At 45.6% G+C, this 55716-nt stretch overlaps 2 protein-coding genes across 2 annotated transcripts; one reads left to right on the forward strand and one right to left on the reverse strand.

Annotated features, from left to right (window-relative positions):
• Nucleotides 1-276: 276 nt before the first annotated feature.
• Nucleotides 277-5663, forward strand: DLX6 (distal-less homeobox 6). The gene is made up of 3 exons (XM_059712384.1): nucleotides 277-1009; nucleotides 2252-2445; nucleotides 4372-5663. Exons 1-3 carry the CDS (start codon nucleotides 595-597, stop codon nucleotides 4621-4623), a joined length of 861 nt encoding a protein of 286 aa, XP_059568367.1. The 5' UTR covers nucleotides 277-594; the 3' UTR covers nucleotides 4624-5663.
• An 8987-nt stretch (nucleotides 5664-14650) lies between these two features.
• DLX5 (distal-less homeobox 5) lies at nucleotides 14651-19249 on the reverse strand. The gene is made up of 3 exons (XM_059712386.1): nucleotides 18683-19249; nucleotides 16612-16796; nucleotides 14651-15496 (listed from the first exon to the last, which is right to left on the reverse strand). Exons 1-3 carry the CDS (start codon nucleotides 19035-19037, stop codon nucleotides 15167-15169), a joined length of 870 nt encoding a protein of 289 aa, XP_059568369.1. The 5' UTR covers nucleotides 19038-19249; the 3' UTR covers nucleotides 14651-15166.
• Between the last annotated feature and the right edge of the window lie 36467 nt (nucleotides 19250-55716).

A 55716-nucleotide genomic window follows, 5' to 3' on the forward strand; every position in this document is an offset into this window, starting at 1 on the left:
TCCCTCCCCGGCTGCCCCGGGCGCGGAGCCGCGCGGCCGCCGCCGCTGCTCCGGCTGGGATTGGAGTTGCCGGAGGCAGGCGGAGAACTCTGCGAGCCGCGCAAACGCCAGTAGAAGCCGTGCGCCTGTGACGTCAGGGGGCGGCTGACCAATGGGGAGGCGCTGCCCTTTGGAGACAAACCATTCGACTCGTGGCGTCTGCATCAAGTCTGAAAGCAGACGCGCAACTTTCGCAGAATCCACCTTAAAATCTCTGCCTTAAACTGCACCAGCCCCCAAAAAAACCAAGGGGGGAAGCGAAGGGGGGGGAGAGCAGATTCCCCCCTCCCCCTCTCCTCTCCCATCCCTCCCCCTTCCTCCTCCCTTTGAGTTAACAAGGCCCCGCTCACTATATCTCTTTATATTAAAAATATATATATTAGAGAAGAGCGAGGGAGAGGGAGAACCACCTCCGCCCCCCCCCCTTTTTTAATTTTTTTTTTTTGCAAGGATCCCAAGAGCTAAGGTGGCTGCAGAGGGGAGAGCGGCGCGAGCCAAGTGGGGGGAGGGTGGAGGAAACCCGGGAGAAGGCTTTCTCCAGCCCCCAAAGTTTTGATGATGACCATGACTACGATGGCTGACGGCTTGGAAGGCCAGGACTCGTCCAAATCCGCCTTCATGGAGTTCGGGCAACAGCAGCAACAGCAGCAGCAGCAGCAACAGCAGCCGCCGCCGCCGCCGCCGCCGCCGCCGCAGCCGCACTCGCAGCAGAGCTCCCCGGCCATGGCAGGCGCGCACTACCCTCTGCACTGCCTGCACTCGGCGGCGGCGGCGGCGGCGGCGGCCGGCTCGCACCACCACCACCACCAGCACCACCACCACGGCTCGCCCTACGCGTCGGGCGGCGGCAACTCCTACAACCACCGCTCGCTCGCCGCCTACCCCTACATGAGCCACTCGCAGCACAGCCCTTACCTCCAGTCCTACCACAACAGCAGCGCGGCCGCCCAGACGCGAGGGGACGACACAGGTGAGAGGCCGCCGGGGCAGCTCGCTTCTCCCGCCTCCCGGCTGCCCCCCACCCCGCCCGCCCCGCTCACTTCCTCCAAGGCCCGGGCCTCCCCGGACCCCCTCCCCCAGGCGGCCCGGCGCGCCCCCAGTCGGGCCTCGTGCGCGCCCGCTCGCCTGGCGCCTGCCTGCCGGCCTCGCCCAGCCGGGCCCCTTCGCGCCGCCGCGGACCCTCGGCTTCCCCCGTGGCGCGGCCCGCCTGGCTCCCCGGTCTCCCGCGCCGCGGGGGCCGCGCCTTCTGCTCCGCGCAGGCTTCGCCCAGCCAGTTGGCCCTCACGGTGCACTCCAGCCCGCGGGTCTGGGCGCCCTTTGCCTCCCTCCGCTCCTCCGGGCTGTGCCCTGTGTTTGGCAGGACTGGCACACTTCTGCCCCGGAACTGGGGAGCGTGTTTTGCTCCCCAATCCGATCTGGGCAGCCAGTGGCCCCGTGCACTTGGGTGACCCGGAGGGAAGATGGCATGGCCTCTGGCTCTGGTTAAACTGGTGACAGTTCGGCTCTACCGGCGGGCTTTGAGGTGTCCCCCCACCCCCACTCCTGACCGGCCCCCTCCCTCTGGGTTTTGGATACATGGTTGGCGGCTCCTTTGTTCGTGGAGGCAAAACAGCGGGCCTCGGGCGGATGGTTCTCAGCACCCAAGGGCGATAAAGTTGCCGCGTGAGGCTCCGCTTGCTCCGGAGCTGGTCTGAGCGTCAGGTTGTTTTGTTTGGGGTTTTGGTTCTTTGCAGCAGAATCATTTCAAATACGCCAAGGGGTTTGGATGTGCGGGGCTTGGAAGTAGTGACAGCTAGTCAGCTGGCCGCGTAATCGTCAGGGTGGCTCCAGCACAGTGTGCGGCACTGTGAAGCCGGACCTGGGGCCTGGCTCTTCGGACAGAACGGCTGCCGCACGGCGCCGGGCGCCCGGAGAGCGGCCGGCGCCGCCTCTTCTGCGGCGGAGCGAGCCTGTTCGCCCGAGAGCTGCGGGAGCCCCTCAGTCCAGCCACGGGGTATTGTTAGCGCCAGAGTAGGGGCTGGGAAAGCTCTTACAGCCTCCGGGAGCACCTGAGCCCCGTGAACCCCGACAGAGCAGGGTGGCGGCGGCGTGGGGACGCTTTGAGGAAACCCTTCTTGGTCGTTGGGGAGAACCTGGTAAAGCCAGGCCATGTTCAGGGAGACTGCGGAAGTAGCCTCGCGCGTGACCGCTCCTCTGTATCCTTTGCTTGCAGATCAACAAAAAACCACAGTGATTGAAAACGGGGAAATCAGGTTCAATGGAAAAGGGAAAAAGATTCGGAAGCCTCGGACCATTTACTCCAGCCTGCAGCTCCAGGCTTTGAACCATCGCTTTCAGCAGACTCAGTACCTGGCCCTTCCCGAGAGAGCTGAACTGGCAGCTTCCTTAGGACTGACACAAACACAGGTAATTCCCGGGAAGCCCGAATATCCCCGAAATGCTGGCCCCGCTTGCAGATCGGGCAGGGAGCACATCAGGAAGAATTCTTGGCCTAGTCCACCAAGGATGGAAGATTAATGACCAATGCCTTTGCGCCGGGTACGAACTTTCCCTGGGACAGCACAGTGTGGAATAAATGAATACTGGATTGGATTTGCACATCTCCCCAACCCTCGGCGACCCCACCCCAGTCTAGTGTCCTTTGGTGACCAAGTTCATCCTTTATTCAAGTCCTATTTCAAAACAGAACAACATGAAAGAGAGAGAAAAAGATATTCAGGCCAGGAGGCAGAATAAAAAGATAGATAGATAGATAGATAGATAGATAGATGATAGATAGATAGATAGATAGATAGATAGATAGATAGATAGATATGTGATCCATTTGTGGGTCCTTGGACTTAAGAATTTCAGCTTGTTGACATAGAGTTATGAAGTGAAATCAAGAGGGGAGATAGTCATAGGCTCCAATAGGATTTTGTTGAGGGACCAAGGTGCCAGCTATTCGTCCTGGGATGGGTGAGGTGAGTTTTCCTGAAGATTGCCCTAAGCTCAATGGTTAAATCATCCTGGTGACTGGCTGGTGAGGCACCTCCATAGAGCACAGAACTTGGGAGCAATGGCAGAGGTGGAGATCAAAGAGAAGTGCTGCCCAAATTACAGCAGGTGAAGCCTCAGTTAAGTACAGTTGCTGAAGTTCTGCTGTCCTACTAATTTGAAAGACATATGGGCCCTTTCAGACTTCACAGGAAGGGGCTTAGGCAGGTATATTAAGACCCTGGCCATAAAGCCAGGCTGCAATCACCTGTGGTTTCTGTCCTTGTCCATCAACTTAGCGGCGTGGGGCGGTAGGCCTCATGTGAGGTGGGTGATCTTCGGCATGGGGACTCCAGGTTTGCTGAGACTCTTGCTGGGGAATGATTGCGTGGTGCCTTAGAACAGATGCTCCTAAGCTCTTCTGTTCAATTCAGCCTGCTTTCTTTTGCCATTTTGCCTCTGGAAATACGTGGGGCTTGCAACGAAGGGATTCCTGCTACTCAGTAACTTGTATTCCTCTTGGAAAAGCAGATGCCTATGGCTCAGGAATTTTGAAGGTAAAAGACGCAGCACCCTAGAATTTCCTTCTTCAAATAAAAGGAGACCTCGTACGTTAGCTTAGATATTCTCCCAACCCAGATTCCTGATTTCCATTTAATTTTCAGAGGCCCTTTGACTTTAAGTGGCTACGCTAACAATCATGTGATGATTGCTGACCACAGTTTGACTAAGCAACATACAAAGTAGGGATGAATGAGGGAGGTACAATCCCTAATCTCTGCAGGATTATGGGGATATATGTACGTAGGGAGAAAGATGCCCCATGCACAGTTTGTGGCATGTGCAGTATATGCATAGGGATATGTGAGTCATGTGGGTATAAATGTATAGGCTTTAATCTGTCCATAGTCATCTGCTCACTACATGCATAGAGATGCCAGGTTTGGGGATTGGTAAATATATTTTTAAGAAAGAGACTATCAGAAAAAGTGCATTCAGTTGGCTTTGATCCGAAAAGTTCTCTGTTTAAAAATCCCTCTTTCGACTTTGACCCCAGCTATCTCATGCGCCTTCATTTCTTATTTTATTCTTATTTATGCTGTTGTTTTATGCCTTAGATTTGCATCCAACTGAAGAGTTTAGGTATCCAGACGAGATACCTAGTAATGGGTGGGTAGGGTGGGGGGTGAAGAAAGAGGTGGAGCAAAGCGGGGACTGGAGGGCTTGGTGTTTGTGGGATTGTTTTATTATATTATTATTATTATTGTTGTTGTTAAATAATTGCTTCCAAAGCCTCAACGTGAGGCACCAGGGGATGTTTTCGAGCCTAACGATCGCCACTGCGTTTCATTCTAGGTGAAGATCTGGTTTCAGAACAAACGCTCTAAGTTTAAGAAACTGCTGAAGCAGGGCAGTAACCCGCACGAGAGCGACCCTCTCCCGGGCTCAGCAGCCCTGTCGCCGCGCTCACCGGCGCTGCCCCCGGTGTGGGACGTTTCGGCCTCGGCCAAGGGCGTCAGTATGCCCCCCAACAGCTACATGCCCGGCTATTCGCACTGGTACTCCTCACCACACCAGGACACGATGCAGAGACCGCAGATGATGTGAGTTGTCCGAGGGAAATGATACCCCTAGGGGGAAACGTCTGAACCAGGCAAGGAGGATCCGGGACCTGCTTGCAGCTGCCACACCGAGCCGAGCCCGTGGAGCAGGCTCAGGAGAACTCACGTCTGACCGGACCGTCTGCGCACTCGCGTGCTCTCCCGCTCCCTCCGTCTCTGTTTCTCTCTCACACGCCTCCCTTTCTTTTCCTCCCTCCTCCCTTCTTTCCTTCCTTCCCACCTTTCTTTTCCTTTCTTCCTTTTCTTTCCTCGTCTCGTCTGCCTTTTCCCTGGAGCAGCCTCAGTAATTGATCTTGCATCTTAGGGACAGAGGGAGGGAGGGAGAGAGAGAGGGAGAGGCTGGTTACTATGCCAGCGCTCCTGAACCCCCTCACTGTCACTGTAAGTATATTTTCCCTTACCCCTTGGGATCCAGGCCCTGAGCCTCTTCTTCTCTTTGGGAGTATCTATCAAAACAACTTTTTTTACATACATCCCCCCCCCCTCCCACCACCACCACCAGAAGAATCTGCGCAAACATGGCAGCGTTTTCACTTGTTTAATGAACTTAAGGCGTTACATGATGAAACAGAAGCATTTCAGACTCCTACGTTTTTATTTACCAATCCCAGACTGACAAAAATAAATGAATAAATAATAAGAAGAAAAATAAAAGAAAAGCCCTCACATAACAGCCATTCTCTAAAGGAAAAGGAAAAATCAGCTGAGATTAGAACATTGCCACAAAGGGAGCGCTGCATGTTTTATCAAAATGCAATGAACAAGAATGATGATTTCTAAACAAAACAAAACCACTCTTTTCCCCACCCCCAAACCCTGAACTGGAATCAGGAAAGACAGAGGAAACAACCAAAATCATGGTTCTATTGCTTTGATACTTTTACTAGGTGAATTGATGGCATTCACTAAGCTAATAGGGACGTTTATATCAAGAAACATTTCTGTATATATTGTTGAATTTTAGTTGTACATATACTTTGTATGTTTTTGTCTTCTTTCATATATGGAGTAAAAGCCACAAAACGCTGGGAGTGTCCTGTATATTTCTCCCTATGTGTCTGTATCTCATCACCTCTCCCTCCTCCCCTCTCATATATTTTCTATCATTCTTAAAAGAATTCCCATTTCCTAATATGGGAAGCCCCATATATACATCAAGTGCTTGCAAAAGGTGTCAGTTTGAAGCACTAGCCTTTGTCTTAAGTACTTTACCATTAACCATGGGTGTTTTCCCAGCTTCCTTTCTATATTAAATTTTATTGTAATTTCTTCAATTTAAAAAAAAATCAGAATGATCTATCCCCTGACAACCTCTCGTGCTGAAACTGAGTGTTCTCCTCTCCCTTTTCTCAGCTAAAGAAATACAGCTGTATTTGTCTTTCTTTGCAAGCACTTTTTAACCAAAAAAAAGGAAACAATATGAGAAAAGAATAGAAAACAAATGCACAATTATGACTATTTAACGTTAAACCTTTGCAAGCTAGCTAGGTAGGAAAAGCACGCTCCTGGATGCAATACATCCTCCGATCTTGTGGAAAGCTTAGAAATAATGGAAATGAAAAGTCCTTTCGTCATACAAGCAGGAAGCCCCATACTGCGAGAATTAATGGCTACAGACCTGGGCATCCTTCAAATTATGAACCTTGAAACCACTGAGCCATTTATCAGAAGTCAATAGAGACACTCAGAGTGCTCCCTATAATGACAGCGACATACAGCCGTGCAAAAGGACAGTCACTATAATTAGACACAAAGCAAAGACGACTTACCAATATACCCGTGCCTTTTTTTGTTGAGCAACTTCCACGCTCAGTCAGTCTTCAGAATGGTTTAAAACCGATCAGTCTTGTCATTTTCTAGCATTCGCATTGTTACATTAGGAAAAATGTTTTCTTTTCTTTTTTCTCCCTTCCTACTGTGAAACTTTGGGTTCGTAGCTCCCCAGGATCAATTCTGAACAAAGCCTCCAGCTGCAGTGCCATCCAATTTGAAGCAGACATTGGGGACAATTTAAGGTTTTTATCCACAAGAAGGTTTTTTTCCATTCTCTTAAATGCAGCCATAATTAGAGTAATTTTTCATGTAGCCCGCTGATTACAGCGTTTTTACCGTCAAAGATAATTACCTGTAATTTTCTTCCACTTTTAATACTAAAAAGCCATCTTTATTTAGATTCAGGAACAGGAAAGGCGAAACAAAAGAGGGAAATTATTCTGTTATTCATACACAGATTGCAGAGACGTAGGACCTAAAATTGAAAATTAACCAAAATTATAATGCTGAAAAGAATAGAAGAGGCTGCAGAAGTACAGCTGGTAGTGGGGCTTTGCTGAATTATTCAAATTACGTTAGAGAGAAAGCTACCATACATCGAAACCAACACTAATTTTTCTTAAAAAAAAAAAATCCACCAGACACAGGCCAAACCACTGGTAAGTGCATGAAATTCTGAACCCCAGAAAATGCATTTTAACACATTGGAGGTGTTGTCATGATGGGCTTGTATCAATCTATCTCTTAATGTGAGTTTAATTAAATTCTGCCAGAACTCTCCTTGGAAACTGGGCTTCCTGGGCTCCCTGAACCTCAAGGGTTAATATTTTCGCACTTTAGGTTGTATTGACCCTGTAAACTGGCTGCTGAGAGAGGGGTTGGTAGGAGGGGCGTGGGCAAAAGGCATCACCCAGTCGCGGTGCCTACGACGCCTCCCCACGTTCGCACTTCCCCGGAGTTCTAGAGCCTCGATCTGACCATATTTCCCATTTAAAAAAAGAAAGAAAGAGAACAATAGCTGCGGGCGGTGAGGGTGAAGGGGGAAATTTCTTCCCGGCGCCAATAAGCATCTCATTATCTTTTGACACAATTTAGTCCAAAGGTTCCCGCCGCCGGCGGAGAAAGGCCTTTCTGCACTAGGGTGAGGGAGCCAAACATTGCTCAGGCTCCTGCCCTGAACACCTCTAGCGGCGTCCAGCGTGTACGGCGTCAGGAAACAGCGTCATCTATAGATAGAACAGCAAGGAGTCTTCCTCGCCCCTTCCTGAATCAGGCTGGATTCTGTGCTCCACATCTCGGCTCTGCCTCTCAGCCAATCATGCTCCTCTAACCCCAAGGTCGCAGCTTTCGGCCCCGCAGGCAGTAGCTCTAGGAGAGGCATCCCACCCCTTCCCCACCCTGCCCCCACCCCCCGCTTGAGGCAAAGGCCCTGCAAAGGAGCCCTGAAGGGTTTCAGAGGCCAGTTACTCCTGAAACTTTCTCCCAAAGTGGAGAATGTGTAAGGGGCTATACAGTCTGGAGATAAGACTCCACCTGCCGTTGCAAATGTCCGCATACCTGTGATAGGAAAGGAGCACTCTCCCAAGCTCCATTTGCTCTCCCCATGCCCCCAAACTTGAAACCATCGCCACGTATAAAGACCTCAATGGGTTCGCCTAGGACTAGCTTTGAGTAACAATTTGCAAAGAGATTTTAGCTTGGAATCTCCAGCGCTCTCCCTCCACACCTCACAGAAACCTAGTCCTTTCCACAGGCTCCAGTCACAAGTTGCACCAAATACATCAACAGCACAGAAAGCAAAAAGAGACAAAGCCAGTTCTTAAGGATCCCATCCTCACCTGAATCTTTTACTTACCAGAATGACAACCCCTTTACTGTTAACAGGGGGGATAAAAGATCAGAATTGCAAAATCTGTAAAGCAAAGTTGCAGTCTATAATGAATTACAACAGCAACACATATACCTTGGAAAGTGTGAGAAGATAAGTATGAACTGTGCCTTGAAGTATGAAAGAAATAAAAACTTACCCCCAGTGAATATCTCTTAAGCAATGATCAGGTCTAGAAATCTATACTGAACAGAAGCAGAGAGGAATATTTTTCTGAGTCTCAGGGCAGAAGCTCTTTCTCTATATTCTTGGTTGAGTGAGCACATCCAGGTGTGAAATTGTTTGCACACCCCAGCACCTCTTATATTGCCAGCAAAATTAGCTGTTATTACTGTCACTGTTTAGTGATGGTTAGCGTGATACAAAAAAAAAAAAAACTGCTGTAATCAAGACCTGGCGCATCTTTGCAAATTACAGATAATTGTAAACGTCCAGATTATGATAATAGCATCCTAATCCAGCCTGCAATATAATTATTACAGAGTGTTACATCTGAAACTGTCCAGTAGGGCTAATTCAGCCATTATTTAGACCCTATTTTTGCACTGCAAATGGGTTGCTGAGTTGAAAATGTACGATTGTAATTTCACAGGGCACTCAATGAGTAATGGTATAGGAAGAGGAAAATACAAAAGTGAAATGTGAACAGTAGCGATCAAATCAAACCCTGAAGGACAAAAGACTGTTTGATTCATATGGAAAAAGAAGAGTGGGAATTAAGAAAATAGCAAATCAGTGGTCTGAAGCACTACGTGTCCAAATCTTCAATACGTGTGGGGCTGATGTGTTTGCAAGGGCTGCTGCATCTGCTGTTGCCTGGAGTCTGAAATAATTTTTTTCTTTTTTCTTTCCTTTTTAAAAAAAACCTTGTCTTTCCCCAGGCTCTCTAAAGCATTTCCTTGGATAAAAGTGCCCCTCCCCCAAGCAAAGAACACTTGTCAGTTTCACCATTGTTTCCACCAGGGTGGACTCAGAGTGCCTGCCACTTGTTTATGAACATTTTCTTAAATGAATTTGCAGCCTCTTGTTATTAGCACAAAATGCCCTGGGTGCATGTAAGTGTTCCTGAGCTTCATCTCCATTCTCTTTCACAGGGAACAAGTCGCTGAGTGTCCTACAGGATATTAGCAGAAAATATATTCATTGCTGCTAATTCAATAAAGCCGGGCTGGGAAGCTGTCTCTACTCTGCTTGGCTGGCTACTGGCTTTAATCCTATGATTAACTTTTATTAATTAGACACCCCCCCCACACACACACACAGAACCCAGTTCTAGCTGCTTGTTTTGCAGCAAGCCATTAATGTGCTTCTTTCTGGATTCCAGAAACTCCAGTGTTTTGGGGGAAAGGACTATCCTTGCCCCCAGATAGGGTTGTAAAACTCCAAGGTGAGTCTCCTTACAAAATGGAAGAACCAAAGAGAAAGGGAGTTGGAGAGTAGAGCAAGAGGGTCTGGAGAGAGGCTGGGGTGCTGTGCTGGTCCCGGAGTGAAAGTGAACTCCAGGTTCCAGCTGTTGCCTCCAGGAGGATGAACCCTGCTCTGGCTGAGACTTCTGGAGTCTAGTTCTGGTTCCAAGTGGGGACATCTGGGTTAGGGTTACCTAAAGCCCAGATATCCCCAGGAGCTCAGTTTTCCCACCAGGAGCACAGAGAATTTCCTGAGCATCTTTTCCATCCTCTAGGACATGGTGGTGATGATTCTTCCTCCTCCCATCACCTCACAGACCTGGGTACTGCCTCGCCAGGGCCATCCCGCAGGGTGGCAAGCCGGCTTCCTAGCTCCTGTGAATTTAAGGGCAATAATGAAATGTCCCCTGTGTAGTGACCCCTGTTCATAGATGAAAGTAGAGTCCATGTCCTGCCTCTTCTCCCGCCTCCCTTCTTCCACCTTGCAAACGGCAAGGGGCAGGAGTAGTCTTTGGATGACAGTAAGCTTCCATGGGCAGATTTCTGCCTTCTCGCCTTTGCACGGGGGAAAAAAATGCTTTAAAATAAATCATAGTTTTGTGAACTGCTTACTGCTCGTCACCCCCACTGGCTTAAAAAAAATACACTAAACTGTGTATAGCGGGGATTTGACAGAGAATCATTACTGAACTTGGAGTGCGTGTGTGTGTGTGTGTGTGTGTGTGTGTGTGTGTGTAGAATGATGTTATGAGCCATTTTTTCCTTCCTGTGGCGAAAGGTCGTAATGTGTGGTATTTCACGGTTTTATATAAATCTTGGTTTAGGATGTGGAACAGACTCAATAATACATGCGCTTTTGGCAAAGAGACTCCTACGGATCCCCATAAATCAGAAGTCATACGAAGTCCCAGCGAACAAAAGAGCAGAAACATTTAATTGCTGCAAAACAGGACCCCCGTCCCCTTTAGAGGGAGATTCATGTAAATTCCCTCGGTTCCTATCTTCACGGCTAGAGCTCGACCTATAAAACAGGTTATTACATTACAGCCGGCAACCCTGAGTGCTCGGAAGGGAAGGCTCCCCGCCCCCACCCCAGCCCCTCCAGGGCCACGGGGAACCTAAAGCTAGTCAGATGCGAAAGAAAGGCGGCTGGGGCTGGGGAGGGGGCTGTGCGGGGCTGCGTAGGAAAACATTTAGCCAATCCCATAGGTGCTACCGCTACCTGGGCCGTTTTGGAGGCCCAGAGTTCGCTGCGCCTGTGAAGAAACCTAGTGCAGCCTGCAAAGACCGCCGGCAACCTGGGAACCCGAGCGGAGGGCGGGAGCCAGCCGCAGCGCCCCCTCCCCAAGCCCCGGGAGGCGGGAGCCTCCACCCAGCGCGGTGGGAGGGGGCGCTTCAGGGTGGAGGAGAGGGGTGACCGCAGGCGGAGCCGCCGGCGTGGCGCGCTTCCCAGAGGTGCGGAGGGCGTCTGCCCTCAGGGCGTGCCTCCCGGGAGGGCTGGGGAGTTCGGGGTTGGCGAGATCCCAGCGGCCAGTGGGAGGTGCGCGATCCAAAGGGTTGCGGGATGGGGCCGGGAGGGTGGTGTGGTTGGGTAGCCCTAAAAGTCCCACTCCTAGAATAAAAGGAGGCGCTGGGGCGGGGGGACGGGGGGCGGGGGGGAGGCAGGGGGCAGCGTTCCAGGAGGCATTCCTGGCGCGTCGGGCTGGGGAGCTCAGGAAACTCGGTGGTGTCAAGGCCGCAGTGAGCTGTAGGGCGCGCCGGGAGGAGGCGAGCGCGGCCTGCCCTTGGCGCGCTGTGGGCGACTCCCAGGACGGCGCGGCCCCGACGCCGCGAGCCGTGGGGCGTCCGGTGGGATCAAAGGAGCCAGAGGAGGCCAGCCGGCGCGTCTGGGATTGTGGGCTAAGGGGCGGGAGAGAGGAGATTGGTATAGGCGGGGAGATCCTGGCCTGGCCGGTGCCACCGGGAGAGGGTGTATGTGTGCGTGGGTGTGCGGGTCAGCACGCCCCTGGTGGAGGTCGAGCCCTGGGTGGGTCCGAGGGTGGCTGGAAAGGCTCCCGGGTGGGTGACCCAAAGCGAGGGAGAGCTAGCGAGTGAGATCAAGGGCATCGAGGTCTGCGGGTTCCTCTGTGTGTGTCTCAGGCCCTGTGGCTCAGGACTGGAGCCGCCTGGCACCCACAGGAATGCGGCTTCTCTCGGCTGCCCAGGCCGCCCCCTGTTCCACAAGGAGGTGGCCGCCAGGAAAAAGAGGGGGGGGGCAAAAATCTGCTTAGCCCAACACGGGCCTCAAACAAAGGCTAATTTATCTGATCTTTTATAGCAGGGCCAGCAGATTCGGGGCCTCGTGGGCTTTGGAGGGGATCTGAAGATGGGGGTTTGGGAGTGTGAGGGTGTGTGAAGAGGCTCACGGAAAAGAACATGAACTCTTGGAGTGGGCCTGGCATCTTGGGAGCACTGGACTGAGAGCCGGGCTCGTGGGGACGCGACGGGAAGAGGCAGGCAGAGGTCCAGGAAAGTGGGGTCTGCCGATCAAGGAATCTGGGTGGAGCGGTATACGTTTACATTAGATATAGGAATAAACAATGGGGAGAAAGAGGGCGAGGGAGAGGAACATCACACAGATATTTTTAGACTTTGCAGAGGATCTGTTATTTTTACATCCTTGGGCGCAGGGCTGCAGGGAGTTAAATCCCCCTGGGAGAATCCCCATGGTGCCAGGGAAAACCCGCTGCAGACTGGTTTGGCAGAATATTTTTGTCCACGGCTCCCAGACCCAGTTAAAAAAAAAAAAACCGCGCGAGAGAAGAGGCCATTGCGAGTGGAAGGAGTGAGGTTAGCACAAGGGAAGGAATCCTGAAACCAAGTCTGCGCGTGGCGTCCTGCCTGGCCGCCTCGCAAGGCTTTGGTGTCTGTAACAACAAGCAGAGTCAAGGCTGGGCGTGGGAGGGGGGTCGTTAAAGAACTGCCCTCTCTCTTCCTGGGAAAAGTCCAAACTCGCCGTTCCCTCAGCTTGACCGTGCGGGGTGATAGCGAAGGGGGATCCTCTTTCCAAAGCCAGGAATGGAGGTGGGGAGAGGACCAGGCGGCTGAGAAGTCATCTACCCTCTCTGTGTGCAGAAAGGGAGAGGGCATGTTCCAAGCACATTCTGCCGCTCTCAGGCAGCCGGAGAGTAGGACGTGTTTGAGATGGACAGTGCGTGCGCCCCTTCCACGTTCCCAAACGCGCACCCCGAGGCCCCGCGCAGGGGAACGCGGACGCTGGCTCCCAGCCGGATTCCCTAGATAGAAAACTCTGGCTTTGGGTGTCATGGAAACTCCTACAATCCTTACAAGCAAAGAAAGAAAGGCAGGAAATAGATGCTTTCGCTTCTTCCCTTCATCCTATTCTCTGCCAGCTCAGAACACAAGGTGGGGTTTCAAATGGCTTCACCCCACAGCGCGTCGCCACCCAAACCTTGTAAGAAAGGAGCGCTGGAGGGGAATGACGAGTGGGAGAGACGCAGCGTCCCCAGCTCTGGCTGCAGTCGGCCAGCTGACCCGGACCAGGCAAGGTGTTGCCTAAAGACCCGTCAAAATCCTGAGTCCCCCTAAGGCCCAAGCCGGTCCAAACTGGCAGGCTGGAAAGGAAAGAAGAAAAATAAAGGAATCCTGGAGAGAGGGAAACTAGGAAAGGAGAGGGAGAGAAAAGGAAAGGAGAGCGAGAACACAGGTAAATTCCCTCCGGGGCACACAGCGTGCCTTTTCAGGTCTCTCCTCCTAACCCTGGAAGAACCTTCTTAGAAATCCTCAGATGACAGGATGTAATTTTTATGTTCTAATCTCCAACCCCCCTTTCCCCCCACGCCTTTAAGAAAACTCTCTTGTCACATTTATTGCTGCGGACTTCCTAGTTGTAAAGTATATCTCCTGCGTCTTGTAATTTCCAATATACAATTGCCCTTGGTATCCCAAGCAGACAGAGGCAGGTGAACCAAATGACAGTCAGAAAGAGCCTGCAATCCAGGCCGGGAGCACAGCTGCAGGCCGGGCTGTAGCTCTGGCCACACTGTTGATGTCTATATGCAGGGGCTGGGGAGAAGGACCGACACAGGCCGAGGTTGCAGCAAGTCTTTCCTCTCCGCCCCAGAGAAGCCTTCACAAAGGAGAAATCCCTGCAAACAGACTCAATTTCCCATCGTTTGGAACCTGCTTTGCCACTGTTTTATGTAAAAGCAAAGCAGAAGGAACTCCTTCCTGAAAAGAGCCAGAGAGTGGTAAAGCAGGGGAAGAAAAGATTTATATTTAGAGTATTATCTCACACGAAATGAAAGCCACACAGGGCCACAGTGCTTGCACTCCTTTCCCCCATCCCACAATTCCCTCTCTGGGCAGAAGAATAATGCCCCCCCACGCCTGCTTGGCCTGCTGATTCAGGCCCATCATTGTTTTCAAATCCTGTGATCCTTCCCTCTCTCTGAAAGAGCTCAGATAAATTTATAAGCATACACCAAGGAGTCCAAAGCACTACTATTTGCCTTGCTACAAACATTTCAGATTTTAAAAAAATGTAATAAGAGGGGAAATTCCCCCCTCCCCCGTTTTTCATTTTCTCATCTCTGGAAGCTCCCTTTGAAAGGAGTGTAATTTGTCTAATTGCTCTACCAATACACAGAGGCTGATGGGGAGGGCAGCTCTCCACCATAATTGCTCTGAGCTTAGAACTCAGAGTGGTTACTGAGGGATTTCTGCTCCTTTCTTACTTATACTCAGGGTAGGAGGGCCCTATTTAGATTCCAGCATTACTTTCTACCTGAAACAATTTGGGGTTAAACTTAAAATTATCTAAACTCTTTTTTTTGTGGTTAGGCCAAAAACAAAAACCAAAACCACCCCAAACACCTAAATATATATTATACAGCAGTGCTCTAAGCAGGCCACATATACATATAGATCAAGTAACATTGAACATATAACACGTAAAATTCTGCATCTATGCAGCTCCCAATTTCTATTTTCCTTTTTGGATCTCTGCAGACCTTCTCTGTCTTTAATTGCCTGCATAAAACGTGGCTAGCCCATTACAAGGGGGGGGGGGGGTGCAAATAAGTATTTTTTTAAGAAACATTTTGCTTTCATGATCGAAATAATTTTATTTATCCAGAATATACAGTTTAACTCCTCTATCTACACTTATTTACATGGTTAAAACAACATTGAAAAAAGTCTTTTGAAAAGTTGAGGTCATAGATTTCAAGGCACCATTGATAGTGTCCACAGTTGCGCAAAAAAGTGTCTGTAAAAAAAGGAGGGGGTCAGGGTCCTTTGAAATGCAATAACTTACATGCAAAAAAAAGCTTTACACATGAATCTTTTTTTTTGTTTGTTTCCGGTTTCCAAACTTCCCCATATGAATTCCTTTCTTTATGATTTTCTAAAACAGCAAAACACAGTAGTCCCCAAAAAGACGGCGAGAGAAAGCGGCTGGTCTAATAGAGTGTCCCGGAGGCCAGCGCCAGCGGGTGCTGTAAGGAGCCAGGCGGCGGCAGGTGGGAATTGATCGAGCTGGCGGCGCTCGGGTACCAGGAAGCCGAGTTCTCCAGGTAGCTGGACGCGGGGGACTGGTTGGAGGTCGGAGGGTGGGCATGAGGGTGGTGGCTGAGCGAGCGCGACGAGCCCTGAGGCTCCCACACCGCCGGAGATTGCGGCGAGTTACACGCCATGGGGTCGCTAGAGCTGGGGCTGTGCTCCGGGGGCATCTCCCCGTTTTTCATGATCTTCTTGATCTTGGATCTTTTGTTCTGAAACCAGATTTTCACCTGGGTGGGGGAACAAAGGCACAGGTTACCGCAACACTCCGAGGCATCTTCGGCCCCCCGCGGCTCCGCCCTGGCGTCTCCGGGCGGCTCTGGGCCTACTGTCCGGGGACCGGGCCCCGAGGCGCAGCCTGAATCTCCGGCCCCAGAGGGCGCCCCGGCGGGATCCGCGCGCCGGAGCCGCCGCGAGGGCACGACCCCGAGGCTGTTGTCTTTTGTTTGGCTTGGAGGCGAGGGCCGGGGCCGGGGGCGGGGAGGTGGGGGTTGGGGGGCGAGGCGAGTGTCCGAAGCCACGTGCGCGCACCTGCAGGCCCACGCGGCGCGCACGGAACGCGGCGCCGCCAGCGTCTGCAAAACCGTGGCCGAGCCCAGCACGCAAGGGCGGTGCAGCCGACTACGGGAGCGCGAGTTCATGCAGGTAGAGCACGGATCCCCCAGGTCCCCGCGCCGCTCCCTTCACCCCCTCCTCGCTCCGGGAAAGGTCAGAATCCGCCGCAGCCCCGGGCGGTGACTTAAACATTCTTTCTTCTTCTCTGGGGGCTGGAGTGGGAGTGAAGGGAACAGGACCCTCCGGGGAAGATTTCCCCATCCAACAGCGCCCCGCTGCTCCCCCCACTCTACCCCCTTCCCCCGCCCCGTGACCCTCAGGCTGCGGCGGCCCAACGCTCCGCAGCAGCGGGGAGTGACCCTCCCCCCGGCTCTCCCGGCCCGCGGCGCCGTCCTCCCCCTTCCCTGGGCCCGAGACCACCGCGAGGCCGGGCCGACGGGCCCTGCTGGCCCGAGAGGCTGCGCTGTACAGGACACTAGACAATTTCTCCAGCTGCGAGGGCGCCCTAGAAGTAACCCTCCCCTGTGTCCCATCTTAGCAAGTGGCCCCTCGCCCCCGGAGGCCCGAAGCGGGGACACCTCGGGGTGAACGCCGTCTCCACCCCGTCCCCACCGTCGCAGGGCGGCGACACCGGGTCTGCCTCCTGGAGGGAAGGGCGCAGGGTGTTTGTCCGAGTCGCCCGCAGGCGCTCCCCGATCGGCTCCAGCCCGCGGGGACAGAAGCGCAGGGCCCGGCCAGGCACGCAGCCAAGGCGGGGCCCTGGCCTGGCCTGGCCGCGGCCGGAATTTACCTGTGTTTGCGTCAGTCCCAGCGAGGCAGCCAGCTCGGCGCGTTCGGGCAGGGCGAGGTACTGAGTCTTCTGAAACCTTCTCTGTAACGCAGCCAGCTGAAAGCTGGAATAAATAGTCCTGGGTTTACGAACTTTCTTTGGTTTGCCATTCACCATCCTCACCTCGGGCTCGGCCACTTCTTTCTCTAAATAAGCAAAACAGAACCGGTTAGAGCTTGTCCGCAGACAATGGCGCTTTGCAGAACCCTCAACTGCAGTCCTGGGGTTTCTTCCCAGGCAGGCTTCCCTCGGGTTCCCCATCCTACCCACCACCTTGGCTTCGCAAGACCCGGAGGCACGTGCCCCTCCCCCAAAGGTGGGAAAGGCCAGGTGGTCGGTCTCCGAAGAATTCCCTACGCGGTTCACGCAGCTTCTCCAGGGCTTGTGGAAAGCGCGTTGGACAGCGCGGTTCCCTCCTCGGCGCCCTGCACCTCGCCCTGTAGCTGCACCCGGACTTGTTTTTACGCCCACCCTGCGTTTGTGCTCACGTGCGTTTCTGGGGTGACCATGGCCACCCCCTCCCTGTCAGCGTCCGTCCGGGAGCCCACGGAGGCCGGACCCAAGGGCTGGGAAGATGCTAACCGAGGTCTCCAAAGTTCAAAGTCCCACAAGCAAACTATGCTCCTTCCATTCAGTAGCGAGCGGTCGGGGCAGCGGCAGACAGAGGGCCGATTATGCAGCCCCCATAATCTCCCTGCCGATCTGGGAGGGCGCAGATGTGTCTGGTTTCTTTTACAAATAGACTTTAATAAGTTCTTGGCCAAAAGAAAAAAAAATCTTTCACTTATGCAGGAAAGGCAGAGACACTGAAAAAGGGATGAAGACATTCTCCCTCCCTGGGCTGTCTTTTTTTAGTTTAACAAGAGTCACGTTGAAAAGAAATCGGTGGTGCGGTGTTTTCGTAAAAAGGGGGCAGCAGGTCAGGACGAATTTCTAAAAATCCTGAGTATGGGGGGGCGGGGGGCGGGGGGGGGAGAGAGACTTTCTGAACGCATGCTTTACAAGGTGCCCCGGAGCCACAAGTCCCCTTTCCCACCTTATCAAAAGTGCCCATCTCTGGAAGGGGCAGAAAGCCTCTCCGTGTGTGTGTGTGTGTGTGTGTGTGTGTGTGTGTGTGTGTGTGGCGAGCTCCTGGGGGAGGAAGGGTGGAGGATGAGGGCTGTGGTCTGGATTCTGCCAGAGCAGGGGATGCTAATATTAGCAGGATTATTAATGTGCTGGTGGGAAGAGATCAAACCTGACCAGCAAAACCTCTCCAAGGAGACCTCATGCCTCTCTCCTACCGCCCAAGCTCACTAAACCTCTTAAACTCTCCACCTAAGTTTCAAGGCAGCTGAAAAAAGGAGGAGGCGGGGAGGAAGAAGACAAATTTTAGGCACCCATGGAGGAAAAAAAAAAGTGCTCCAATAACGTGACCCCTCAGCAACCCTCCTCCATCTTTATATGGCTTTTTGTATTTTTGGCGTTGCCTTGGATAAACTGCAAGGCTCTCCCCCTCCCCCATCCCCCTTCTCAGGCAGCCGACAGCTCCCAGGCCCCCACACCACCCCACCCCACCCGGGGTGCTCCGGGCTCCAGCGCGACCCTGGCTTGTGGCTGCTTTCAGACTAATCCTGCTGGAGCCTCGGAGGCAGCCTTCCACTCCCACTGGCACCCACCGAGCACGCTTACCCCAAATCCCAACAACTAACCTCCCCTTTATTACGCAAACGCCACTAGGGCTGCTAGATTCTTCTCTCCACCCCTACTCCCTTCCCAGCCTAGCCGACTACCTGACCGGGCAAGCTGGGGACCCAGCCACAGAGCCCCCCACCCCCATCCCCACCCCCGCCCCAAGGTGCTGGAGGGGAGAGACCCCGGTCAGAACCCCCGCAAGCTTCTCCTACTAAGAACCCCTAAAGTGCTGGCCTGGGAACCCCCTCCCTCTGCCCCATGCGCCCCCACTGCAGTGGACGGCGGCGCCCCCATCGCCCACCCCACTTGGCCCCTCGGGAACCCTGGCTGCCCATGGATCTGGCCCCCGCACTCGTACCTGGCTGGCTGGCCGCGCTGGGGACGCGGTTGTAGGCGCCGCCGTACTGGTGGTAGGGGCTGGTGTAGCCGTAGTCGGCGTAAGCTTTGGCGGGGTAGCTGCCGGCAGAGCCGTTCACGCCGGGGTACTGGTACTGGTAGGGGTTGAGCGCTTTGCCGTAGGAAGCCGAGGTAGGAGAGCAGTAGCCGTGCGGGGCTGCCCCCGCGGGGCTGTAGTAGTCGGAATCGGTGGCCGACGACTCGGGCAAAGTTGGCGATTCCTGAGACGGATGGTGCATGGCTGCGGACGTCTGGAACGGAGCTTGGAAGTCGCCGGATCGGATGCTGGGTACCCTTCTGTCAAACACTCCTGTCATCGCTCCCCGGCGACGGCTGTCCTGGCTGCTGTGGCGGCGGCGGCTGCCCGAGGTGGCTGTGGAGCTGCTCTGGTCTAAGCAGACATGGCTGTGGGAGCGAGGGAGGAGGAGGAAGAGGAGGAGGAGGAGAGAAGGAGGAGGAGGCGGCGGCGGCGAGGAGGAGGCTGGGAGTCGTGGAGGCTCTGTCTCCGGCAGGCTGACTGCTGACTGAGGCGCAGCACAGCCTTGGTTAAATCCTTAATTGCACGCTTACGCACAGCGGGGTGGATCGGGTTCCATTGGCCAGGGCCTCGGGAGCAGCAGCAACACCCCAACTCGTCCAACTAGTTTTAACACAACAAAGCATTGCTTAAAAAAAGAGAGAAAAAAATGTAGGGATGAGGGAAGTGTGTGTGTGTGTGTGTGTGTGTGTGTGTGTGTGTGTGTGTATACGTGTTGTTCCTAGTTGGGGAACGAGGGGGGTCTCAGTTACTCTGTTTTCAGTGAATTCCAAAGAAAACGCAGAAGCCCAAATGCCAGCTTTGTAATGTCTGCAGACAATGTGTTCCAATCAGCAGCACATGTTCCAAAGTGCACATGTTTTGGGGATGAGGTCGGCCTCGGTCTTTCTTTGCTCCCTATCTCTCCACCCCATTGGGCTTCACCGGAGGGTGGTGTGGAGTTGAACCGTGTAATTGCAGTGGGGAATCGGGATGTGGGGTGATGGTGAAAAGGAACTGAGATCACCTTTTATTGGGGTGCTGGGAGTCAAGTTGTATCTTACCCGTGTGGAAAAATTGCAGTTTGGGGGAAAAGACAAATTTTCAACAAGCACTTCCTTTGCGTGAGATAAATATTTCTCAGAAAAAGGGTGGATAAGGATGCTCATGAGTGCACACTGCTCATTCGGCGGTTCATGGCAGTTTCTGCAACCCCAAATCCCTACTGTGAGTTTAAAATGTTACTGTCTTAAGCACAGGTAACTTAATGACACCCACATTGCTGGTCCCAAAGAAGAGCCAGCAGCCCCACATTTTGTTCAACATTCTCGTCCATTCGGCTGCCATTGAAAGAGAGGGTCTGTAACTCCTGCTAAATGGGAACCTCAAGAAGATTGAGAAGTAGAAAATAAAAGCCCGTTTGGGAGGTTGGGTGAAGCCCTCCACTTTTCCCCTCCCAGCTTCATGGACATGGCACCATTCCCAGGCCCAGGTCCCTGTGCCTTCCAGGCTCCCCTTCCCTGCCTTGAAGACACCTTAGCTCATATGCGAAGGGACAGAAGGCGCAGGAACCCACCACTGGGTGTTCGTGGTCCAAAGAGTTTGCTTTCCATGACATGTCACTCTTGCTCTAGAGATAAACCAGCTGGGGGTGTAATACTTTAATCTAAGTCAACCTACCGCTCCCCATTTTCCTGCCCTTAAAGTAGGCAACTCCAGGAACTGGATCTTGATTTGGGCCTTTTCAGCAGCTTCCTCCAGAGTGTCTGAGACTAGGAACCCCTGCAAGGAGGGTCTGGTTTCTCATCATTCCCTCCACTCCAACCGAAAGAGGAGTCTACATTAGTTGTGTCTAGTGCTAGGTTAGCCTTGCTTTCTGTGGAGCTATCCAGCCCAAAACAAGCCGGCAGGGAGAGCTGGGGGTTTGGAACTCTTGGCAGGGTGCCAGACTCGCTCCAGAACACCAAACCAGAGCAGCCACTCGAGCATCAGCCCCCTACCTCCACCGCCTGGGAGCCCTAGAACCACAGCTGTTGTCGCCTTGCCTTTAGGGGCAACAAGAGCTGGGGTGCGCTCAGGGCCAGAGAGGGGTGTGTCACAGGGTCCCTCAGCGCCCTCCCCCACCCGGCCCGATTCTCCTCCTGGAGGTCTGTGCCGCCCTGGACTTGCTTGAGACTGACGCCCAGAAAACAGAGCCTGGGCTGCGGGCCCATCCTGACCCCGCGGTGTGGATGTTGACACTGCTGCTCACGCTCTACATTTAGAGCTACGGGGCATCAGGAGGCACTGACGACCAGGTCGGGCTTGAAATCCTGGCCTCTGCTGGGGGGGGGGGGGGGAGTTCTAGGTGCCAATCGAGCCACCTTAATTTAAGCACATCCTGCTGTTTCATTACAAGAATCGCTTCCCCAAGGCAATGCCTGGGAGGGTCCAAGTCGCCTCCAGGCAAAGGCCAGTGGAGCGGGGAGCCGGGTGGCCTTCCACCTGTGCTTTCACCCCCGGAATCTTTTATTTCTTGCAGGTTTAAAAGTTACGACGTGAAGGGAAAGAAGGCAACACGGTTATGCTAACGAGGGTGTTGCGGGCAACGTGTTTAGACCTTGCTGAGAAGGCAGATTCCAAACAGGGTGGGATGGGAAGTTGCAGACTTCGGGCAAAATGGAGAAGCTTGGGGTCTGGTGAAGAACACAACCTTACAGTGTCCAGTTAGTCTGATTCTGCTGTCACTTTCCCCTCCACCCAAACAAAGATATTCTCTCTCCCATTTTGCACAAGACAAAAAGGAGGGGGGCGGAAGGAAAGGACTTAGCTTCTTTGCTCCAGTTCCTAAAGTGTTGGCCCTCAAGAGCAAAGGCCGCTGCCGCCGGGTGAAACTTGCAAATCTGGGTGCGTCTCTGAAGGTCTTTCTCCACTTTGTTCAGCTTCCCTACCAAGTCCACCCCACTTCCCCCACCATTGCCTGGAAGGAGAGCGCTAAGTTCAAAGGAGCTGGAGCCTGATCACAACACAGTCCCACTTCGTGTCACATTGCAGTCCCTGTGGCTCTCCCCACGCCGCGCCCGGGCCTGGCTGCGCTGCGGACCCACGCTCTGGGCGCACGCGCGCTGGGTGTCCCTGCTCTCAGGTTCTGTGGGTGATGCTGGTGGTACGGTGGGTGTTTCTGACACCAAGGTCTGGACCTTTGTCTTAAGGCCAGTGGGCCGGACGCTGCTGCCTCTTTCAAACCCCATCGAAGGGCCCAGCCTTGGAGAAATGGCCCCGCAGCATCAAACTTCTCCAGAAGTGCGCTCCCCACTGCGACACGTAGGAAGAACGTGAGTAATGTCATCTCCCAGAAGCCGAAATTTGCAAGGGGCGGGGGTGGGGGGTGTGGTGGGGATGGTGGAGAAACGGACCCTAAAAAAAGTGCAAGTCTTTACCACGAGCGCCACCCAGTGTCCGCGCGGAACAGCGCACAAATAAATGGCAACCGTTTTCCAAGAATCGGAATCGCTGGCTGGAGGTGGCCGGCTGGTCCTCTGGGTTTGACCCCACCGCTGCGTGGTTTCCCGTACCCCCAGGCGATTTTCTTCCTTTCGTTTACTCCTTACGTATTTATATGCTCCCTTCCTCCGCCCACGAGATCACCCTTTTTTTTAGGTCTCAGCAGAAATCTGGCGATTTGGGGTGGTAACTCGCTCTGTTCAATCTCTTGTGGTGACTGGAGACAGTCCAGGCTGACTGACCCTTGTTTCCTAGCGAGTTTTGAGGAAGCTGACCCTCCTATAGGAAGACGAGATGCTGGAGAGGTTGCGGGGTGAGCCGCTGCTCGTCTAAATTGGAAAGGTAGTGCCCCCTGACTTTGCAGGGAGAGTACCTCGGGAAGTGGTGAGGGGAGACACTTTTAATAACTGCATTCACTCAGCTTTCTCCCTCTGGCCCAATCTGGAAACCTATGTATTCACAGGTGTGCCAAAAGTAGGACTTCTTTTCCTTTGGGCTTGAGGCTCAGACAAATCAGTGCACCTGAAGGTATTTAATTTATGAACTTAAGATCTTTTTTTGGTATGGAAACTACTGTTTTGTTTATGTAAAACACTGTGCACATCAATTCTATGCACATAAGTCAGGCAGATAAAGGACCCCTGAACATGATACTAGTATTATTTACATATGCAAAGTTGATATAAATCATGTTATTTTATTTTAGAGAGGGAGGGGGGAAGAGAAACACCGACCCATTCTTGCCCTAACAGGGAAGAGGGGTGTGTGTGTGGGGGGGGGGGGGGCATGGAACCAGGAACCTAGGTATGTATGTGCCCCTATGGGAATGAACCTTCGACCTCCCAGTGTAAGGGAGGACGCGCCAACCAACTGAGCCCTGTCAGGCCATGCCAGCCAGGCTTGGCTTTAGAATTTTTATCAGTGGACTACCTTCCTTTCAAAAGGTCTGTCCCTGGGCTGAGGGTTACTTTACCTTTGATTTGCTGTGTTTTATCCTTTTCTTTTCTTTATCCAGCGGGGGAATGCTCGCAGGGCAGTTCACTGTTGTTCTGTCCTTATTGATGACAGTCCATCTAAGAGCACGTTTCACCCCAGATCTCAAATACAAACAAAGCTGGTTTCATCAGACATTTGTGGCTATAGACCAGAGTAGTCATTTTATTTACAATGGAGCTTCATTTCTCTTTGAGCTAAGACCATTTAATAACTTAAGGTAACAGCCCTGAAATATTCAATTTGATGTTTGTCCAGAAGAGGCACATTTTTATGAATTGGGGTGAGATGGAAAGATAGGAGTGATGACTACAAAAAGAGGTGAAGGTTTTCAAAAGGATTACACGTTGTTGGTCGTTGGTTTGGGCAGCTCAGCTGAATAGCCTTTGTGTCTTCCTATCTTCCAACGGAGAGCAAGAGGCACCGTCTTGGAGCTGACATTCAGAGGTGATTCATCTTCTGAGTTAGGAAAACTCTTTAATTCTCCACCTAGTTTAAAGTTCTTCCCATGCACTTGAGGCTGAACTAACTTAGGCCCAAGCCAAACGCTTTGGCGCCTATGGAAATTGACAAGGAGCTCACCCAGGGAGGGAGGCAAGGGAAAGGATAAGCACAAAGAAAGATTCATTCCATGCTGAAATTAATGACAGTACCCCCCTTGCCCTCAAGAAAAATGTGTTTGGAATTAAAGATCTTCTCCAATACAATAATCTCAAAAGATTCACTAGCAGGCAATTATATAAATATTCTGAATAAAATTAAAAATCCCCAAAAGGGGAAACTATTTTCCACTTAATTCCAACCTAATAGGATTTTTCAGTTTATTTCCAAATGATAGAGTAGATCATAGACTTCTGCACATTTCGTTTTCATAATTAAGACATTAAAATGTGTTTATTCAGTTAGCAAACATAACTGGCTAGGAAAAAGCCTGAAGCATCCACTCAAATCTATTCTCTATGAGGCGAATTTAGTGTACCACAGCTGAAAACACTTCAAGTTCATCTAAGTAGGAAGTACATGGGATTATATTATTATATGTCTTTGCAAACAGAAATTGAGGCATATTCTTCATCCTAAACTCAGACTTCATCCTCTTGAAAGGAAGGGTTGGCTGTGATACTATTTACAAAACCTTTATTCTTCTTAAAGATATAAAAATATTTCAATTAAAAAAATATCCCTTGTGGAGTTAAAAGAAGAGTAATCGGCAGACAGGAATTCAGAGCAATGATCTTACTCTGGCCAGGAAGTAGCAAGAGCAAAGCTTAACTCATCTTTAATAGCAACCTAATTACAAGATCAATTTAGAATTTTAAAGTTCATTGATCCTAAGCCACTGTATTTCTATGATCCGACAACACTGTATGCAAAGAAGTAAAAAAAAAAACCAACACAAACCCACTTCTAAAGTCAAATCCATTCAGATTATTCAAACACTGTGAGCTCGGTGAAACTTGGCCCACAAGATATATACACACAGGCAGTTAGTCTAATTTTATAGACACCTTTGCACTCTGCCTTAATTACATCATTTTAACAGGTTAAAACAAACAGCAAGAAAATATAAAACCTTTTCTACAGCTGTGTTTACTACCTTATACCTTTTATAGAGAAACAGATTCTTAAACAAGCAACCAGCCTGAGATAAGAGGTTTCCCTGCTGTGTTCCACAGCACAATCAGTCAAAGGCTCAGTGCCCACCTGGACTTGCACCCTCTGTGCTCCTGCAGAAGGAAATTAAGGCAACAGAAAGGAGAAGTCAATAGCTTTGCAAGTGAAGTGTAGCTGACAAGGCAATGGAGTCGCTTTTAAAATCATGGGCTGAAAATATTCATTATCCTCCTTGCACCCAGGATCTTCGTAGCAGTCAACTTATATAGCCCATGGGCAGTTACTGCAAATATTGCTTTTGCAACATGAAGTCTTCAGTTTCACTTCACTGGCTCAACATAGCAGGTTCTTGGATGGTGCATTTAGCGAAGTATTATAAACATATACATTCATATAATTTATTGCTGCATCCTGGTTTACCATTTTGGGTATTGACTGCTTGTCTCCTGTGGTTTGAATGCATTTTTGCACTTTTACTCCCAACTGGTGTATGCATTTTGATTGGTTACTTAGGAAATCAAGAAACACTGGTTGATGCTGCAACTTTTTCAACAGACCTCACTTTGCAGGCAGCATACTACATGTCTACCTCCACTATTGTTAATCTAAAATGGGGTTTGGAGGTGTGGGTGTGGATGAAATGGTGATGGGGATCAAAAGGCACAAAGTTCTAGTTGGGAAAAAAAGTCATGGGGATGTAATGTATAACATGGTGACTATAGTTAATAATACTGTATTGCATATTTGAAAGTTGCCAAGAGAGTAGATCTTAAAAGTTCTCTTCACAAGACAAAAAAAATTGTAACTACAGGTGGTGATGGATGTTAACTAGACTTGTGAGCGATCATTGCACACTATATACAAATATCAAATCATTATGTTGTACATCTGAAACTAATATAATGCTACATATCAATTATACCTTAATAGAAAAAATAAAATAGTGTTTAGGGTTATCTGGAATTTGTCTTACATGTTTCAGGAATCCTTGGCACTATAGAGGGAAAAGATACTTTCTTTTATGAAACTCTGGACTTCAGCTAGCCACAGAATATATATGGACATTGCATTAAATCCTCTCAAAGGAAAAAAAAGCATAAGTGGAAACAACAAACTAAGTAAATAACAGATAGAGGTTAGAATAGCTGTATTCATACATGGAAAAAATCAGAATGTACTATGGATGCAGTATTCTTTCCCTACACTTCTCCATTGCCTCCTTTGTTTATTTGAGTCTCGCTGCGTCAGGGGTGTACCGCTTTACAGCTTTTTCACACTTGCTGTTTAAGAGTTTCAGACACTTTCAGAGTCATGTTACAGAGTAACTGTGCTAGGTCGCTGGCAGTTAACCTGCACAGTGACTTGGAGGGGATAGGGAGAAATATTTAGCGCTGGGAAAGAGAGATGGACCCAAAAAATCATCTTTGCTAATGATAGTATTTTTAATAGATAATATTTTTAATAGAATTATTCCTAAAGTCAGTCAATTAGATGTAAAACCGGGGGCCAAAGGGAATTTTTGGTAATTAAAATCACCTGGTAATTTTTCTCTAACTTACAAGAACAATGGGAAAATAGAAGAATAGAGAAATAGAAGAATGGAAAGCAAAAAGATAGAAACAGCCAGGCATTAATAACCACCCTGCTCTCTCTGAATTAGAATAATCATTGGGGTGGCATTTAGGAAAAAGCCCCTGTCCACCCAAAGATTGTCTTTTGGGGAGCACCTCCCAGAGAAGTTGGAACGAATGGAGTAGAATTGCTAATGTCAGTTCTCTTCTTTGTGACTTTATTTTACTAGGATCATTAAAATCCAACATGGCCTTCAACATCACAGTTTAGGGGGGAAAATGTTCTCTAAGTTTTTCTAATATGTTTTTGGGCTCTGTTCCACTTCATAGTCTCATGGTGAACATTTGGCAAGTCTTTTGCAAATTTTATAGACCTTTAAATGGTTTTCCCAAAGGGATTTCACATATAATTCACTTCTCCTTTCACAGTAGCCTCGAGGAGTAGCTATATCAGGCTGTTAGGGGTGGTCTTCAACTTTCATATATTTGCCCTTCATTTAGTTTGAACTTGCTCCTATTCCATCTTGGCCTCCTACCCCACCCTTTGTTGGAGGGTGTGAGCCATGATGTGCTGGCACCGCCTGCCAGTCACTACTGCTGGGAGTAAAGCATCTAGCCTTTGAGGGCCGGTGTGGCCAGTGCCTAGTGAGTATCCCTTCCACCCTACACTATGCCTGGGAGTATCCAGGCCTAGAATTGCTGGCTCATGTGGGGCTGCCATCTCTCCCTGCCTGGCTACCAGTAATCCCCTCTTTCCCACCTACAGCCATCCTTGCAATCCTTACTCTCTTCATGGGCATGCCAGGCTAACCATTGGGCTTCCTGAGCGTCTTCTCCAGTCCCTGGAGGTTAGTGGGCCCCTGAGAAAGGGAGCTGCCTGGCTCCGCCTTCCCAGGCCTAGGGAATACCAGCTGCCACCTCCTCTGCACTCCAGGGGTGGAACAGGGAGAAAGCACTGGTAGGAACCACAATTAGTGACTGTGTTTAGATCTTTAGGCAGAGGTCCTCAAACTACGGCCCGCGGGCCACATGCAAATACAAATATTGTATTTGTTCCCGTTTTGTTTTTTTACTTCAAAATAAGATATGTGCAGTGTGCATAGGAATTTGTTCATAGTTTTTTTTTTTAACTAAAGTCCGGCCCTCCAACGGTCTGAGGGACAGTGAACTGGCCCCCTGTTTAAAAAAGTTTGAGGACCCCTGTCTTTAGGAATAATGTTCACTTTCAAATACATTCATTTTAAATAAAAGGTACCCCTTGAATACCTATAAGATAGATTTCATATACTGAGGCCCAGAGAGTCCACTTTCATAATAATAATATCTTGAATTTGCTTAGAGTTTTAAACTTTTTTTAAAAGTCCCAAAGGGTTCTCATATAATTTAATACTCGCCCTTGCAATATTCTTGAGAGGTAGATAAGGAGGTGAGAAACCTGACTTCCTACCTTCCTATTTTATACATTACATAAAACTGTACTGTCGCCCAGCCAGCCTGGCTCAGTGGTTGAGCATCAACCTGTGAACCAAGAGGTCACTGTTCAATTCCCAGTCAGGGCATATGCCCGGGTCACGGGTTCGATCCCCAGTGTGGGGCGTGCAGGAGGCAGCCGGTCAGTGATTTTCTCTCATCATTGATGTTTCTATCTCCCTCTCCCTCTCCCTTCCTCTCTGAAATAAATAAAAATGTATTTAAAAAAACAAACAAACAACAACAACAAAAAATTGTCTTGTCACCCAAGATTAGTCAGAATGTCACATGGTTAAAATGCTATCTGTGTGCATGCGCGCGCACACACACACACACACACACACACACACAAGTTGCTCATAGACTGAAGCAAATTTGCTACTCTTTTAAAATAAAAAACATCATTTTTTAGTCATTTACTATGTGCTGATTGTTTTGTGTATGTTATTTCATTTCATCTTTACAACAGCCTATAAGGAGGTGCCATCATTATCCCATTTACACTGTGGACTATGAGACAGAGCGGTTACGAATCTTAATTATGCTCCCATGGCCAGTAAGGTCATTGCACAGGGCAATCTCCAAAAAGAAAATCCTATACTCTGTGGACAATAAAGCAAAGAATCATGGCGCTATAGATACCAGAATAACATTTCTGTTGCTCCTCTCCTTTTCTTTGTATTCTGACATCTAAAGACACAGGCAATAAATCGTTTAGTTGTAAGGGTTTGTTCACATCAACAACCTCCTTTCCCTTTAATGAACCTCATTTTTCTTTGAGATCCAATTGCTGGATATTAGCGTCCACAACTTAGGAAAGTAAGTTGAAATATGATGTATATCTGAGTGATCCTTAGCATTAGAGCCAAGAAGATTCAAGGAAAGTTGCTCTAATAAAGAGCAACTTTCATAGCTGGTGTTAAATGTCAATGAGCAATTAGTCCCTGGACCAACCCAACACAAAACTTAGCGAGAGATCCTATTCTACCATTTGCCTTCATTCTCCACCACCCCCACTTTCACATTCACTTATGCTTCTCACACATCTATCTATTCTGGAAATATTTTCAGCTCCTTATCAAAGGTATGTGTAGATGACCATATATATTGTGTCATTTAAACCAGGACACTTTGGAAAGTGAATGGTAATAACTACCCTAGAACATCAGGCATAAGCTGGAACAGTCCCAGCAAAACCCTGATTTTTATGGTGTATTTCTAACACTTCCTCAAATCTTTCAGGAGGCCATTTTGGGAATGTCCATTATCATGGCATCATGGGAATTTGTGTGGTAGGCAGACCAAGATTTTCTAGAGTCTTTGGGGCTCAGCTACCAGGGGAGGGGCTGTCTCTACTCCAAGAAAGGTGCCTCCGTTTCTAACTTACATAAAGGCACCACATAGACTGGTGGAATCCCTGAGCACAACCAATCCTTGTCTAACTTTCTCCACATTCTGACTCTATATCCCTTATTTCATTTTGATTATTATCTTTCTAATAGGCTTGGCAGAAATCAGGCCCCTATATTTTAAAAATTATTTAATCTGAGTCCCCACATAACAGAAAACTTCAGAGGACTGAAACCCGAGGCTCCCAAATGCACAAAAGTATTCTAAAAGGTTTGTTTTACTTCAGCTTGGACCGTCCTAAGACTTTTCAAAATCTAGTGTATGGAGAGGAGAAACGCGTGTGCCTAAAGGGACTGTACATGGCACACACATGACTGAGGCATGTGCCATGTATAACAGAGATATCACTCTTAATGCCAAAGTTTCTTCAAAGAGTGAACTTGGAGGACTATTACCTTTCACAAAACTTTTTAAATGTACACCCCCCTTCGTCCCCCCCTTGCAAAAGACATGACGATCGGCTGCAATTCAATGTTGGACCGTAGATCCACAGAACAATGAATATTTCAAACACAAATTGCTTTTGAGAATCATAGTCCTATTCTGGGCTTGAAGACATTCATGTAGGAAATTAAGAGAGGATTTTAATAAAAAAAAATCTCCGGGTAAAGAAAATTGGATGAGGAATGCCAGTTTGTCTTTTAAGTTGCCTGAGCACATTTGTCATAACAGACATTGCCCCAGATTGTGGAACCCTTCCCTTCTCACATCTCCTAATGGTAGTAGAACTTACAATGCCATAATTTCCTTTCATCTTTGACAGTGTTATACTATCTTTATAGACTTACACTGACAGCATTTCATCTTGACATCATTAGATCATCTCTCCTGACTTTTGCATGGTGCCCATCATTGCATTACGATGATGGCGCTATACAATTACCAGTGAAATGAATAGGGTATTAACATGATTACTGACAAAAAAAAAAGTTAGCCCATACGGACATAGCATTCTGCATTTGAAAGCATTTTCTAGCTATTAATTAGTCTACCCAACACTCCTGGGACACAGTGAAACTTAGTACTTTTTTTTTTTTAAAGCAAGTAGGATAGTAAAAGAGTGACTTAGAAAATATTACAGGACCAGTTAGTGGCTGAACTTTTCTTAAGTTCTTTGACTTTTTGAAGGCTAAAAACGTTGGATGTCAAGATTGCTAGAAACTGATCACTGTCTTGGGAGGCCAGTCATGCGAGAAAGTTCCACTTCATTTAGGAATTCTATTTCTCCTCCTTTCCCTTTTCATAATTATTGGTAGCAACTAATCAGAATCAATTCTAGGTTTTGTGAATGTTTGTTGATCCAAAAACCAGAGTTATTTAAAGGCTCCATCTTTTAAAAAATGGAATTGATTTGGTCTGAGGAAAGTTACCTAATTTTTAATCAGGAAATCAAGTGATCAAAGGGTGAGAAACAAACAACTTTAGGACTATACAAATCTTGATAATTGGAAAGTCTCAATATTTTCTCCACATTTTTCCTAAAATATTTCATAAAGATGAAGCCTAACCAATAATATTGCAAACTTGGGAGATTCTGTGCTGCCAGGTAGGAGAGGATGAGCTGATTGTCATTTCTTAAATCCCAGAATTCACCCTAATTTCCAGTTTAAAGGGAGAAAATTAATTGGTTGTATGAATAGGTCAAAATTTTTGTAAGCTTTCCGAGCCCCAGATTCCTCATTTGTGTAATTATAGAACAATATTTATTACAAAGATTATCATAACGGTAACATGAGATGACAGTTGTAACTATCTTGGCTCAGTGCTTGGGCATAGAAGACACTCTAGAAAGAGGGACAATGCCTCTAATCTGAGAGATCTTGACTGGCCTGGGAACTAGGGCAGAAACTTTGGTGGCTTGGGAGCGGGGCTTCTCAGGGGACATTGCTTCACTCTTGGCCTTTCTTCTGTTAGGTTTACACTGCCAGGATAGGGCAACATTCCAGAATCTCAGGGATTAATATTTTCCTTGGACACTCTCTGCAATGATTCAGCAGTGAAAGGGAGCAGTGTCAGCGGACAGAGCCTGCAGATGGATCAAAAGCAGTTTGTCTAACTTTGACTAATATTATTCTACCAAATCTTCCCCTCATGGCTGTAAGAGGAAGGAACCAAAGGAGAACACAGATTTTCACTTTCATCGAATAAAGCCGTAGGTCCTGGAATTACACATATGTTCATATATAGTGACCTATTTACAGCCACCTATTTTGTGACAAAGGAATATTTTTAATCAAATGAGCTTTGGAGGTCAGGAATATTGTATCTTTAATATCTTTTGCACAACTTTCAGTGTTTCCTCAAATCCTTGTATTTAAACTTTTCTTCTCACTCCCGGCCTCTCTACCTTATTCTAGACCAGCGGTTCTCAACCTGTGGGTCGCGACCCCTTTGGCGGTCGAACGACCCTTTCACAGGAGTCGCCTAAGACCATCCTGCATATCAGATATTTACATTACGATTCATAACAGTAGCGACATTACAGTTGTGAAGTAGCCACGAAAATAATTTTATGGTTGGGTCACAACATGAGGAGCTGTATTTAAAGGCCAGAAGGTTGAGAACCACTGCTCTAGACCTTCCTTTTCTCAGGCCCTCCAATGAGTCTTCCTAATTCCAGGCTCTCCATGTTCCATTCCATCAACCTCACCCCATCCTGCCTCACCAGTGATAGCTATGCCCTGTGAGGTCTGAACTCCACACTGTGGCATGAAAGGCTTCCAGAGTCTATCTCTGACCCAGCAATCCAGTCCATCTCCATCTCCTTGAGCTCCCCAAATAATCTCATCTCTTCAGTCAAGCTAAATTCTTCTTTGTTCCCTGATTGTACCAAGCACTTTTCCAGCTCTGCGTCTTTGACCATTCTGCCACTATTTTTGGGTTCAATGTAGAAAGCAGAAGTCACTCTAGATGTTTTATTATTTTTAAAATTGATTTCAGGGGAGAAGAGAGAGGGGAGAGAGAGAGAGAGAGAGAGAGAGAGAGAGAGAGAGAGAGAGAGAAGAGGAGGGGAGGGGAGGGGAGGGGAGGGGAGGGGAGGGGAGGGGAGGGGAGGGGAGGGGAGAGGAGAGGAGAGGAGAGGAGAGGAGAGGAGAGGAGAGGAGAGGAGAGGAGAGGAGAGGAGAGGAGAGGAGGGGAGGGGAGAGGAGGGGAGGGGAGGAGAAGAGAAGAGGAACATCAATGATGAGAGAGAATCATTGACTGGCTGCCTCTTGCATGCCCACACTGGGGTCAAGCCTGAAATCTGGGTATATGCCTTGACTGGGAATCGAACCGTGACTTCCTGGTCCATAGGTCGATGCTAAGCCACTAAGCCGTGCTGGCGGGGCTACATGTTTTAGACAGCAAGGGATTTAATCCAGGCAATTGGGTGTTTACAATGGTGTCAGAAGGGCTGGATGAAGGGTCTAGGCTGGGCCACCAAGGACAACTCTCAGGGTACCATGTTGGCTGCTACCAGATAGATTGAATTAAAAAATATATTGAAGCAAGCTAGGGACCAGAAGCTGCTGCCATGAATGCTGCTGCAAGTAATTGCCTCTCAACCAAAAAGGCTGGAAAAAAAAGCTAGAATGTGATTGAGGAGGGATAAAGCCAAAACCATTTCTATATCATGTAGCTAGCAATAAAGAGCCGAAGGGGGTATGAAAATCGTCTTTCCTCACTTCTGCTCTCTACATGGAATACAATGCATTATCATTGCATCCAGAATCCTAGTTGCAAAGAAGTTTTGGCATACATGAAGACAACTAGGAAGAAGGTGAATGGAGGTTGAGAGAGCCAGTCCATGGTTTATCAGTCCTTGTTCACCATATATATATAAAAACACCAGGGTTTGGTCTCTTCTTTCTCTACCAAAATTTACCCATTTCAAGGCTCAGTTCAAATGTCTCCTCCTCCAGGCAATAGCAAGCAATGTCGATGATATATCTTTATACTGTCTAGTCATCCTCCCCCAACATTGCAGAGATGGTGCATATGTGGTTCACATAGCCACATCCTGCTCTTTACACCCCTGACGGTCATTCCACTTGAATAGTGATATTAAAGCACAAGATTTAGCCTGGAATTAGCTTCAGAATCCCTCTTATCACAGTACTCCAGTCAGCCTCAATCAACTGACAATGACAACTTTGACAACCGACAATGATGCTTCAGGTGAATCCTGTTTGCTATGCCTAATGTCTATGCCAGCCGTGGGCAAACTACGGCCTGCGGGCCGAATCCGGCCCGTTTGAAATGAATGAAACTAAAAAAAAAAAGACCGTACCCTTTTATGTAATGATGTTTACTTTGAATTTATATTAGTTCACACAAACACTCCATCCATGCTTTTGTTCCGGCCCTCCGGTCCAGTTTAAGAACCCATTGTGGCCCTCGAGTCAAAAAGTTTGCCCACCCCTGGTCTATGCTGTAGGCATTTTGGACAGCCTTTGGTTATATTGGATTGCAATTCTGACTTGATTGTTCCCTAATCTCAAAGTAGGATGGTCTTCGGTAAGATCTCTGTGGATGTGTTGGGAAAAGCAACAATCTCTAAGGCAGGAGTCCTCAAACTTTTTAAACAGGGGGCCAGTTCACTGTCCCTCAGACCGTTGGAGGGCCGGACTATAGTTTAAAAAAAAAAAAGCTATGAACAAATTCCTATGCACACTGCACATATCTTATTTTGAAGTAAAAAAGAAACAAAACTGGAACAAATATAATATTTGTATTTGAATGTGGCCCGCGGGCCGTAGTTTGAGGACCCCTGCTCTAAGGCATAGATTTTTAATCTGGGAAAGGGCTTCAAGAAATAACCTGGAATACTAGTAACTCTTTGTCTGTAAGCAAGCTAGGTATTATATCTGGTTTTAAAAAATGGGTAAAGTGAGGCCCAGAGAAATTTAGTTTCTAAAATTATACAGGTAAGTTATACAGTGTATCTGATAACAAAACATTGCACTTTGAGATGGAATTATGGATGAACACTTCTCCCAATATTATACTTTTTATGACTTATAATTAATTATCATGTATAAAATAGAACCTTAGTAACTGAAGTAGCATAATTTATCATACAGTTCTGCAGGATAGAAGTCTGGTACCAGCTTCACCAGGCTAACATTAAGGTGTCTGCAGACTGTGTTCTTTTTGGGAGGTTTTAGGGGAGAATTCATTTCCTGCTTGTGGGGTTGGTTGTTGGTTGACCAACAGTTCCTTGTGGTTGTACGGCTGAGGTCCAAGCTTTCCTGATGGCTATGAGCTGAGAGCTGGTCCCAGCTTCTAGAGGCCACTGTGTTCCTTAGCTTATTTCCATCTGCTAAACCATCCACAGTGAATGGAGTCCTTCTCATGTCGCATCTCTCTGTCCCACTTCTCTGCCTTAAAGGGCTCATGTGATTAGAGTGGACTCACTCTGGTAATCCACGATAATTTTCACATCTCCAAGTTGTAACCTTAGTCCCTTTTCCCATGTAAGGTAACCCATTGACAGGTTCCAGGGACTAAGACATGGGCATCTTTGAGTGGGATTTTTCTGTCTGCCACAACTGGCTTTCCTGATCTAGTCTTCCCTCTTTCTTCCCTGCCTGCCTTTCTTTTTCCCATTCATTCTTTCTTCTAGACACACTATTGAGTGTCTATTACAATGGTAGGTGCTTATATGCATTTTGTACTTATATACAAAGGCAAGGCCCCTGCCCTCAAGCCACTATCTGGTGGTGCTTCTCTTACTTTTCTGATGGCTCTTTTTTAAAAATCATCCATCTCTCTGACCGTCCCACACGTGGAGCCTGTCAGTGACCTGTTTCTGAAATATCTCATTCAATGCTGAGTTTTTTGGCATATGAGCCCATTAATGCACATGAGACGTGAATCTACTTCTCTTTTTCAAACCTCTCCCCTGAATTCCAGTTATACATCTTCACATGGACATTTCAATAGACTTCATAATTACCTCCAACTCAGACAGGATGAACTACAAAATCCTGCTGTCACAAAGGTAGAAAACTTTGGAATTAACCTGGATTACCCATTTTTTCTTATTTTTAAAATTTTGTTTCTGGGGAGGAGGATATTACACTGATGTATTTTTGTCTCTGGCAATACCTAATTCCTAGTTGTCCCGCAGCTCTCACATTCAAGTCTGGCCAATCTGTACAGAATTTTCTCTGTAGTATAAGGAAGATTTACCCTCTGCCGGTGATGGGTAGGCTTTGAAATTCTGTCCTGGGGTAGAAAAGAGATATGATATGAATAATTAGAACTGAGAGAGGAGCTCTTTTTAAAGGCAGAATAATATTCCATTTATCCCATATAATAAAAGGCTAATATGCAAATCGACTGAACAGCAGAACGAGCAGTTGCTATGATGCGCACTGACCACCAGGGGGCAGATGCTCAATGCAGGAGCTGCCCCCTGGTGATCAGTGCGCTCCCACAGTGGTAGCACCCCTCAGCCAGAAGTCGGGCTCACGGCTGGCGAGCACAGCAGTGGTGGTGTGAGCCACTTCCGCCTCCAGGGCAGGGCTAAGGACCCCTTGGGGGATGTCCACCTGCTGGCTTAGGCCCACTCCCCATGAGGCCTAAGCCGGCAGGCGGACATCCCCCAAGGGGTCCTGGACTGTGAGAGGGCACAGGCCAGGCTGAGGGACTCTGCCTCCCTCCACCCCCAGTGAACAAATGTCATGCACCAGGCCTCTAGTACAGTAGTTCTCAAACTTCAACCTTCTGGCCCTTTAAATATAGTTCCTCATGTTGTGACCCAACCATAAAATTATTTTCGTTGCTACTTCATAACTGTAATGTTGCTACTGTTATGAATCATAATGTAAATATCTGATATGCAGGATTGTCTTAGGTGACCCCTGTGAAAGGGTCGTTCGACCGCCAAAGGGGTTGCGACCCACAGGTTGAGAACCGTTGCTCTAGTGTGTGTGTGTGTGTGTGTGTGTGTGTGTGTGTGTGTGTGTGTGTTGTTTCTACATGTTGACTCCAAGTCTTTTCTGCCCCATTGCCATGATGTCACATGAGCCTTGCTAATAATGAGGTGCAATCCTGGGGAGAAACAGGGAGAGAGAATCTGAAAGATGAAGCAGCTTTCAAAAAGAGACTTAGTTACTGTAAAGTGACTTTAAAACAGGGAGTCTAAGATACTTGAAGTTTATGTGTTCTTTTTGTTTTAATTTTTTTTAAATATATATTTTATTGATTTTTTACAGAGAGGAAGGGAGAGGGATAGAGAGTTAGAAACATCGATGAGAGAGAAACATCGACCAGCTGCCTCCTGCACACTCCCTACTGGGGATGTGCCCGCAACCAAGGTACATGCCCTTGACTGGAATCGAACCTGGGACCTTTCAGTCCGTAGGCCAATGCTCTATCCACTGAGCCAAACTGGTTAGGGCTTGTTTCTTTTTGATTAAGGTATTACATATGTGTCCTTATCACCCCATTGCCCCTTCACCTCTTTAGAAGTTTATGTGTTCTTGACCCCAAATTTATACTTACAGCTGAAGTCTCATAGGGAAGATACAATTGGTTATAAAAAATGAAGAAACAGGAATGTTTTTCTTGCATGTATAATTTGCAGATTTGAAGTCTTGCTTCATTTCTCCTTCTGTGGAAAATAGCTTGCAAAGATGGCTCAAATGTTTCATGCCTCTATGTATTTACTCCTTTGTAAAGTAAAGTTGCAGCTCCTTCCATCAGGAAGTAGAGTCTATTTTTTTGAATATGTGCTGGACTTGAGCTTTCTTTGTCCAAAAGAACATGGTAGATGTCAAGACATTCCACTTTCAAGCCTAGACCTCAAGAAGCCTTTCATTGCTTCTATTCACTCTCCCGGACCTCTACTATCACCACGAGACAACCCTGACTAGCTTGCTGGCCAAGAAAACCACATGTAGACTCAAGTCATCTCAGAAGATGTCATCCGTTACAGCCAGCTTCCAACTGACATAACAGATGACTAAGATCAGCTAAACCTGGCCCAGCTAAGCCGAATCATCCAGCCAACTCATAGATTTACAAGAAATAATATGTTGCTATTTTATGCCACTAAATTTTGGGCTGGCTTGTTATGCAGCAGTAGCTAACTGATACACCTATAGAAGTAATAATATGTCCTGCTGCTTCTCTTCTTTTTGTCTCCATGTCACAATAATCAACTTATCTGCTTGTAAGTCTAAGCTAGATTAAGCCTTCTGCATGCTTCTTTTTTACCCTTGAGTCCTGAGGATCAAAATAACAGCGGTATTTGACACCAAGTCATTTCGTCACTCTCTGGTTTTATTTCTAGGGATTTCTTCTCCTTGCTGCAACCCTCAGTACTTCTTGGCCTTCCTCAGTCATTGTGGTAGCTGCTACTCTGCAGTTCTTCGGGGAGCAGCTTCCCCAACTGAAGCCAGGGATGCAGTGGCTGGTTTGGCAAGCTTTGTGTGCTCTGCTCTGCACCACCCTCCCCAGTCCTTCTCTGAAGGGGAGTTTTCTTGATAGTCTTTATATCTACCCTTGTTTAGAAGATCTCAGTGACTATAGCTCAACTGGAGTAATCTGGCCTCCCCAGGACTATAGTATTCTAGGCCTTTGAAAGTATGCCTGCCTGCACTTTCAGTTTTCCAGCTTCAGTTATCAAGAAAGTTGGAACAAGAAGGAAGGACTTGATACAATGGAATACTATTCAGACTTAAAACGCAATGAATTTCTGACACATGCAACAACATGAATGAACCTTGAAGAATGAAATAAGCTAGACACAAAAGAACAAATATTCTGTGGTTCCACTTTTATGAGATACCTAAAATAGTCAACTACATAGAGACAATGAGGAACAGTGGTTAGCAGGGGTTGGGAGAAGAGGGGAAGGGGCAGTTATTATTGAACGGGTAGAGAGTTTCAGAATGGAATGGTGAGAAAGTTCTGGAGATAGATGGTTGCACTACAATGTGAATGCATGGAATGCCACTGAACTGTACACTTAAAACAGTAAATGTTGTTATCTATATTTTACTAAATAAAAAATGTAATATTAAAAAATACAAGACACCACTTTACTGTCATAAATTTTTTTAATGGAAAAGAAAAAGTAGAATAAGGTCCCGGTGCAGCCGTCAAACTAGCCAAAACTTGGCATTAGTCTCTAAACTCTCTCCTTGACGGTCCTTTGAGACTTTATTTTCCTTCTGGGCTTGAAAGTCTTACTCTGTGTTCTGATGCAAGTCCTCAGTCCCAAAGCCACTTTCTTATTTGGGTATTTTTCCATCTTTTCTCTATTAAGTCAAACCCCTCCCCTCTTTTGGGGTCCAGTTCAAATCCTATTTGCTGTATGAACTCTCCCTGATCACCACCCTAATCTTTCTTGTCTTTGACCTTATCGTTTGCATAGTTATTTAGCCCTTTTCACAAACTGTTTCACGCTATTAAAATACAAGGTGGGGCAAAAGTAGACTTACAGTTGTAAGTATTCAAAACACAGAGTTGATTCTTGTATTATTACTTATTAATTACTGTATTATTTTCCACACCAACAACTGTAAACCTACATTTGCCCCGCCCTTTATTTTAAATAGTTCTTTATATATCCAGATGTTGCTATTTATATCAGCAACTATTTATCTTGTGCTAAATTCTCTTTATCCAACTAATCTATGCACACACTTTAAAAGAAGGAACCACATGTTGTATCTCTGTTTCTCTTACAGTAGCTCATGGAGAATGCTGCCTATATTGTTGCTCAGTAATTGTTGGTCAGTCATTAGCTTCTGTGTTGTTACTGATAACATAATCTTGATAGAGCTTTTCTGAGGAAATGCCTGTACCCCTTTATGGAATACGCGTCTGTATAATATACAGTGATTTTTATTTCCTGTCCCCAAGAATCAATTTTTGCCCACTTGGGGGCAATAGCACTTCCATTGAGAATGCATGTCTTAGCCCAGAGAGAGAGGGGCTGGCAATGTGCTGCAGCAAGTCAGTGGAGATGTCCGTCGGGGGGTTATGCAGGCATTTCGGGTTCCTCAGAGCACAGCTCCATGGAGTTCTTCCACCGCAGCCCCTGACCGCTTACAGCCCAGCTCTTTCTGGCCTCTGTGATGATTGTCTTGATGCTAAGCCACTGCTAATTCACAGCGGAGGACAGAGCCTGAAGGTATCCTCTCTAAAATATACTGATTTCTCTACATCTCAAGAGTTGTTCAGTGACTAACTGTTTCGCTTATTTATTTAAGAAGTCATTAACTTACTCATTCCGCCAAACGGCTGATGTGGGCGGGGGATAAGTTGTTGGCGTTCCCACGAGGAAATACACCATGTTGCCTCTTCCCTTGGGGCGCGGGCCTCATTAGAGAGCAAGGGCGGAGCGCAGTGCACAGGGCCGAAGGCTGCCGCCCGCCCGAGCGCAGGAGCCTTGTTTGAATTGGAGCAAGGAGCCCCTCGCTTCAGGTCCCACAGCCCTGGCCAGCGCCCAGCCTGCTCACACCTGAGCGCCCTTGTCTGGGTGTCTTTATGGAGGGAACCACCTGCACACCCTCCAACGGTAACACCTGAAAGGATAAACAGATGTAAATGTAGCAGTTAATATATTTAGGATATGTTTTAAATGCCGTGAAACAGTTTATGAGACGTGCCTTGTGTAGCCACAAGCTCCTTCTCCCCTCTTACTGACGGCGCAGAGTTTGGATTTGGGGACGCCAAGCCAAGCTCTCCATTTCACATCCCTTCTCTGCGCTCGGATGTGGTGCGCAACTGGCACGCGGCCCACGGCGGAGTGTGGGAGCATCCGGAGAGAGAGCATTTCCAAAGCAGACTCCAGACAAGTCATCTTGTAGAGCCCATATCTCCCGGGACGTCTTGCCCAGAGTTTTAATTGCTTTTCCCCTTTAATCTGGGCTTTCCATCTGAACTATTCAATTTTAATTTAGATGAAGACATTCTGTCAACTTCACTACCAATAGTAAATTGTTAATTTGCAAAGACATTGTAATATAGCTAAACACAAAGTTTTGGGTTTGTTTTTATTTTCAAGTTACCAGTGATCAAAAAATTCTTCTGTTTCTTTAAGCTTAAACCTGGGATTTCTGCCAAATGTCGAATTTTCTATTGTTACCACATTTTGACCTCAAATGGAAATAACCATCTACATTACAAATATTATTGCCTCATATAAATTAGGAAAAATTTACATGGCTTCTGATAGAATAAATTACGAAGATAACTGAATGATTATAAGCTTATTGTGAGATTTATAAATTTTTCATTTACATATAATTCATGACAAACAGAATAGCCCTATTTTCCTTCAGTATCAAACATTATTTTTAAGTTATCTTGTTTCAAAGCCTCATTTTATTTTGCCAATATAAATATTTCTTTTTGTATCTCCATTTTTACTTGCAAAAGGAAATGTATGTTCATGCTTTGAAATTAAGCCATGTATAAAAATCACACAAGAACGCATCAAGTGTATATCTAGTGTTTCAGAGCAGTAAGCTCCTGTAGGACATTTAAAAGGGAGTTCGATGTCCTTTTTCACATCTTGGTACATGTAGAGAGGTAAACTTTTCTGGTCATTCAGTTCCCTGTGGTGTGGCTGCTGCTCAAGGAATTTGTCAGCCACATCTCCCTTGCGGTGAGTGAGATGGAAAGGAAAGAAAGTTTTCTTTGGAGGGCACAAGGGGAGGAGAAAGAACATCTTCCTCTTGTATCTCACAGAGCCCTCAGCAGGCTGGCTGCCTGCGCACTGCTGGGCGGGCACATCCCGTCTGCGCCCTTGCAGGTCTTTGCCCTCAGAATCTTCTGAAATCTCCACATTGCCCTGAGCCTGGAATGTCTGGTGTGCTGAAACCACAGTGCGAGGTGCGTTAGAACATGCTGGGAGGTGAGTCTCTGGTTTTGTGCTCTTAGGAGCCCAGCTGAGGAAGTGACCAAGTAATTCTCCAGAGATGCATGTGCCTGGAAAAAAAAAGATTTTTTTTTTCCCCTACAGGCAGGGAGACCTGGCTGCATACACCTTCCAAAGTTCCTGGGGGAAAAAAATAATTTCAGGTTTGGAAGCATCAGAAAATTTTTAAAAAATATACAACATTCCAATAATAATAAAAATCTATACCCACTCTCATGAATTAGAACAATTATGCTTCTTCACCTTTAATCACCTTAATTCAATGAGACTGTGTTTTGTGATATCCCATCTTTAGCTTCTTTATGGAATTACAATCTGAGATAGAAACGCGAGCTGAGATCACATGTATCTGTTATCCCCAAGAAAACGGGGGAGGACAAAAAACCCAGATATGTAAGATGGCTTCCACTGTAGTGTGTGGCTGGCTTCCCACTTAATTTAAATAGTGTCTTTGAAGAATAAAAAAGGACCCCAAGAATGTGGGTTAAATATAATTCATTACCATAGGGAAGGGCCATTAAATATTTTATAAGGCATTTAATGCGGTATCTATTTACAAAGAGTATACACAGTGCTACTTAAGAGCCTTTATTAGGTACACAAAACACATTGTTAAACAATGCTATGTTCAGAGCATGAGCTATAGCTGAAACATGTAAAATAATTTAAATAGCCAAAATATCATTATGGCTCAGTAATGAGGACTATAGGCCATGAGGAAGTGTGCTTTGAGCTTCCAAATCACTCACTGTGTTAGATAAAAGCTACATCATGAAACAGTGACACGGATTCTGGGATTCTGCTGTAGCAGTGGACTTGGGACACATGCCACTAAGTCAGCTATTCAGTGATTCCATTTTAAAAAGTAACTTGAAAAAGAACTAACCCTGAGTCAATATGGCTGGGCATGATGCTTTAAAAAGTAAAGCCTAGCCCTATACGCAACCCTGCGGAATACCCTGTGCTAGGGAAGGAAGCCGAATTAAAAATAAAAATGCAACAATTGCAGTTAGCTTATTTTAGAAGTTATAATATGCCCTCAGAGGGATAGCATGAATTTGTCTCTTGGGCATAGATTTGACGTGGGGGAGAGCTGGGTTGGGAGTAAGCACTATGGATTTTAAATTTTTAAATTTTTCTTTTGCAGTTGAAAACAGTTTAAGCCCACTGAGGTAGGCTAGCAAGAGTGACATCTAGTGGCCACACTTCCCTCTGCCTCCTGCCTGTCTCCCTCCTTCTCTCTCTCCCGTCCCCAGCCAGGCCTCTTTTCTCTCTCTCCCTCCAAAGAGTGTTATCAGAGAAAAGCATTTAAAGCCGAATCTGTATCAATATCCACACTTAAATGGTCTTTCTGGGTCTCCAACTTGCTTCAAATACATGTGCTGATGGGTTAAGACTGAAATGTTTAACTCTGACTGTTTTTTTTTCTGACTTGAATGAAAGTCACCTAGCAGTACAGCAAAGGGAGAATAATTGGGCTCAGATATTTAAAAGGACAAGTTTGACAGCCCAAAGCGCTTGGTGATGGATAGAATGCTCACAGGTGCTCCCTTTGCTGGAGCATGGCCCCCGGCCCCTTCGTCCCATCCACACAGGAGGCTGCCACCAGATTAATCTTCCCGAATAGTAACTCTCATCAATCCTGCAGTTGCCCCCAGTTGTCCACCACATTGAATTCAAACGCCCATAAGAATAGTCGGAGCTACTCATTTCTCACAGTCTCTCAGCCCATTTCTCTATGCCCGTCCAGTCCGTTTCCTCTCTGTCTGCTGGACGCATCGTATTATTTTCTCCCTCCCTGACTTTCTCTTTTTCTCTCTCCCTTTCTTTTCTGCTGCCTACTTTTCAAGGTTCACTGTAAGCCCACATCTATAAAGCCACCGCTTCTTTATTCTTTCCGTCTACACCGACCTCTCTGTCCTCTGAATTACTATTTTATTTATACTTAGTACCACACAGTGAAGCATTAAACTGCTTTGCTTGTATTTCATACTTATTTGTCTCATTTCATCTGCTAGAGGTCAAACCCTGCAAAAGAAAGGGTTGATGCCTTATATGCCCTTTTGTATTTTCCTCAGGTGCGTGTGTGTGTGTGTGTGTGTGTGTGTGTGTGTGTGTGTGTGTGTTACTAAATTACTTGATTTGAGGGAATAGTACAAATGAAAGAACGTAAGTGGATATTTTGGTACAACCTTAGTTTTTTAATGGTGTAAGATGTAAAACCTAACCTCTCCTAAACCATTCCTTAACCTTTTCCCATGTTTAAAATGCCCTGTCTCCTTTTGTCCAAGCAGCTGGTGGACTACAGTTTTGGGGAACTCCTAGTATAATGTTGAGCTATGATGCAAACCAACAAAATAAGCCTGAGATCAACTTGGGTTGTTGTGAAAGTTTACTTACTCTCGGGAGATTCTTGAGGGAAATAAACATAGGATAAATTATTTTACAAACATTTGATCCTACACAACAGAGCAGAATGACATAGAATTTTGTGAAAATCTTTCTCAGTATTTGAAAAGCTCTATTTATTTTCCTTTAGGAAGCTCACCGACATGTGATTTGTATTCTCAACTCACGTTTTATTCACTATTGTTTGATTCATGGCTTTTCAAATCCTTTGGTATACTATCATGTGGACTATTTAAAGAACACTGAGTTGAGTGTCAAATTAACATTTCTATTATTTTTTTTAAGCAAAGGGAGCTTCCATACCATAATTTGGATAAGTAATATTTAAGATTCGATTACACATTCACTAAGCATTGGCCAGGTTAATACCATATTAGTTAAGATTCAACCGAAGGATTGAATTCTCTCCTGGGCACCACGTTTTGAAAGAGACAGACAAATTGGAGAGAGTTCAGAGGGGAAGAACAAAAATGATCAAAGGTTTGGAAAATCAGCCCTGTGAGGAAAGGTTAAGAGAATCAGGCCTGTTCTGCCTAGAGAAGAGAGGGCTGAAAAGGGCCATAATAACTCTCCAAAATACATAAAAGGATGTTTTCAGGAGGAAAGGGACCAATTATCCTCATTAGTCAACAAGGACAGGACCAGGAGTAATGGGACTTAAGCTACAGCAAAGGGAGAAAAAAAGATTAAATATTATGAAAACCTTCATTTCAAGGCTAGGCCTAATGCTTTTTCTGAGTTAGGGAGAAAGAAATCAGTCCGGCTGTGATGGTAGGGGGAATATTAGAAAATTACCAGAGAAAACCTTGACAACTCAACAATTCTAAGGGGAGGGAAAGAAGGGAATTTTGATGTTACTTTTAAAATTTACATAATGTCCAACAGACCTGCTCAATGAGGGAGCTTTTTTCACCAAAAGTCATACAAACACATATGTATACAAAGATGTATCAAAACACAAATCACAAAACAGGAAAGACAATGTATTACCCATTCCAATACATCTTGACTCATTTTTTCACAGAATTAACAGATAAAAAATAGCTTATATCTTAAAATAATATACTTCAATGCCCTTTGTTCCTAGGCATTGTTCCTATCTATAATAATAAAAGACAAAGCCGGGGCTCAGGTCCTGGGTGCCTGCCGGCAGCCAGAGGGAAGGTGGTGCTGGCAGCTGGGGGAAGGAAGGCCTACCCTTGCATGAATTTCGTGCATTGGGCCTCTAGTCTTATATAATAACCATATTAAGTGATGTTCAGACTTATAGTACAGATAAATCATGTTTGAATGCAATGATGATAGATTGAAAGGAAACATAATAGATCTGAAAAGCATAAAAATGTGTTTGTATGTGATTCGTTTTGATTATTTGTCATTTACTTACTGTGTTCTTAGCCTCCTCCTTGGGTTTCCCAGCTTGAGTGCTTTATATACATTCCACTCCACTAAGCATCTACCTACATTTCCTTTCTGTACAACTCTGATTCTCAATCTCCATTTCTTCATGCCTTCCTCCTCTCAACACACATATATTGTATCTGCTTTATGGGAACTAAGAACTAGGATAGTGCCTTTACTCAGTTCCATTCAATCAACACACTCAATTGTTTACTCAACAATGTTTATTGAATGCCTTCCGTATCCTGGGCACTATGCTAAATACTCTGGCTGTAGTGGAGGACAAGACATATTTTGTCCCTGCCCTCGTAGAGTGTGCATCTACACATAAACACACACGTGCAATGTGTGCTGAGTGTTGAGAAGGGGAAGAGTGCTATGAGAACGCAGAACAGGGGAATCTAAGTTAGTCTAGAAAAAACAGCCTTCCAAAGAAACTGAGATCTGGAATACTAATAAAAGTCAGCCAGTAAATATGGGAGAAGGAGGCCAGGCAAGTATTCCAGGCAGAGGGAATAGCATGTGCAGAATTTCAGAAAGAGAGCAGTGATGTTTCTGAATTTAAGTATTTTATGAAACTACCATAATGGGCCTTTAAAAAAAAAAAAGGATTGGGAAGCAACTGCTTCTACACAACTTCTTGCCATTTGTAAGAGTTGCCCCATAGACACTTAACGACTTCCAAGAGAGACATACTTGTTTCTATGGAAAACATTCATCTTTACATTTGCCCACAAGTGTTATCTATTTGTCTTTAAAAAAACAACAACACGTTTTTATTATTGTATTACATTTATAAATGTAATGAGATTAGTATTATGACTTTATCACCTAGCTTTAATGATTATCAACACATGTCCAATCCATGTCGTCTATGCACTCCCCCCCAATTACCTCAGCCATATCATAATTGTTTTGAAGGAAATAAATGGCTTTTTTTTCTAATATGAAATAATATTGTAAGTCTGCTGTGGACCGGAGGGTATCCTGATAACATAACTTATAAATGCTGAGTTTCCTCAAGCAACTAGGGAGGGAGGGTGTGAGGTGCCCTCTTAGACCTGAAAGATGAGGAAATTGGAAAAAGAAATTGGAAAAGAAATAGATCCTCCAGAATGTGGTGGAAAGTAAAGAGCAAAAAGAAAACTGCCAATGAGAAATTCCCTAGGGGTGGGATGGCTGACAATATTTAAGATTTATAAAATTCTGCTTAATGTAGCTTACTATTTTATGCTGGCATGTAATATGTCTCCGTTTTCCTCAAATTCTAGTAAAAGTGTGAATTTCCATAAAGCTTTGTGTTGATGATGTGTGGGAAATGAAGACAGTTAACAGCGCAGAAGCGCTTGAAGAAGTACAGAAAAGGAGGGCGAGATGATGAGTGTAGATCAAAAATAGCTGGAGCTAAGTGTCCACTGATAAGACGAATGATAAAGTAGATGCAGTGCATATATTCAGTGGACTATTACTCAGCCATAAAAATGAAATTTTACCATTTATGACAATATGGAGGGATCTCGAGGGTGTTATACTAAGTGAAATAAGCCAGATAAAGACAAATGCCATATGATTCCACTTATATGTGGAATCTAAAAAACAAAACAAATGAACAAACAAAACACAAACCAACTCGCAGATACAAAGAACAAATTGGTGATCCCCTTATGAGAAACAGATTGGGGGGATGGGTAAAAAGGGTAAGAGGGATTAAGAAGTACAAATTACCCGTTATCCAAATAGTCACAGAGATGTAAAGTACAGCATAGGAATAGAGTCATTAATATCATAATAACTATGATGGTGTCAGATGGGTACTAGACTTATGGGGGGGTCACTCTATAAGTTATGTAAATGTCTCATAACCATGTTGTACACCCGAAACCAACATAATATTGTATGTCAACTGTAATTGAAAAATACATTTTTAAAAATAGCTGTAGCAGCTATTTGGATCAAGAAATGATGACCAGGGCTCTAAGGAATCTTAGGACATTTGGGGATGGGTGCCTGACACTGCAGAAATTTTAGAAATTTGAGCCACTTGACTGGAGATTAATAGTAAGGAATATTAAAGTAGGATGGAATACTTGGGGACATTTGGATTATCTATAATTTTTATTTCTCAGATGCCAATAATTGTATGATGAACCGTTATTTTAATAATAGCTTTTTGCAAATGAAAAGTACTACATTAAAAATGGAAAAGAAATGTGTCTTGAACATATTCGTATTTGTTTTTACAACATGAGATCTTACTATACGTGTTGTTCTGCAACTTTGATTATTCTTTGGAAAATGACTATATTTTCATTCTTTGGGGATAAACTTGATTTGCAGACACAAAAAAATAGTCATTTGGCACTATATATTATGTTGGTCAAGAAAGTGATGAAACTTCTAACACAGGTTTTACAAAAACATATTTTTGCTCTATTCACAAAATGTATAGCATTTCAAAATGTCTACTTTAAATAATATTCTTTTAGACCTATGCATTTGCTATTGCTTATTTTTCAAAGTCTCATTATTATTTTAAAAATATTTTTATGGATTTCAGAGAGGAAGAGAGAGATAGAAACATCAATGATGAGAGAGAAACATTGATCGGCTGCCTCCTGCACACCTCCTACTGGGGATCAAACACACAACCTGGGCATGTGCCCTGACTGGGAATCAAACTGTGACCTCCTGGTTCATGGGTCGATGTTCAACCACCGAGCCACACTTTCCAGGCAAAGTCTTATTATTTTATGGTTAAACTTTGATATTACAAATAAACTGGAAAATGAACCATTTACTTGAAAGTCTCCAGTGAGGAATTTTGTCCCTCAGGAGCTCAATCATGAAAAGAGAGTTGATTGGGTAGCAACTGAGCTAAACATGGCTACTATTTTATTAACCCCAAATCTCCCCTGCCCCTGTCCATCTAAAGGCCCTGTGGTAACTTGGAAGGAGACACTCAGACCCTTCCTTATGGAAAGAGTTTTAACAAGAGATCTTAGCACACTGAAACTTGTGAAGAGTGGCCAAGAATCCTCCGTTGTAGATATTCTTAACCTCAATGAGAAATGTGTGTTTGAGCTGCCTCACTTTGAACTAATAGCAAGTTCAATGACTACTTGGTGTGTGTGTGTGTGTGTGTGTGTGTGTGTGAAAAACCTGGAATATTCTTAGCATTATCGTCTATCTAAAAAGACATAACTTGGGTGAGAGCATGAGCGGGGGGGGGGGTAGGGGGTAACGTGGGGATAAGGACACATATGTAATATCTTAATCAAAAAATATATTAAAAAATAAATAAATAAAAAGACATAACTTGATACCTATATATTCTTATTAGTCAACGTCACCCCAATAAATTCAATAAAATAAAAAAATAAAAAGACAGAAAGAAAGGAGTGACCAGGACTACATGTGTTACATATTTTCTCCTTTTTCATTATATTGTTTTATAACTTTATTTTGAAATTAAGGTTACAGTACTATTTAGGTATTACTTAAGTAAATTAGTTTAGTATTTAGACTAAAAAAGTGAGGCAGCTGTATTAAGTAGTGTTCTGTGATTGCAAGTAGCAAACAAAAATCAACTCTGGCTAATTTAAACAAAAAAAGGAAATCAGTAGAAGGGTATTGTTGTCAGAGCTTGAAGAGCTGGCCTCCAAAGGATGGAAATTAGAATAGCCCCAGGAAAAGAGGTAGCAAGGATGAATGAACAGTTCTCAAGAGAGTTTCTGATTGGTCTAGCCTGGACCACATACTCATTTCCCAAGTCTTCTCAAGGGCATACCCAATGGGTGAGGCTTGGCCCCCCAAAGAACAGTTAGTGTATGCTGAGTGGGCAAAAACAACAGATGCGTGCTTCTCAAAAGTATTTCCTCTTGCAAAAGTATAAAGTGCCACACATAAGCTACCTTTCCGTTGTATTGTGCACAGTGATTCTTGAGCTTGAATTTTTTATTAAGATTTATGAATCTGAAACTGTGGTCTTCATGGCTTTTTTCATTCATCAGAACTTAGTTTTAGATTCTGATTAATTTATTATGGTCCAGAATGTGGAGACTCAAACACAGATACACTTTGTATCAAACAATAGCCTTATATAAACACAAGTCACATTCTTACCTGGAAGACCAGAAAAAATATAGCAATCCGTGTTCCAGAGTCATAAGAAAGGAGGCAGAAATAGGAGATGGGTGAGTGCTAAAGCAGGCTTGATATGAGATCATGCCATTTTCGATTAGGGTAATGGTAACAGAAATAAAGACAAATATGTAGATTCAAGAGATTATACAGAAGTGGGATGTATATGATTCTACATTGTAAATAATTTTAGAAGTGAGAATCTGAAATAACAGTAAATAGTTGCTTTTAAAATCCTCTTTCCCAATAACTATAAAATGTCCCTCTGAGTCTGAGTAGCTTATTAGTATTCCAACTCTACAAATACAAAAAGACTACCTGTACATATTTAGTGATTTGTCCAAGAAGAAAAAGCAAATCCTGTCACCTTGTTGGTTTTCAACTTATTTTATATTGTATTATAGCACAGGTGGCATCTCATTTTTCTGCATTTTTCTTAACTACAGGCTTTCAAAGCAATTCCAGGTACCCTGCTATCGTCAAAATCACGAGACATGTGTTCAGCCATCTGTCTAAAAGCCCCCCCCCCTCATTTTTTATGTTGTTCATGTTGGAATGGGTTTTAAATCAGGAAATGGACAGCATATCACAGAAATCAGGACCTTTTCAGAAATCTACTTGGAAATTCCACTCCTCTTTATCTATTTTGTTCATTCTGACAGCCGTTAAAATGATGACAATTTTCATGAAGAACGTTTGTTAGGGAAGAAAACAATCATGATTCCTTTTTACCACATCTACTACGGGGAGGCTGCAATTGCAAAAAGACAGATGGCAAAAACCATGTCTGCTCCACTGAAAACATGAGGTTTCTTAGCATTTGTTTAATTAAATACGGCTGCTTCCACAGCTTCTGAGCCGATGTTTTGGAGAAATAAACTCTCTTAAAAGAAAAACTTATTCATTTCATTTTATTTGCACAGTTGCTGCCAAGTTTTCCAACCAACTCTCTTTCCAGAGCTATAATAATATCCAGGAGAACTCAGGCAAATATGTGAGAAATGGATTGACTACAGCGTTCAGAGTGAGGATTTGGGTTCAGCTCCGGGTGCGCACTAGTTCATATGGAGCGCTTGCTGGTGGCACGCACAGTTTGCCGGATTTCTGGCCATTGGGATGCACACCCAGAAAGTCCAACTGCTGAGAGTTATGATGCTTCTCGGATGGATTTAGTGGATTAGGCCAGAGGAAACAGGATTTGAGTTTCTGGCTCTGTTAGTAATTGTCTGTGTGACTTCAGATAACTTAGTTTCTTTGTGCATCCATCCCCTGCCCCTTCCCACCCCCAGCAATGAAAGGGAGCGGTGAAAAATATAATAGTAACATATATTTCAGGGCTGACATAAGTAAATGTAGATTGATGTTTTATGACACGTAGTTTCTTTATGATCAAAACGTAAGTGGAAAAGAGTGTGATTAGGAAGACCAAATCGCTAAGAAGGAATCTTATGTCATGTGGTCCTTTTGTTTATACCTCCAGAGAAGTTTTTTATTGTATACTTCGCTGCATTGTTGAACTTTAGGATTTCAAAATGCATTTCAATTAGCGTCTCATGGTTTATATCCACCTGAACCCTTTAAGCTGAAAGTATCTCTTAAAAGAGATACTTTTCCATCATTATTTTTTACAAAGGTCTTTATTGTTCTGTTTCACTCCAGACAAATTCCACTCAGAGGAAAAGATCATAATGACCAATATGTCAAGAGAAGGTTTGTTTGGACGCATTAAGGATACAGCTTGAGGTTTTCATAAAACACTGCGTACAATAGATCGCGTCCAATACTTGCTTTTAGCAGATGCTTCGTCCTAAAAGCATTTGTGTTTGTCTGTGGAAAGGTAAGCACTTGATAACTGGCCACTTGCAAGTACACTCTGCTTCTCACTGATGATTATTTGTTCCTCACTTCCCGTTCGTCCAGGAGCATTTACACTGAATTGAAGGCATGGAAATACACGTATGCCACAGGCCAGAATGTCTGCAGTCAGGGCCTGTGTGGTTTTCCTGGGACCAGCTCAGAGACTTGTACTGAACAATGATGCTTGTTGCTCCCAGCTCAACTGAGCTGACTCCATGCCCTGGTGCCATGGTTGGCACATGACCCAGGCCTCACAAATGAAGGTACTGCTTTGTCCTTCACCTGTGGCGACTGGTTCGGGAGTGTGTGTGTGAGCCTCCCCAGGCCAGTTATAGTTCGTTTGGGAAAGAGAATTTCTTTTTGCTGGCGTGGCTATGCTGGTAGGATGTAAGCCCAGAGCTAATATTGCCCCTCGTTGTCATCATAGCCTTTTCATTCTTGTAGAAAGACATAAAAACAGTCTGTGGGAGAGGTATTAAAAATGTCTAATAAATATTCAGTCTTATTAGTAATCAAAGCAATGCAAATTAAAGCAACATTGAGGTGTGATTTACTTTTAAATTGGAAAATGACTAATTCATTGATGAATTAGATGATAAATCTCAGTGTTGGAAATAATGCTATAAAATGTTCAAGTTTGTAAGGGGTAGGAATTTTTATAAAGTTTTGAAAGCAATTTGAAAATATTTATCAATATTATATTTTTTTATTCCAACAAATGGGTATCTATTTAAAGAAATAACCCTAAATCCAAAAGAGTTTTGGGCACAAACCAGAACAACTCATACCCAAAGAGAAGAAAATATCAAGTAGATTAAGAGCAGATACGGTTGACATTTTAAGGTCAAGTGGAGAAAGCAGAATACAACATTGCCAGCTCATAGTCCCTTAATGCTATCTCCATATAATGTAATTATAATTGATTTATTTAATATGATTTGTCTCTTTAAAATTCATATATTAAACAGTGACTATTGTGCACTTTTAGTGTCTTTTCCCTGCATGTCAAGTGCTATTGTACTGTCTCAGCCAGTGATTCCTAGTAGAGGGGACAGGGCTCAGCTCTCCCACATTGAGTATATCAGCTCTCTCCCTGCCATTTAGTTTGTACTTAGTGAATAGTTTTGCCTCAAAATGACTGATAAATGCGTGCAAGTGGTAGTGGACCAACTGTTTTCAAGCATCGGACATTAAAACTCAGGTTTTCTGGAAGTTTGATGAGTCTCCAAGGAAATGGCAGAGACAATAATAAATAAAAATAAAATAAAATAAATAAAAGAGGATCAGGAGATTAGGGATTGAGGGGAATCCTTTAACCTTCTGAAAGTATATAAACATGACTGCAACTCAGTAAACTTTTTAAGGCTGGAATTCCTCTTTCTGTTTGTGGGAAAACAACTCTGTGACTACACAATTTGTGATATATAATAAAAACAAAAAACTCCAGATAATACAGTCATCATATACATATAATGCTCCACATAATGAAAACCAGTGCTAAAGAAAATGTGGAGCCCTTGTTTAAAAAGCAGGGGGAAAAGTGCCCGGAAGCCTTTTCCTCTTGGCCATGGTCTTTCTCTCCACCTTTTCATAGTGTTGTTGTTTATTTTATTTGCTACTTAACGTCATTTTAAGTAAAGTAAAATTGAGATATTAAATGTTTACCATGAATTTTCCCATTTATTTTTATATTGTGCTATGCCAGTCTTAAATGTAAATATCAGAGCACCCTCACAAATAAAGGGCTGTCTCCAGGGCACCAGAAGGGGAAATAGAAGCCTACCCAGGCAGGGTGGAAGGAGAAAGAGAGGACATCCCCGAGCCCTCTATCCTCCCCCAACTCCCCATGCTCCCCACCCCTGCCCATGAGGGTCATGGCAGACCCGCCCAGCTGCCCAAAGGCCTGCATGCTGGTGGCCAGACAGGGACTGTTTCTGCTCCTGGCAGCCACTGAGCCCAGGCAAGGCGCCTCAGCAGGGGGAGGGGCAGCCCAATCCACAGCATATGAGTGACCCCCAAGGATTTTTAAACCTCAGGGTCAGAATGTGCTCAGGATCTGGATGGGGGTGCCTGAGAGTGGGGAGCAGGCTACTGAGAGCCCAAGCTGGGGAGATGGAGGGAAATGGAGGAAGGCAGGAGCACCTGGGAACTAAAGGCCAAGATCCTGGCACATGTTCTATTACCCCATCACACTTCACTCATAGCATTTCAACCCAAAGATAATATCATTAAGAACATTATTAAGATAATATTATTAAGACAGCAATCACAAGCATTAATCCCCAATTGTAGGGCCCTTCTGAACACCTGGCCCTGTGGCCACACTGGTTTCACTGGTCTTGGCTGTCTGAAGGAGGCACCTGGGCTGGTTAAGCTGTAGCAGTCTTCCAGTTTCAGAATATGTGGTTCTAGTCTAGCTCACCTTTTCTCTTTCTGTGTGCATATGGAGTTGGAGATTTATATAACCCAGTTTAGTGCTTCTTAAAAAAAATCGCCCAGCCCTAGCTGGTTTAGCTCAGTGGATAGAGTGTCAGCCTGTGAACTGAAGGGTTCAATTTCAGTCAAGGGCACATGCCTGGGTTGTGGGCTCAATCCCCAGTAGGGGGTGTGCAGGAGGCAGCCAATCAATGATTCCCTCTCATCATTGAAGTTTCTGTCTCTCTCTCTCTCTCTCTCTCCCTCCCTTCCTCACTGAAATCAGTAAAAATATATTTTTAAAAATCGGCCAAATAAAACTGACCAGACACCAATTAGACCCTTAGAACTGACAAGATCCATGTGAACATATCTTATGAGGGTGCTAGCTCCCTGGCTGGTTTGTTAAAGCCTTCCAGGTGGGGAGACAGGACCCTTTTTAATGTTCTTTAACCCCACTGTCCCCCCATCATCACCTTTTCATTGCCCAGCATGTGACTTGACTCTCCTATCTGTGATGGTGATAACATGCATGTTAAGTCTGCTCTCTCCAAATGAGGTAGTCACCTTCTTTAGAACAACAAACATAGTACTGGTCAATACGTATTTGTGAATTCATTAAGAAAGTAATTGAGTCTTATGATTTTTAAATCTGGAATGAAGATGGGAGGCACCAGAGGGGTTGCAATACTGGCCTAAAGTCACACAACTTATTACTGGCAGGCCCAAGACTGCACCACGCCTCCAAATTCTCAGTTCCAATGCTCTTTATAATGCACCCTAGTCCTACTGCTAAACTTTTAATTAGCACCAATTTTGAATCCTCCTTAAGCTCAGAGCTTGTTGTACTCCACACAATGGGGAGATGGCATAAGTTATAGCTGAGAAATAAAGACATTGTGAGAGAGTTATATGTACATGTTAGAATACCATTCATTAGCAAGTTGAGGACAATGAGAAATTGAAATGACTAATTCACATAATATAAATAATACTGCCGTTTGTATTGCCCTGTTAAGTTTGCACTGCCTCCACGTAGTCTGCTCTTTGTGGCATAGGCATGGAAAATGTAAATTCCAGACCAGCTTCCCCCATCCTTCTCCCCTGGCTGGTCTTCTTTCACTGTCCAGATGCTGATATGGACATTAATCTGCTGCTTCTCAGAAGATAGACCAGTCGATTTCTCCCATTTATTTGGCGTATTTAACTCGACACCATTTTGCTGAAAAGCTACACTGTATGAAATACTGCAGAGGATATAAAGATAATAAAACAAACAAAAAACAAAACAAAAAAAACCTCATTTTTCGAGGAGCCCAGGAATAAGGAAAGGGGATATTTGCTATTTTGTTTAATCCAGGTCACCGCTGCCTCTGATTATGACTAATCAAAAGTTGAGGTGTAATAGAAAAAACAAACACCAGATGGGGAAGCTGGGGACATGGGATCTAGCTCTTACTCGGCTTTTAATTAGCTGTGTGACCTTGGGCAGGTCACTTAATCACCCTGGATCTTCTTTTTTTTTTTTTTTTTTTCATCTCTAAAATGAGAGGGTTACATGGGAAATAATTTCAAAGCTCCCTTCAAAGTCTAAAATCCCAATTTATGATTATAATATATTTATGTGAACTACGCAATCATCTAATTCATTCCAGATTATGCCAAAATTAACTTATAATTAACTGATGTTACCCTCACTTTAATCCAGAGCACTGAATAAAGTTGAAATTGCAAGTTGAAATAAAAATGAAACAAAGCTTTTAGTGTTGGCGATGTTGGCAAGAAAGTCAGTAGTTAAGGTTCAAATGACTACTATCTACTCTTTCTGTTCAGCCCTTGCCTAATCCATAGTTGCTGAGTGGGAAAGCCCTACTGTTTCATGTCCTTTTATTCTGATTTAAGGTACAAAGCGCAAGGGCATGCAGGCACATGCATGCACACACACAAATTCTATTTAAGGACGGAGGAAGGTAAAAGAAGGTATTTTGACCCAGGGCTCACAATTCACCTATTCTTTGCACCAAACGAGGGTTTCCTCTTTCAGCTGCGGTTAGTCTTGATTTCTGTGTGGAGCATTGGGCAGGCGGGTCCATATGTATATACAACTGTGCCACAAATCATGCCCAGAAGCCCTCACGCTCAAACCTGCACATTGGTGGTCCTGACCCTTAGAACCCGATTGGACAGGGCGCAGTCTTAGGAGAACTCACATTCTTGTAAGTGTCCTCAAGGTTGTTTTTTTTTTTTTCTTTTTCCTTTTTAACATTTCAGCATATCTTTGCTTTCCTTTGATTCTTCTGAGGTTTAAGGGTGGTCACTGGCAGAATTATACAAAT

The sequence above is a fragment of the Myotis daubentonii genome, chromosome 10, assembly GCF_963259705.1.
Source record: "Myotis daubentonii chromosome 10, mMyoDau2.1, whole genome shotgun sequence".
Lineage (NCBI taxonomy): Eukaryota > Metazoa > Chordata > Mammalia > Chiroptera > Vespertilionidae > Myotis > Myotis daubentonii.

Excerpts from the sequence above, each read along its gene's own strand:
- DLX6 (XM_059712384.1), top strand. The coding sequence starts at position 595 with ATGATGACCATGACTACGATGGCTGACGGCTTGGAAGGCCAGGACTCG. Across the intron at positions 1,010-2,251 it reads GACGCGAGGGGACGACACAG|ATCAACAAAAAACCACAGTG; the intron begins GTGAGAGGCCGC and ends CTTTGCTTGCAG. Across the intron at positions 2,446-4,371 it reads TAGGACTGACACAAACACAG|GTGAAGATCTGGTTTCAGAA; the intron begins GTAATTCCCGGG and ends GTTTCATTCTAG.
- DLX5 (XM_059712386.1), bottom strand. The coding sequence starts at position 19,037 with ATGACAGGAGTGTTTGACAGAAGGGTACCCAGCATCCGATCCGGCGAC. Across the intron at positions 16,797-18,682 it reads CAGCGCGGCCAGCCAGCCAG|AGAAAGAAGTGGCCGAGCCC; the intron begins GTACGAGTGCGG and ends TTGCTTATTTAG. Across the intron at positions 15,497-16,611 it reads TGGGACTGACGCAAACACAG|GTGAAAATCTGGTTTCAGAA; the intron begins GTAAATTCCGGC and ends TCCCCCACCCAG.